General features: G+C 29.7%; 3 protein-coding genes and 1 non-coding gene across 11 annotated transcripts; 2 read left to right on the top strand and 2 right to left on the bottom strand.

The window, feature by feature from the left end:
* Window positions 1-29,199: 29,199 nt before the first annotated feature.
* On the top strand, window positions 29,200-32,091 carry LOC111288366 (uncharacterized). Of its 8 annotated transcripts, none has more exons than XM_089759817.1 (4): window positions 29,200-29,409; window positions 29,510-29,600; window positions 30,121-30,330; window positions 31,221-32,091. In XM_089759817.1, exons 1-4 carry the CDS (start codon window positions 29,335-29,337, stop codon window positions 31,964-31,966), a joined length of 1,122 nt encoding a protein of 373 aa, XP_089615943.1. In that variant the 5' UTR covers window positions 29,200-29,334; the 3' UTR covers window positions 31,967-32,091. The 8 variants fall into 8 exon arrangements, with proteins under 8 accessions (XP_089615943.1, XP_022734976.2, XP_022734979.2 ...); XM_022879241.2 differs by having other exon boundaries at window positions 29,201-29,409; window positions 31,251-32,091; XM_022879242.2 differs by having other exon boundaries at window positions 29,203-29,409; window positions 31,254-32,091.
* Window positions 32,092-32,478: 387 nt separating this feature from the next.
* LOC111288610 (sec-independent protein translocase protein TATC, chloroplastic-like) lies at window positions 32,479-38,807 on the bottom strand. Its single transcript, XM_022879569.2, has 4 exons — window positions 38,277-38,807; window positions 34,079-34,386; window positions 33,255-33,545; window positions 32,479-32,975 (listed from the first exon to the last, which is right to left on the bottom strand). The coding sequence occupies exons 1-4, from the start codon at window positions 38,548-38,550 to the stop codon at window positions 32,766-32,768; spliced, it is 1,083 nt and encodes a 360-aa protein (XP_022735304.2). The 5' UTR covers window positions 38,551-38,807; the 3' UTR covers window positions 32,479-32,765.
* Window positions 38,808-41,549: 2,742 nt separating this feature from the next.
* On the bottom strand, window positions 41,550-41,653 carry LOC149519274 (small nucleolar RNA R71). Its single transcript, XR_016341975.1, has one exon. It is a non-coding gene; the product is annotated as a small nucleolar RNA R71 (small nucleolar RNA).
* Window positions 41,654-65,366: 23,713 nt separating this feature from the next.
* LOC111288492 (palmitoyl-acyl carrier protein thioesterase, chloroplastic-like) lies at window positions 65,367-67,371 on the top strand. The gene is made up of 6 exons (XM_022879397.2): window positions 65,367-65,768; window positions 65,896-66,029; window positions 66,429-66,542; window positions 66,643-66,811; window positions 66,896-66,964; window positions 67,048-67,371. Exons 1-6 carry the CDS (start codon window positions 65,394-65,396, stop codon window positions 67,369-67,371), a joined length of 1,185 nt encoding a protein of 394 aa, XP_022735132.1. The 5' UTR covers window positions 65,367-65,393.
* The last annotated feature ends 4,718 nt before the right edge of the window (window positions 67,372-72,089 follow it).

The raw sequence follows: 72,089 nt of genomic DNA, 5'->3' as shown, positions 1-72,089 counted from the left end.
AAAATATAGCTTGCTGACTCTTGCTCTCTTGATTCATCAATCTTCTTGGTGTGTTGGAGTGGTCAATATATAAAGAAGTCGAAGAACCAGCCGTTGGGGAAGGTTTGGAAGAAGTAATGCTCATTGGAAGCATGAAAAACTAGTCATTAAAATGATTCTGGGAAGACTCGATCGATCCCTTCCACGAAAGGATTGATTGGTTCAAAGGGGTGATCTATCCCTTTTGCAATCTTGGAGCTAAAATTCTATTTTGGGTAGAACAACAATCAATCCCTTCTTTAGGGGATCGATCTTATCCATTTAAGTGAATGTCTTCTGTTTTTCACTCTACTCACTAATTTGATCATATCTTCAGTTATACAAATCCAAATCAAAAACTATTTGAAGATTTAGAAACTAGACTTAAAGGATTTCTATTCATTTAAAATTCATTACCTAATTCATTGTATATGAATTATAGTGAATTTTCAAATCTATCTCTTATGCAGTTTTTAAACAACTGCAAAGTGTCTAGTAAAAATTCAAAATCTTATTTTAGAAAATTTGGATTTTGATTTTGTTTAATCTATTAGAAAGTAGACTTAAAAGAGCTTTCCAACCATATAAAATTCAAATATTAAAACTTTGTGAATTAATAAAAAAAAAGTTCAATTTTGGAAAACTTTATTATTGTAAAACAACTTTTTTAAGTTAATCTATTTTTCCAAACCAATATTATCAAAATTGTATTGAGTTCAAAAAAAATAAGTTCACTTTAAAAACAACAATTAGACTTTCATTTAAGATCAAATAAATAATGTTTAAAGATAGTTTTAATTTGAGAAATAAGAAAACATAAAGAAAAGTTTGTTTAAACTTTGAAAATCATATTATTTATTAGTACCAAAAAATAAAACTTAAGAACATGTACTAAACAAATCTTTTTCAAAATCTTGATCAAGCTTATTTAGTTTAATGTTTTGTCATTTCAAAATAAGGATCAATTCAAGGCTAACAACTATTTATCATGCTTTGAAGAAGCTTAGTCATCGGTTTCATTTAGTTTTTGTAAAAAACTAATATTTGTGATAACAAGATTTAGAACATTTTTACCAAAAATTCTTATCTAAATTCTCCAATTTGTTGGCAAAATTTAGAAGAGATTTTCTTACCTATAAAATTACATAAAAATTGTTATTTGCAACTCTTTTAGTAATTTCATTATCGGAGATTTAAAATCTAATTTTTATTGAAACAATTTATTTTTACAAATATCTTTCAAAATGTTAACTAGATTTTTTTGTCAAGGTTATCCTCTAATATATTGATAGGATTTTGTAGAAATTATTTTTCTTTTTTTTTTTAAACTTAATTTTTGTTAAAAATCATAAGATTATCCAATATGTTGGTAAACCTTATTTTGAAAAAAAAAAATCACAAGCCTTCCAATATGTTGGTATGGCTTTTTGAAAGCCTTTTTTTTTTTTTTGTTTTTCTTAAAATTTAATTTTTATTAAAAATTCATAAAGTTCTCCAATATGTTGGTAAAACCTTAGTTTGAAAATGAAATTGTATTCCAATATATTGGTAATATTTTATTTTAAGATTTAAATCTTCCAATAGTTTGATATGATATTATGAATTTGCTAAAAAAGTTTATTTTAAATATGCATATAAGAAAAAAAAAAGAAACAACTAAGTAAAATACATAGGTATATAAATAAACAAAAAATTGAAGTTACCAAATAAATTAGGCAAAAACCTAATATAATCCCAGACAATTATAAAAAAAATAGGTATATAAATATCCACGTATAGGCAAATAGAATAGGCTAAGGCCAAAAATAATGCAAAGCAAATTTCAAAGTTACTCCAACGCCTAGCGAAAAACCAAGGCCAAGTTAATTCAAATCTACTCAACTATTTTAATCCTTCATTTTCCTCTGGTAATTAGTAGTCAAGGCCTTCCCTTTTCTAAAAACCCAAAACAAATCACTAAAGACAATCCCAAAAACCAATGATTTTGAAAACAAGACAAAGAATCCTAATAATTTTTCTCTCCCTTAGGTTTCATCCCCAAGAACTAATCCCCAAATTCCCTAAGATCAAATCGCTACAATTTCCACTCCTCATTTTCTAGTTTGTTTCCATCACACTCCCCCTTTGCTAAGTGGTAGAATGGGATTTATATAGGGACTCAATTCCCTTCAATTAATTCAACTGAATCTGTGATGATTTGATCCTTTGTGATTTGATTTGATTTTTTATGACTTTCCTTTTTCATTAAGATTAGGAAAAAAAAATCCCAAAAATCATTCAATCCAATAATTTCCCTTTGATTTCCCTTTGTAAAATCCCATGATTCCCAAACTTTCCATTCTTTTTGTTCATCCAATTCCTTTTTTTTTTTATTTTACCCTTCGACTATTGACCAAAAATCATCATTAAAATTACAATCCAAAATAAAACTAGAGACCAAAATTAAATTTTAAATCCAAGTTAAAATTAAAATTAACGTCACATTAAAATCAAAATTATGGGTTTTATTTCGTTGGGCCTGAAGCTTCCCAATCAAGACCCAATTTATGATTGAAGGCCCATTTTGATTTTGAAAAACTTTTTTCGGATGGAATGGGGTGTCTACAGCTACCTCTCTTTATACATTTTCTGTGAAATAGTAATTGCATAAAAACAAAAGACATCTATTTTGTTCATGTTTAGAAAAATTGACAACTTTTAAGTTGAAATCCAAAGATTCACAGTTTGGAAATTCAAGAGCTCATCACAAAACTTCAAAGATTCACAAGGTTTCATAACAAAAATTGAAAAAGTCCAAGATTAAAAAATTTGTAAATAATTTCAAATTCACAAATATTCAAGACTCTCAAGAATTTCAAGATTTGCAATGATTCCGAAAGTTTGTAAATAATTCAAGATTGTCAAAAATTTCAAGATTCATAGAGGTTCCAGATTTGTAAAGATTCCAAGTTTTACAAACGTTCCAAATTCGTAAGAGTTTTAGATTCCTAAGAACTTACAGCTTTGCAAGAATGGAAGATTCGTAAAATTTTTAGACTCGTAAGAACGGAAGATTCATAAGAATTCAAATTCACAAGGATTTAGAATTACAAGAATGTAAGATTTGCAAGATTTTTAAATTTGCATGAATGAAGATTCGTAAGAATTTCAAGTTCAAAAGAACTATAGATTCACAAGAATTTCAGGTTCATAAGAACTTCAAATTTGTGAGAACTTTAGGTTTGTAAGAGTTTCAGTTTCACAAGAATTTTAAGTTTGTAAGAACTTCAAGTTTGTAAGAACTTCAAGTTCGCAAGAATGGAAGATTCATAAAAGCTTCAAATTTGCAAGAACTTCAGTTTCACAAGAATGGAATATTCAAATATTTGCATTCAAAAGATTTTTTTTATTAGTTTCACATCCAAAACTCAAATTTTCATATTTGAAAATTTTATGGATTCACATCAAAGGTTTCAATGCACACCTCTAAAATTCTAAAATTCTTTCACTTGAAAATTTTCAGGGTTTCACATCCAAAATTTCAAAGATTCACATTTTAAAAAAATTAGAAATTCCCATCTAAAATTTTAAAGATTTATATTCAAAAAATTTTAGAGATTCACATTTGAAAAATTTTATATATTACACTAAAAAAAAATTAAAGATTCACGTCAAACATTTCAAAAATTCACATTTAAAACTTTAATATTTTACAACCAAAATTTTAAAGATTCTCAGCCGCAAAATTCCAAGATTTCACATCCAAAGTTTCAAAAATTCACATTCAAAAAAATTTTAGAGATTCACATCCAAAGTTTCAAAGGTCATTTTTCAAAAACTTTATGGTTTCACATCCAAAGATTTTCATTCGAAAAAAATTTTTGGGTTTCGCATCCAAAATTTAAAAGATTCTTATAAGAAAAGCTTTTTTAAACAAAGGCTTTACAACTTTAAAAGTTTGAAAAGTTTTTCTTGTCAAAAGAAAAATCTTATCATGAAAGATCTTCCTCATTCAAGGAGTCAAAAGTCAAATTCTTGTATGTGAAAAATGTCATGATAATATTGCAAATGCAACAATCCAAATTCTCACTAAATGATGAAAATGCAAATGTCATGCTATGATTCAAATGTTCTTTACATGTTGTAAATGCATGCTCCAATCATGATGCAAATGCATTATCAAGGATTAAAATGGAATGCAAACATAATGCGTGTAATGCAGATATCATTAAATCAATGCCATGAAGTTCCTATTATGGAAAGAAGGTTCTCCAGACTCTACCATTCTTTCTTAGCTTCTTAGTATTAACAATTTTAAAATAAATTCTATCAGTTGATCCATGTTATTTTCCTTATTTAGTCCAACTCACAAGTTATATTGACCAATCCATCACTATGTTCATCACTGGGTCACCTATTTGTCTTTTTCATTTCATCTTCTTAGGCTTTTTTCACTTTTTTCATCTTGGATTTCTTTCAAAATAATGAAAAAATATCTTACTAACATTATCATTCACTTATTTATCACCATTCTAATTCATGACAAATATGATACATTTTCTCAATTCAATAAAGGGATGCAAACTTGGTAAAAGACAAGAAAAATGAGTATTCATTATCGAAAGGAAATTTGGTCAACAATAAATCAAGGATGAATAAAAGTAAAATACTGTGACTGTTTAAATAGGATATCAACATCCAGAATAATGATTGTTCAAATAATTTTAAACTTTAACTAAAAATTCTTTCTCAAAAACAAATTTCATTGATATTCTCGATCTTTGAACCAATCATTATCTATATTCCTAGGATCTTCAAATAAAGTTATTTTTCTCTATCTGTATTTTTATTTAAACTGCCTTTTTAGGTTTTCATCTAAGTTTTTCTTTTTCCTCATTTTTCTTTTTTTGCTTTTTTCATTTTTTTCATTTTTTTCATTTTTTCAATTTTTTTCGCATCTTTTTCTCATCTTTTATTCTCATTCCTCCTTCCCCTTGATCCATTAGTGACACCTTAATCAAAATCTTAAACAATCCAATGGCAAACTTGTTGTAGTTCAATTCATGATTCTCCAAATCGAGTATTCACATTTGATCAAAATGGACTTTTAAGATATGTAACATAGGCTATGGTAAGGGGTTATGAAAGAAATGGATAAAATAAGCCCAAACTATATTTGAAGGGTAATCAAATGAAGGATCATTTTTGTCATGTAGGGCATATTGACATTGCCCTATCAATATCTTCTTTTTTTCCCTTTTTTTTCTTTCTTTTTTTTTTACACTTTTCATCATTTTTGAAGAAAAATTTGAGCACAAAAAGACTTTGCCCCTGAAATCACTAAGAATCTCCACTTTTCTAGCTTTTCAAACTTTGCCCCTAGTGTGGAGGTGATCCTTGGTTTGGATTCTTTGAAAGAAAATTTCAACAAGCTCAAACGAGGTAGCAAAGGATAATTTTACTTTTCTTATGAAAGGTAAAAGAAAAATGGCCGTTTATCATTTCAAACATAAATACTCTCAATGGAGAACATTGATTGACCAAAGATAGACTTGTAAATGAACCATTGAAAAGATCACGTACTGCATCAATTTCATCTTTAAACAAGCAAAATCCTTTGCCATATGTGTCTTTACTTATTCAAGAACCCCAATGAATCAACAATCTCAAATTATCAACATGAATGATGTTTTCAAAATTGAATCTTAAATTATTGTCATGACTGTCTAAACATTCATTATTTGGAATCAAATAATGGGTATAGAAAAAAATGTGAAAAGGTAAAAGCATAAAATGGTAATTCACACAAAAGAAGAAATGAAAATGCATCATATCTGTCACTTTTATTAAAATGATCAAAAATAAAATGAAATTCTAGTACATAAAGGAAATCATTATTCTAAAAAAATTTTAAAATGACAAGTAATTCCAATAAGCTTTCCCAAAATTATGCCTTTGGGTGATTAAGCAAAATGTCTTTATTGACATTCAGTTTTCTTGATTCATTAAAGCTCATCGAGCCTACTCAGATTAAACTTTGTACCTTATGCTTAAAAATAGAGCAAGTTTCTATAGAGTAACCCACATTCCCATAATGGTAATCACATATGACATTAACATTGTAGCATTTATGATAGGGTGGTTTCAAAAGAACTAGAGACACCAAGTTGTTCTCGACTAATTTTTGGAATGGCTTAGGGTAGGTTATAGGGATAAGACCAATGTGAGCTCTTTTTTTATTGCCCTTAGATTTTTCCAAACCACTCATTTGATTGTTAGGCCTTAAAACTGGTGTAGTGATAAGATTAGGCCCATATGTAGGTGTTTGAAAGGTTGGTTTAAAAGGGCTTGGGTAGATGTTATTCATGCTTAAATAATGAGGCTGGAAAGGAACTTATGCAATATTATTGATTACAAGGTAGTAAGCAGAATAAACATGTGGTGGATATGGAGCATAACCTCTAATTGTTACCCCTAAAAACTCACATCTTGGGCTTCGACTTTTTTCTTCGTAGGCATCCCAACCATCAAGCTGGCCATTTTTAATGGCATTTTCAATAATCTTCCTTAATATTACCATGTCAGCAAAGTTTTTTGTTGTGTTCTCTATCATATTCTTATAATAAGGTTCTTTGAAGGTGCTAATGAACAATACTACTATTTCTTTCCCAATCAAAAGAGGTTAAACTTAAGCAGCCATATCCCTTTACTATTTAGCATATTCTTTGAAGACTCTGTTATCTTCTTCTCTATGCTTTGTAAAAAAAAGCGATTAGAGGCCAAGTCAATATTATAGTGTTACTAATTAATAAATGCTCAAGCGAGCTCATTCCAAAAACATATATGGGTTTGATCTAGCTGAAAATACCACTCTGTAGCTGAGCCAATAAGGTTGTCTTAAAATACATGCATCAATAGCTTTTCATTATTGGTGTAGGTAGCCATTTTTCAACAATACATAGTGACATAAGTCATTAGACACCTAGTACCACTATACTTTTGAACTCCAAAACTTTAAATTTAAGAGAAACCCTAACATCTGGACTAAATAAATGTTGGTAGCATCTATGGATGCATAAAAATCTATACCTTCAATGACCCATAATCTCTCTTGTAACAACTTCATCTTGTAATAAGCTTTTGAGTCCTCTAAAGACTTAGCCACTTTTAATTTCAATTTTTCTTTTAGGTCATCCAAATTGAGAATTCGAACTAGTTTAACTACCTTTTCAATGAATGCAGGGTTGATATAACTTTGGACATTCCCTTGGCTGGGTGCATATGGCATTTCTGAGTGAGAATAGCTTGCAAGAAATGTGAATTATTATGGTGGGTAGCTCTAAATAGATTGGGTCTAACACGGGCCATAGCCCGAAAGATACAAAAGATTAGTAACATCATGTGAATCATCTTCTTCTACTACTTTTTCTTTATTTAACTTACCCAATGTTTCAAGGATTTTGCTTAACTCTCTCTTGATTTCTTCTTAAACCTTTTAACTTTTCAATGCAGCTTACCTTGTTTTGCTCCATTCTTCTGGCTTAAGCCCAGATGTTATACTATTGTTAATTTATCTTTGAACCTTGATTTTCACAATTAAGGTGCAGATTTAAAGTGATGTGTATGAAACAATTAGATTATGCATGAAAATGAAGGCAAAAAAAAGATGAATGCACTAAGAAAAATTTACCACATAATAATTGTTAACAAAGAAAATCTTTATTGAATTCAAAGCTATTTTTATCTAGATCCATTATTACTTCCATGAAAAGTCTAGAATATTTTAAAGAAAGAAATCCCTAATTTGTCAATATTGGCTTTGCACTACATTATGGAAATCTAGCATTTTAGGCCATGAGCTACCATTGGTGGCACCTTTGTCTTTTATTCCTCAATCTTTTCTACGATATCCTTGGCTTTGTAAGCAGCCACAGTGATTTGGTCAAGCAAGAACTCCAACTTATTATGTTTTCTCAAATATGCTTCCTTTAATTGCTTGCACTATTCACTCATCGCTCCTATTTATGTTCTAATTTCAACCATAACTCCATTCAGCGTTTAGATGTGCCTTTGTGCCTCAGAAAGTGCCTCTTACCTTTCTTGTAGCTTTGCTTGCAATTGTCCATTTTCTTTCAAAAGTTGGGCTAGTTTTCGATTGGTGGATCACTATGTTGTGTTAAGGTCAGTGAATAAATTCTTTCATTCATCCTTTTCTTGTTCAAGTGCTTGAACTTCCATTTTTAGTCCTTTGTTTGCAAGTTTCAACTCTTCGAACTCTTTTTTTAGGCCAATAGAGGACTCTGCTAAGCTTTCCATGGATGTAACTAAGACTTTCCTTGTTAAAATTATTTTATGGCAGTTATTCCTTATGATAGATCTAATGATGTGAATACATGCATAGTAAAAAAAAAAGGGTTAGTAGGCATATAATATATTCAAAGAATAGTATATAAATAGAAAGAACAATATAAAAGGTTATATGCAAATAATATATACAAAAAAAAATAATACATAAATTTACAAGCAAAAAAGATTTCCCATCATATGTCCTATTTAGGATTTTCTAACATAAAGGAAAGCATGACTCTAACTTAGGTTCAGACCCTTAGGGTTTATTTACATGCTAGGCTCAAAGGTTTGACAATCTAATGGTTCTCAAATTATTCCTTACATCATTGTCCATTATAGATTAGTAGGCGTCCCAATCCTTATCCATTATAGGCTACAAGCAAAAAATGTTCAATTTGAGTGAGAGTTTTTCTAGACCATCGGAGACATGAAATCTCATAAAGGCATAGGTACTTTACTCCTTCCTAAGGGATAGAACTTAAGTGTAGAGCTCATGTTATGCATGTATAAATGGATGAAAAATATGAAATAAATAAATAAAAAAAATACAAACAAAAAGAAAAATGTTTAAATTTATTAAGTTAGACTTGGATAACAAGAAATCATTTGCTGGCCTAACTCTCAATGTCTCTAGTGAAGTTGCCAAACCGTCATAACATATAGATCCGTTGACCTACCATTAGATATGATTTATGCAGTCATCAGCAATTTTTTTTGTTTTGGTACGATTGGCCATTTGACTGAATCTATCACATTTAAAGAAGAGTTCCAAGATTGACTTAGGTATCTTTAAATTGTAAATTCTGATATACAAAACCAAATTTAGGTTTCAAAGTATAATTATGTGTAAGAAAGGTTATAGCACCCTCACAGTGTCTTTCAAAAGGATGGTACCAGTTTGATTTCAAGTTATCCAAGCCTTAAAATATATTTAAAATTTATCAAATAATTTAATATTGGAAATTCTTCTTAAATTACTCTAATTTGTTGGTAATAATTTAAGAATATTTCCTTACTTTAAGAGTATTCAAGGTCGTAGATTCATTTTATTTTTGTAAAAAACTTTTATTTATATAATAAGATTTAGAACATTTGTATAAAAAATTCTTATCTAAATTCTTCAATATGTTGGCAAAATTTACAAGAGATTTTCTCACCTAGGAATTTACATAAATATTGCTATTTTAATGCTTCTAATAATTCCATCATTGGAGATTCAAAATCTAATATTCATAAAAATAATTTCTTTTTAAAAATATATTCCAATATATTAGTAAGATTTTCTGTCAAGATTATCTTCTAATATGTTGGTAGGATTTTGATAGAAACTAATTTTTCTTCTTTTTTTTTTCAAAACTTAATTTTTGTTAAAAATTATAAGGTTTTTCACTATGTTGGTAAAACTTTATTTTTAAAAAAAATCACAAGCTCTCCAATATATTGGTAAGGCTTTTTAAAAACTATTTTTTTGTTTTTCTTAAAATTTAATTTTTATTAAAAATTCATAAGGTTCTCCAATATGTTGGTAAAACCTTATTTTGAAAATTAAATTGCCTTCCAATATGTTGGTAAGGCTTAATTTTGAGATTTAAATCTTCCAATAGCTTGGTAGGATTTTATGAATTTGCTAAAAAATTTATTTTAAATATGCATAAATGAAAAAAAAAAAAAAAGAAACAACTTAGTAAAATAAATAGGTATATATATAAACTAAAAATTGAAGTTACCAAATAAATTAGGCAAAAGCCCAATATAATCCAAGACAATTATCAAATAAATAGGTATATAAATATCCACATATGGGCAAATAGAATGGGCTAAAGCCAAAAGTAATACAAAGTAAATTTCAAACTCACTCAACGAGCTGGTGAGAAACCAAGGCCAAGTTAATTCAAATCTACTCAACTATTTTAAAACTTCCTTTTCCTTTGGTAGTCAATAGTCAAAGCTCTCCCTTTCCTAAAAACCCAAAATAGATCACCAAAAACAATCCTAAAAAATGATTCTAAAATTAAGAAAAAAAATCCTAATAATTTTTTTCTACTCTCCCATGGGTTTCATCCCCAAGAACTAATCTTGAAATTCCTAAGATCAAACCACTACAATCTCCACTCCTTATTCTCTTTTTTTTTTATTACTCTCCCCCCTTTGTTATATGTTGGAATGGGATTTATATAAGAATTCAATTCCCTTCAATTAATTTAATCGAATTTGTGTGATTTGATCCTTTGTGATTTGATTTGATTTTTTGTGACTTTCCTTTTTCATAAAGATTAGGAAAAGAAAATCCCAAAAATCATTTAATCCAATAATTTGCCTTTGATTTCCCCTTGTAAAATCCCATGATTTCCAAACTTTCCATTCTTTTTGTTCATTTGATTCTTGTTTTCTTTTTTTTTTTTCAATTTTACCCTTTGACTATTGACCAAAAATCATCATTAAAATTACAATCCAAAATAAAGCTAAAGACCAAAATTTAAATTTAAATCCAAGTTAAAATTAAAATTATGGGTTTTATTTCTTTAGGCCTGAAGCTTCCTAATTAAGGCCTAATTTACGACTGAATACCCGCTTTGATTTTGAAAAAATTTTCTCGGATGAAATAAGGTGTCTACATCTATGTCTAACTGTAGGTCTATGGATTTATACATTATGACATTTACATGGATGAATTGGAAATTAAATAGCTCTAATTGTTTGGAAATTGAAGATTAATTGGAAGATGATTAGTGCCCAAATTTGCAAGCAAGGGGCAACTCTAAACCATTGGATGCACTTAGTGTGATCAAGGTGGAGTTGGCTGATTGGTGATTTCTATAAGTGCACAGATCGTTCAAGTAATAATAGTAATCAAAGTCAAAGTATCAATCCCATGAAATTAGTGAAAAAATCTAGACAAGTACTTATTATCTTCACACTCAATCTAAAGTTACTTCAATCAATTAGAGTAGACATTATTAAGCTAGTGTTAATAAGAATCTAAAACCATAAGCAAGAAATGCAAATATCCAAAAACATATTAAATAAATGCAAGAAAAGCATACTTGAAAATTTTAGAAAAATAGTAGCTACATTGCTTTGAATTAAGTAAAACATGATTGAAAAGTAAGCCTAATCTATGAAACATGAGTTAAAAAGCTAAAGTAATAACCAAAGAACAATTGAAAGTTTGAAACAAGAAATTGAAGTGAAATAGAAAATAACTACCTTTAACCGAACTTAACAAACTTCCAACTTGTAATCTTAAAACTAACAAAAATTGATCCAAACAAAATCATACATTTGTAAACAGTAAGTAAACGTGAATCAAAGTGCAAATGAAATGCAATCAATCAAGAAAACTTGCAAAAAGAAATTGCATAAACCATAACTAACTTTCTAATCTTGAACTGTAACAAAAGTGAAAGGAAAACTTAGATCTATAATCTTATAAAGCAAATGAACTAAAACTGAGCTATAACAACTTAAATCTACAAGATCACTACAAGATTCAACAAAGAAATCAAAGAAAACAATACAAAAACAAGCTCAATGAACTTACATGAAAATCAAGTGCAAGATTTGAAAAAATAAAGCAAGTGAAAAGAAATTAGTCAAATAGCATGTAAAAGCATGAAATTAAAGGCAAGGAATCATAAAACTTGAAGTAAAAAAGTAAAATAACAAGTGAAGAAGAGATCAAAAATCAACTAGCTACCTAGCATGGAGAAAAACCACCACAAATATTGTCACCACCTACTGCCTGCTTTGTTACCATATTTCTAACTGAGATTTTAATGATTTTTAGAAAAATAAATTGTAGAAGAAATTTGACAAGGAAATTTTCTAGATCTAAAGTTCAATTAATTGAGAGTTTTTTTAAAAAATTTAAAGCAAAACAAGTAAGAATTCAATGAGATCTGATGTGAAAACTATAGGTAGTTTAGTGCTAAAAATAGCCTAACTTTGAGAAAGTAATGGAAAAACTTGTAAATGTGCAAGAAAACTTAAAGAAAAGTCAGTTACATTGCTTGAATCTTAAACTACAAGAAAACTAAATGCAAAAACTGTAAATTTTGCTAAAACAAATTAAAGAAATTTTGTCCTAAAAAGCCCTCTAAAAGAACAATGAGGAAACTACTTAAGAAAAAATTAATAAAAAAAGTAAATGCAAAAAATGTAATTCCTAAAATCTACTCTAATCTCTCTCTCCCCCTTGGTTGGCCATTAGTCCTATTTATAAGCCAAGGATGTTGTGTTCCAACCTATCAAATTACAAGAAATAGCTAGCTAGGATACCATATGTGCTAGATATTTTCATGTCATCCAAGCTTCCTTCATAAGCTTCTTAGTTTACTTTTCTTCACTTCATTTCTCTTCAAGCTTTCGTCTTTTAATCTTGTGACCTTTAAAAAGTCAAAATTATGACCAATTAGGAGCCTCCAAATTACCAACTAAGCAGTTGCCCATTAACCTTCCTCTTTGAATCCAACTAAGCAATTAAGCATCTAATGATTGGGACTTATCCCTTGTCTTTAATTTTAAGTGCCAATCCTCTTCCATTTAGTCTTCAATTTCTAGCCAATTAGAAGCCATTTAATTGCCAACTTAGCCTTCTAAACATCTAGAAGCTTTTAGCTCCAAAATTGCACCTTTCTCCTTACATCCATTTTAGCTCATGCAACTTACTACAAAGGTGACAAAATACTAATAAGCTAAAAAAATATTTAAACAAGGAAAATATGAAGAATAAAACTTGATTTGAAGTTCATTTAAGGCTCAAATATACAAATGAAGCAATGAAGAAAAGTTAGAAAAATTTTCCCAAGTATGGCATTTGCACAAGCTTGACTAGTTTCGACCAATTGGTGGATTTTTTTCATCAAAATGCACTATCTTTGGTTTTAAGTCAAATCTCAATAATTTTTATGAGTTTTTATTCTAATTTTTTCTACGAATTCTCTATTCATAGCACTTTGATTCTATAAAATTTCACTTTCAAATTCTTTTTACATTTTTCTCTAAAAATCTTATAAATTTTGACTAGAAAGTTGGCAGCAAAGGTTGTAATAGGTGGTAACAACACTTGTGGAGTTTTCTCTCTTAGTTTGGCATTCAATTCAGTATTTCCTTGATTTATACTTGCTTGCTTTTGTTTCAAATCCTTGCATTCTATTTGTTGATTTTAATTGTTGTTTCGTTGATGTACTTTTACTTGCTCTATTTTTACATTTCCTACACTTAAATTTTGTTGAAGTTTATTGAGCATGATTTTACATTGTTTTACTTGATATCTTTACTTGATTTTGTTATTTACTTATTGATCTTAGTGTTCAATTGCATTATGGAGAGTAGATCTAGAATTTAATTTTAGCATTTTGACATTTTTAGCATTAAATCTAGGTTTTGGTTTCCATGTTCTCTACATTTCCTATGCATTTCTTTTAAGTACCTTTAATTCCTTGGCATTTTAATTCTTGTTACAATACTATTTTTGCACTTCAATTTTTGTATTAGATTGGATCCATTTAGAATTAAGTTGTATTTAGATTTTAAGCCTACTTGTTAGTTACTTTTGATTTATGCAATTTGCTTTCTTGCTCATGCTTTTTTTTCAAGATTAGATTACAATTGATTGGGTAAACTTTACAAGCACACAGGCCATCCAAGTAATAATAGAGACTATAAAAGTCTAGATGTCAATCCTACAAGGATTAGTTAAAAGCATTCCTAAGCTAAATACCTAATATCCGCATACCCTTCTAAAGTTGGTTTAATCAAAAATTGAACATGAAGTTAAATTAATTACGAAAATAAAACTATAGAAAGCATCAAAATGTGAACTAGGTAAAATAAAAGAATGAACAAAAGCACTAGGTAAAATAAATGCTAAAAAAATTGTAAAATACAGTAAATAAATTAAATGAAATCATATTTGAAATGAAAATTAAAAAAAAAAAACAAGAATACAAAAATTAAATGAACAAGTAAAACAAAGCTAACGTGAAAATGAAGAGAACGTATAAAGTTTTGAAAATAAACTTACACATTTAACAAATTGATTTTCAACAAGAGTTTTTAACTCTAAATCATGCAAGATCAAATAATTAGGAGCTATAAATTGAAAGAACACTAAAAGGCTATATGCGAATTCAAATTGAAGAACAAAAACTAAAGAAAATTCAAAATTCAATAAACGAAAGTGAAAACCAAAACTGATTTTGTAAGCTAGAAACTAACAATTCAAGGAGGAAAAATTAGATCTATAATTCTCTAGAGGAATGAACTAATACTAAACTAAATCAACCTAGATCTACAAGTTAACTATCTAAATCAAGAAGAAAATAACATGAATCATCAAAGAAATTAGCTTAACAAATCACAAATAGTATAGAATCTGGAAAAACAAAACCTCAATAAAGAAAATTAACCAAACAAGACCTAAAAGCATGAAATAAATTGTACAAAATTAATCTAAGCAAAGTAACAAGTAGAAACAAAGATCTAAAAAAGAAAAAAGTGCAAACAAATCACCAAAGTAGAGAGAAGTCCATGCCAAACTAGCTAGATCAAATTGGAATTGCATTGCAACTACATCTAGCCAGATCTTTCAAGCTTGATTTGGAACACTGTGGTGAGAGTTTGCAACTGAATTTTTAATACGTTCTATCTAATTGAATTAGGAAACTATTAAAAATATTTGAGCAAAACAAGTAAGATTTGAATAAGTTATGCTCTAAAAACCATAGGTAGGTCAAAACTGATAGATTCAAAAATATATTTGAATATCAATGAGAAATCGATAGATTTGATCTAAACAATGAATTCAAATACAAATTTTACTGAAATATTCTTAAAGAAAACTTAAAACCACTTAAGACACAGTAAGATTGCAATGAAATTCAAAGGAAAAATGCTAGAAAATAATGTTTGGCTACTAAGAAAATGAAAATTGTAGAAAGAAAAGTGCAGGAAAAGTAAAGAAGAAAAAATTTAAATCTTAATATGAGATTCTTCTAATTGCCAGCCCAATCCCCCTATTTATAAGCAAAGAGGAAGAGCAAAGCTTTATTTTTTTTGGTGCTTGAATGCTGCACCTAGTGCTTGGCATTTTTCTTCAACAAGTTTTCACTTCATTTTCACATGTAATAGCTACTTCAAGAAGTCAATATAATATCCAATCAAAGCCTTTAAAAATGCCAACTCATCCAAGCTCTTTAGTGCTTTTGATCCCAACTAATGCCTTGTAATTTCCCTTTAATCATGCACTCATGCATACACATCCAAGCACTAACTTTTCTTACCTCTTTCATTTTCTTTTCTATAAAGATTCCAAACAATTTATGAATATTTCCATCCTATATTTTACTAATAAAATAATTATGAAAATAATACTAAAAAATTATACTAGAAAAATCAAGAAAACTCATCTATGATCAATGTGGCCTATTTACGCTAGTTTACACCATTTGCTCGATTTGCACCAAAAATTTCTTCAAATTTGTATAAAAAATGTCCAAATTCCTCAATTACATAATTTCACCTACACATGAGATAAAATGTGCATTTATGAGTATTTTTGCTAAAAATCCTAAAAAATAAGCCAAAATGTAAAAACAATTACACTAAAAATGAGCATAAAAAAGTTAAAATTTTAGTACAATTAGTAATGCGTACTTTGTTCAAAAAAATTAAATATAGATAGGGCATGTTAATAATAGGTACTTAGCTATGATATTGTCACTAGTCCTCAAGGAAATGATACTTTGACTTTCGTCACTATTATTACTTATACGACCTATACACTTGCAAAATTGTCCAATCACAAATCCTTAAAGATGATTTAAAATTTTTCTCCTCTCCCATTGGATGGCAAGAAGGCAAAAAGATCACTACACAAAGAACCATTGACTTTATGTGAATAGAGAACCAACCTTGGATTACCAATTAATACCTGTGCTATTAGATTTACTCTACTATTGTCTCTTCTAACTTTTTTAAGGTTTAAGAAAGATTTTTTGGTGCAAAAATTGGAATGAACACACAAATGAGGATTAAGTTTGAATGTAAATGACATAAGAACAAAAGGTAACATACATGAAATGGGGTTATGATGTATGATCATTCCTAATGCTACCATATTTGAAAAAGTCATGAGTTAAGAGCTTAAAAGGATTCAAAAGTTGATCTTCTGAGTTTAAGTGGCTACCAACATACCTTAAACATGGCTACTTATCACCCTTCCATTGGACCACACATTAAAGCTCACATGAAGGAGGAATGACATGGACAAGAAAATATTAGTAGTTTTAGTTTTTCTCACCATTAGAATAGTTGACGTTTAATCTAGGATTTTAAAGGCAAAGTTGTATTATTGAAGGCTACTTATTAGCTAGAAAAAAACCTAGTTTTTACCTTTAAGTAAGACATTTTAAGGCAAAAAGAAGGGACCTTGCCTAGCATTCTGATTATTTTTTTTTATTCCATCATTTAAGAGCATTGCAAACAACACCATTGCTTGCCATGTTCTACTCATTTGGCTTCATTTAGCTTTTTTTCCTAGTTTTTTCCTTAGTCAATTTACTTGTTTTACAGTTATCTTTCTTGTCTTTAGCTTCATTTTAAATTTCAAGCATTTGCGTTACTCTTGAGTTAATAGAAGTTCAATTTTTAGTTACTTTGTTTTTAGCACTATTTTTGTTATTCAATTTGGTTTCCATGTGTTTCTGCCATGATTTCTTTATTTTTTTCTCATTCTAGGTTTGAGAATGAAAGTTTAAAGTGGCCTTGCATGTGAGACATCATGGAAGGGTCCTAAAATGGCTTGACTCAACCTTATCTCCAATTAAGTTTTATTTTTTATGGTTGTTTTCAACCTAGATTTTCACCCATTTATGTTCGATTTTTGGATATGCTTATGTGCATTTTTTTTATTTGTTTTAAAGTCTTTTTTCAAGTTATGTCCTTAGATTTGGTGTACCCTGCATGTGCCTTAAGTTATGCTAGCATTTAAGCTAAAAGGTCCATGTTGTTTGCATTTCTCTTTATATATTTTCAACATTGTTTTTCTCCTTGTTCTGTTCAATTTTTAAGGGTTTATTCCTATAAGTCTTTTGTTGCACTTTAAATCTATTTTATATTCATGAATTTTGTTTTTATTTTTCCATGCACTTTCTTTGATTTTTCTTTGCACTTTAACTTATAGGTACATTTTAGGGGCATATTTTCATCTTATTCATATTACTTGTTTTGTTATGGTTCTAGGTAGTTTTTTTAGTTTTAAATTTGTATTTTTTGGTTGTATAATGCCTTGTTCAGGTTTTTTTTATGCGATCTACCTTAGGTATTATTTTTCTTTAGTTGTTTGTCATGTAGTTCATAAAATGTATGTTGGTACATGTGCATGGTTTCCATTTGCTACTATTTTGGTTTTTCCCTACTATTTCCAGCCAGTATTTATTTCTATTTTTAGTGTTAAAATATTCATCTTAGAGTTGTTATCCATGTTTAAAGTAAGCATTGAAGGTCTTGCATGTTTAGGCTTATATTGCTTTTTATTCAGGTTAGCTCACCATGTGTTTAATTATACTTCTTTGTTTATTTTTATATGCTGTAATTTTTTAGTTTTCTTGTTGTTTTAGGTTCTGTTCAGCATCTAAACTTGCTAAATCTTATCTTTAATTTGTGTCTTTAACTTGCCTTTACATGATGTTTGCATGTATGTTTGTATGTTAGTTAAATTAATCTTCATTTACATGTTTAGTTGTTTAAGCCTTTAATATATGTAGTGGTGTGTGTTATAAATTGCTATTTTGCATTTCAAGTCATTTTACTTAATGCCATTTCGGTTCATGTTAGTTTTAATTGCATAAAATGCATAAAATAGGGTAAGACTGCATTTAAGGTTAATTTGGCTTAGCTAAGTTTTAATTGTTGTTAATTTTAATTTGTATGTTAATTTAAGTTTATAATTTCATGCATTTGTTTTTATGCCATAGCCCAAATATAATCTAGTTCATTTTAGGATTTTATTTCCATGCCTTTTACATTTTGTTATTGTATCTAAATGTCATTTGGGGTTTAGGTTACCATTCAGGATTTAGGTTACCATTCAGGGTAAATAATATTTTTATTTATTTTTATTCAATTTAACTTCATATTGTGCATGTTTATTTATTGCATTTTACTTTTTTAATTTTTATGCTTTAATTTAGAGCTTTTTAATTTAGGGTTTATAAACTTCCCATTTTAATAATTTTCCATTTTTGGTAATTTTTTACTTTTAGTATGTTTTAGGGTTAACTTAGCAATTTCATAATTTGTTAGTAACTTAGGTTTAATTACTTAGTAATTTAGTTTTAGAATTAACTTAATGTTAACTTATATTATTAGTTTAAATGTTCTCAAATTCCTTTCGAGCCAGATGTATCCTTGATGTCTAATTTCAATAATTTATCTTAGGCTAGAAACTCAATCCCTGAGAAGATAATAACTTGAAATACTTCCAATCTATATTACTTGTACGGCCCATACACTTGTGATACTCCTGCTTGGTTATCATCATGTTTTTGGTGGTGTTGCCAAGGATTGGTGCACTTAGTTTAGGGTTAATATTGATACCACACATACTAGGATGTAGTTTGGTTCACTATCTTTTTGTAGATAGTTGTAAATACATTTTTTATTATCTTTTTTCTTTTGGATTTTGTTAATATGTTAATTTATGGTTGGCCCATATGTAGGAGTAGAAACCTTGATCTAACCCCTTTAGACCTGTAGATAGAAAGAACACTTAGGAACAATAAAAAGGAAAAAAAAAATCTAGCTCGACCTAAAGCCATGGTTGATCCCATTGATAATAGAACTTTGTGGATTATGCTATGCCCAATATCGATGGTTTTTAGCAAAGTTTAAGATGGCTTGGAATCTAAGCAAACAATTTTAAAACCAAGCCTGCCATAATCCAAATGATCCAGACCTCAATGCAATTTGTTGAACTTGCTAGTGAGGACCCAAAAGCAGATTTAGGGAACTTTTTAAAAATATGTGACACATTCAAACATAATGGTGTCTCTAATAATGCCATTATACTTAGGTTGTTTCCTTTCTTTTTTCGTGATTTGGGTAAGACTTGGTTCACTTCAATGCCCCTTGGATCAATCACTACTTGGGACAATCTTGTCTAAAAATTTTTGCAAAAGTTCTTCCTACCTATAAAAATCATAAAACTTCGCATGACATCACTATTTTCACTTAGTATGTTTTTTAGTCTCTTTATGAAGCTTAGAATTGGTATAAGGAGCTGCTTAAAAGGTGTTCTTATAATAGCCTACATAGTGGCTCGTGGTTCAAACCTTCTATAGTGGACTTTTACGACATGATAGGACAATCATAGAAGTTATGTAGGTGGCACCCTCATGAGTAAATTCATAGATGATGCCTTCAAGCTCATCAAGAACATGGCTACCAATCACTATAGTGGTCACCTAAAAGCTAAAACCCTTAGAAGGCTAGTAGAGTATACGAGTTAGATGCTTTTAGTGCTATTATTGCTCAGATTGCTAGTTTAGCTAAAAAAAATAGATGCCTTAGGATCTAGTCCTATTCCTATACCAACACCTACTATTACTCCCAACCTTGTCTAGTTCTTACAAAGCTTATTTTTTAGCTATGATATGTGTAAAGGTAGCCATTTAGTAGATTGTTACCCTATCAAGATAAAGCTTGTCCATTCTATTGCTTAGCTTAGTAGGTAACAAAACATTCCCTACTCTAAAACATATAATCGTGGCTAGAAAAATCAGTTGAATTTTTCATGCACAAATAATCAAGGTCAATCTTCCAATTATAAAGCATAGCACATTTCTAGCTTTTCTTACCTTCGATTCCTTAATACCACCTACCACCATAACTACCTCCATAAGAGAAGAAAAATTCCTTTGAAGACATGTTTTCTTCCATCTTTTAAAACTAAAACAACATGCTACTAAATCAAGCTAACCTCATCTAAAGGAGGCTACAGACCTTCAAAGTCAAATAGTTGCTATAAAAAACTTAAAGGTGTAAACGAGGTAAATAGCTAGCATCCTTAATAAATGCCCTTAAGATAGCTTGCCTAGCAATACAGAAGTCAATCCATGAAGGGAAAAAAAATAAAAATGCAAGGTTGTTACCTTTATAAGTGGTAGACAACTATCTTTTAGTTATCTACCCCAACCTATTATTAATGAAAGGGAGTTAAGAATGGTAAAGTAGTTGAAAAAAAAGTTTGATGTGAGTCCTCAGTCAACTTATATTCAGGTAAGTAGTTCGTCTAGAGCACCAAACCACTTTTTTTTACAGAGAATGGAGAATAAGGCCATAGAATTTTTCAAAGAATATGTTCAAAGGTGGAGAGATATTGTTGCTAAGGTTTAAACACCTTTTATTAAAAAAAAACCATCGTCCTGTTTATCGATACCTTTGAGGCTCCATACTACGAAAAGATGATAAGGAATGCCACCAAAAACTTTGTTGACATGTTAATATCATGTGAGATTATTGAAAATGCCATCAAGAATAGCAAGCTATAAAGAGAAAAGTCAACCAACACGAAGAAAGTGAAATGCCGAGGAAAAAAGAGAATGAAGTTCAAGCTATGACTATGATAATCAACAATTCAAAAGTTTTTCACAATACCCACCACCGATGTATCCAATTCTTTATTCATCTATGAATAATGTAGCATCTTACCCCTATTAACCTTTCCCATCATCTACTTATCCATATATTTTTTTGTCAACTCATACCTACAACCCCACCACTACACCTATTGTAAAGTCTACCTTAAAACCTCATAATCATACAAGCAATTCGAAAGGATCACAAAAAAATAAAAAGAAGACTTTTTTTGATCCTATCCTGTGACATAGCAGACTTGTTACCACAACTAGTGGAAAATCATTTTTTGGTCCTTGTTCATGTTGAGCCAATGAAACCTCTTTACCCAGAATGGTATAATGCTAATGCTCAATGTGACTACCATTATGGGATCACAGGTCACTCAATCAAAAATTATATTACCTTAAAGCACAAAGTATAAGGTTTTATCAATAAGAGGTTGATCAAGTTTCGCGATAAATAAGAGCCAAGCGTAAGTACAATTTTTTTGCCTAATGACATAGAGGCATAATTTTGAAGAGATGTTTTCAGAGTTTTTTAGGATAGTTTTTTATTTGTTTATCTTTTATTTACCTCGCATTTCAATAAAACAACAAATGCAATTCATTACATATTTTTCTTTTTATTTTTTTATTATCTTTACTTTTTATATATCGCTTCATAGTTCACTCACTTTTTATTCCAAGTAATGAATGTTCAATCAATCATGAAAATAATTTGGGTTTCAATCTTGAAACGTTCATTCATACTGATAAGATTGATGATTTAGACCCTTAATCTGTTAGGGTGAAATAAGGTTGACATTTTAAAATGCAAGAATAAAGTCATTTTAAAAAAATGTGGTCCCTTATATCCAAAAGCTTGCTTTCATTCAATATAGATTCTTCAAGGAAAGCATTCATATTTGAAATGAGAAATGGTAGACTTTGTTCTAACTTTCACAAAAAAATGAAATCATCATTTTGCTACCATTTTTAAGCCTATTATAATTTCTTTGAAAGGAACCCACCAAGGATCACCCTTCTCATTAGGGGGCAAAGTTTGAGAAAAAGATTTATTTGCAATAAAAAATGTGTGAGTCATAACTATTGTTGGGCAAAAAAAATCTTTTGTCCGGAAAGGAAAAAAATGAGATAAAAGGCAAAATGAAAAAAGAAAAAAAATACGAAGGCACTTGATAAAGAGTGGGGCAAATTGTGAAAGTGCTTTAGATGATCCTTTGGTTTAACCTTCAAACACATATATTTGAGCCTACTTTATCCCTTTTTCATAACCTTTCACCGTAGCCTAAATTACATGCCTTAAAAATCTATTTTGATCAAACATGAATGTTGAAATTGAAGAATCATCTATTGAATTGAGGCATGCTTAGGGTATGATTAAATGACAATAAAGGCAATGATGTCTTATGTTTTATGGAATTTAATGGGAATGCTTGTGAGGAATGAAGCAAAAGAAAATGAAAAATGAAAAAATAAATGAAAAATAAAAAAATAAATGAAAAATGGAAAAATGAAAAGTGAAAAGTGAAAAAAAGGGAAAAAGAAGACATAAATCGAAAACCAAAAGTGTGTTTAAGAAAAAAAAAGATGTATTGGCTAGAAACTTGAAAATATAAGAGTCTAATGGGCTAAAGGGCAAATTTTGGATTCCAAGCTTGAAAAGGTTAAAGATGGCAACAAAATAAGTTTTTAAGAAAGAATTCTGGATTGGTGTAAAAAATTGTCTGAATATTAATTATTTTAAATGTGCAAATCCCATCCAAACATTTATCTGGTCAATTTGCTTTGACATTGTCCATTCGCCTATTATCCCTCGTTAAACTTGTCCTTACATTAAATATCCTTGTTCTTCAAACCACCCTGTTCTTCACTTTTTTTTTTTTGCTTTCCTATAATGAGAAAATATGTGATGATTCGTATTTTTCATAAAATTGGAATGACAAGAAATAAATGAGAAAACACATAAAATATTCATACATTACTTTGAAAAGAAAATCGATAGTAACAGTAGCAGAATTAAAATCATGTAAGCTTGTGCAAATGTTGATTCATAAAATTTTCAAGAAGCATTTTGAGAAAAGTTTAGATTTGGTGAAAAAATATTTTGGTTTATAGAGGGGTTGATAGAAGTTATAAAGATAACTAGTTTTGAGGATGAAAAAAAAAGTCCTAAAAACCTTTTTTTTACCACAATTATGGATGCATTCATTGCATTTCATGCATTGCATTCATGGCATTCATTACATTCATTGCAAACAAAAAGTTTGAATTTGTGAAAGGATAAGAATTTTCTAAAGAATTTGGAACTAGTATGTCTTTAGTTGAGGGAAATTGTCAAAAGATGGAAATTTTAAAAAGATAACTTTTTATTGAGAAAAAGATAAGACTTTAACTCTTAATTGAAAAGTTTCATGAAATGTTCCTCTATTTCAAAAAGCGTATTTTTAAAGAATGAGTAAGATTTGTAAGTCCTTCGAGCATGATTATTAAAACTTACAGTTGTTATTTTCTATATCTTTTGATCTCATATTTCGACTTAGGCTCAAACCTAGTCATTTTTTATCTTAGTTCAGTCTAAGTCATTTAATTTTTTGACTCATTGTTTAATTCAATCATTTTCGTTTTTTACTATGGTTCAGTCTTGATCACTTATTTTTGACCTCAATTTAGTCCAAGTTATTTAATTTTTTGACTTATGGCTCAATCCAGTCATTTTTATTTTTGACCTTGGTTCAATCCTGATCATTTATTTTCGGCCTTGGTTTAGTTAGGTCACCTTTATTTTTTACTTTGGTTTAGTTTGGTCACCTTTATTTTACCATCTTGGTTCAGTCCGGTCATTTTTATTTTCAACCTTGGTTCTATCTAATCACTTTAATTTTTGACCTTGGTTTAATCCAGTTTAATTCAATCATTTTCATTTTTTGACCTTGGCTTGGTCTGATCTCTTTTATTTTTAACCTTGGCTTAATCCGATCATCCTTATTTTTTACCTTAACTCTATCTGGTCACTTTTATTTTTTGACGTTGGTTCAGTCCTGTCATCCTTATTTTTGACTTAGGCTCAATTGAGTCATTTTCATTTTTAACCTTTGTTTAATTCAGTCATCCTTATTTTTGACCTTGATTCAATTCGATCATTTTCATTTTTGACCTTGGTTCAATCTGATCACATTTATCTTCAACCTTAGCTCAATCCAGTCACTTTCATTTTTTAATTTTTGGCTTAGTGTAAGTTATCATTTCTAACCTTTGACTATGTCCAACTCATTTCATTTTGACTTTCAGTTAGGCCCAAATAATTTTAATTTGAGCCTGAATGTAATGAATGTCTATGTCTTTGCATAATTCTTATTACATAGAAAAAGTGCAAAGAAAGACATCTGTAAATACCTCATTTAGTCCAAGGTCTAAGTCAATTAGGCCTAATTTAATTTCAAGCCTAAAGGCCCAAATTGGTTAGGCTCAAACCCACCCCATGACCAATTGTTGAATTTCCTTTATTTTTTATTTTTTATTTTACTGTTATTGTATTTATTTATGTACATATTTATCTTATACATCCTATTTATTTTTATTGTGGTTTATCTTTAATTTCATTTATTTTTTAATATTGTTTATTTGTTATCGTTTACTTTTTTTTCTTTTATATTTATTTCATTTAATTTATTTATTGATCTGGTCATTAAAAAAAAGGGATAATGAAAAAAATAGTGGATGGTTGAAGAAAGGATCGATGGTAATGTGGTATTATCATGATTAAATCGAATTTAAACATGTCAAGATAAATTATATTTTGCCATGATAATTCTAGCTTTTTGACTTGCGATTCATTTGAAACTCTTATTGAAAATTCAATAAATTAAAACACCTTAAAGATCTGTGCTTTTTTTTCATGACTAAAATGGCACCGTAATTTTTTAAAACACTTTAAGGTGTCATGATAAATAGGACTTGTAATTCACTGCTAAGAAAACAACAACAATCTTCACAAAAATAAAAAAATAGTAGACAACAACCATTAGTGAGCAAGAGAAAAAATGGAGTGAACACAACTATCATCATAAAACAATCATAAAGGACAGAGAACAATAACAAATTTATGGCAGAATGATATTTGGAGATTTAAATGTTGAAGGACTTGGAGAACTTAAAAGAGGTGAATCAAAGATTTTTTAGTGATTTTTCTGGAAATTTTCTAGACTTTTCATATTTTGGTTGAATTTCTTGACGAGATTCAAGTTTTCTGTAGCTTTTTGGCAAAAATCCCAACTCCCAACAACAAATTTCAAAATCTGACGATAAAACCTAAATTTAGGCTAAACTTTGACGCAAACCCAATGGCACAACCCAAAATCCAATAAAGCTTAAACGACCAGTAAAGAGAGAAGCAAAAAAGAATAAGAAGGTAGAGAGAGAAGAGTAGATTTTAAAAAATAAAATAAAATTTCAACCTTTTATACCTTGTTTATACGGTGCCATTTTAGTCATTAAAACACCTTAAAGATCTGTGCTTTTTTATTCACCCGACCGGATCCAATCATGACCCAAACCTGCAACCCATTTCAACAACCTCATTCAAGCCAAGCTGAGCCACAAACTAAGTAGTGATTAAAGCCACGTAAGCCAACTATCCTTTCTACGACTAAGCTGCAACTCAAGCCAAGCCGACCCATTCTTTTTTTGGTAATTTTTTGTTTATTTTATTTATTTAAGTTTTATTTTATTTTATAATTGATTTTAATTGTTATTTTTTTCAATTTACTTATTTATTTATTTTTGTTTTAGTTATGTAAATTTTATTTGTTTTAATTGATATTTCTATAAAAAAAAAGAATTTTTCAAAATAAATTCATAAATCTTACCAAAAGATTTAAGGTTTTTTTATAGGTTTAGGAATTTTCAAATTATTATTTTCTATTAAATGATTGGAGAAATTCATAATAAATTTTTTATCAAATAAAATTATCTTTTCTAATCCTACCAAATGATTGGAGAATTTAGGAATTTTTTACTTATGAATTCTATCAAATAATTAGAGAATTTCATAATGAATTTTTTAAAAATATATATTTTTCAATCCTACCAAATAATTAGAGGATTTTAAGTCTTGAATTATGAATTTTACCAAACAATTAGAGAATTTTATAATGAATTTTGGAAAAAAAAATGATTTTGTGATCCTACCAAATGATTGGAGAATTTAAATCTCCAAATTAAATCTTACCCATTTATTAAAAAATTTAATGATCTTTAAAAAAAGTTTTTAAATAAAAATCTCACCAAATAATTAGGAGATATGCATTGATATAAAAGACTACCAAACGGATAGAGGATTTTATTATTTGATTTAAAAGACTACCAAACGATTAGACAATTTTATAATGAATTTTGGAAAAAAAATGATTTTGTGATCCTACCAAACGATTGGAGAATTTAAATCTCCAAATTAAATCTTACCCATCTATTGAAAAATTTAATGATCTTTAAAAAAGGTTTTTAAATAAAAATCCCACTAAATAATTAGGAGATATGCATTGATATAAAAAGACTACCAAACAAATTGAGGATTTTATTATTTATTTCAAAAATAATTTCTTGAAAAATATGTTAATGAATCTAATAACGGAGTCTTTTTAGAATAGGACACGAGCCTTTATGAATACTCTTGAGGTGAAAAAATTATCTTTTGCTATCAAATAATTAGAGTAATTTTAAGATCAATTTTTAATAATTAAATTATTTAGTAAAAATATAAACATATTCTAAGGCTTGGATAACACAAAATCAAACTAGTACCATCCTTTGGATGGGTATTGTGAGGATACTATAACTTTTTTTACATGTAATCGTACTCCTAAATTTAGTTCTAATTTTATAGACTATAATCTACCTTTTAAAGATACTTAAGTCAAATTTATGATATCTCTTTAAAATGAGACAGATTCAATTAGGTGCCCAATAGCACATAGAGAAAAAAAGATTTGTGACGACTCTTTAAAGTTATGTCTAATGATAGGTCCACGAATTTATACATTATGATAGCTATTATCAATTTTTTTTTACATGGTAACAAAAAATAACATGTAAATTATGAAAAAAATTATAATAGTAAAAACAAAAGAGTTTATATTTAATACACTGTTAGTGTATAGATCTTATATTTTATTAATGAATCAAATGATGACATCTTATTAATGAGCAAATATCAACTCTTAAAATACATATACAAAATTAATATTTTTTAAAAACCTTATTGATGAGATATTATCATTTGATTCATCTCATTAATGAAATGTTATCATTTGATTTTTTAAGAATGAAAATTTTATATACTGATAGTGCATTAAATATAAATCCAAATAATCATCAAAACAAGAAAAAAAAAGAAAAAAATCACAAGCTTTTAATTTCATTTTTTAAAGTTATTTTCTCTCTCTATTTTTTCTTTATCAAATAAATAAAAAATTAATATTTAAAAAAGATAATTTAAGCTTAATTAAAATATTTATTTTATTATAAAATTTTTATAAAAATAAATAATAATTTTTTCATAATATATTTTTTGGAAAAAGAAAAAATTTTGATTTGAAAGTAAAAGTTTTATATCCTTTTAAGAGTTTTTAGATATTAAGCCAAAGAGCTTAGGATCATGTATGTGCATTTGAATTACATGTTAAATATAAACATTATATTTTAATTTTATTTAATTTGTTTTAAATATATTAGTAAAATATTTTACACATAAAATTATGATAATAAAATTTAATATTTTCTTATAATATAATTATAAAAAATGAACCCAAAAAAAGTTGGTCTTTATATTTTATGAAAATTATGAATTTAGTCTCTATATTATAATTTATAGAAATTTAGTTCTCATATTATTTTAATTTAATAATTTGTCTATTACTAACTCCATCAATTTTTTACTTTTAAAAATGTTAATATTGTCGTTAACTTTGCTGATATGGTGTTGATTTGTTGACATGACAATTTGAATTAATGAAATCATATGTTAAATTATATAAGTGATTCTATACTCATATAAAATTTGAAATTTAATTCATGTACTTACATGAAATTCAAATTTTAGTCCCTATACTAATACGAAATTTAAAATTTAGTCATTCTAATATAAAAATATTTTGAATTTTTTTAGTTTTTGAAACATATTAAAATTTAAAAATATTTTAATTCATGTAATATAAAAATATTTTTTGAAATATATTACTTTTTATTATATATAATTAATTATTATAATATCATATAAATAATAATACTATTATCATTTATATTAATCAATTATAATATTAATAATTTAAATTAATATATCAAAGTTAATATTATTTTAATTAGCTTAGTAAATTACTTTAATCTAGTAAATTACTTTAAATTATTTAAAATTTTTAACCTAGATTTGATTATAAAAAATAATTTAAATAGGATTTAATTCAAAGGAATAGAAACATTATTAGATAGATAATTTTATCTTCATAAGATATAATTATAATTTATTTAATAAATTAATAAAAAATAATGGTTTATTAAAATTAGATAATAACATATTTGTATCATTTATTAAAAAGTTGTGATAGATTGGTATAAAACTTTTTTAATATGACTATAGTATATTATAATTATGACAGAAAAGTATAACAAAATTAGTAATAGATTTACATTTTATAAAAAAGTGTAACAAAAAATAATGACAAAACTAGTAACAATATTTTACATGGGTAATAAAAAATTATATTAGATTTAGTTCCAATATATGAAAATTATCATAAAGTATTATAATAGATTTTTTAATATTAGGATAAAATATTATAAGAAAAGATTGTGTCAATTTTTAACCTAAAAAATTTCAAAAAATTCAAAATATTTTTTATATTAGAGGGATTAAATTCAAAATATTTTTATGAGTATAAATATTAAATTTTAAATTTTGTTTGAGTATAAAAATTAAATTTTGAGTTTCTTACAAGTATAAGGATTACTTGTATAATTTAACAATCAATTTTATTAATCTCAATTATCACATTAACAAGTCAAAGCCACGTCATCAAAGTCAATAGCTACATCATCATTTTTAAAAGTACAAAATTGATGAAATTAATAATTAAAATAATATAAAAATTAAATTTTTATGAATTATATCGCAAGAGACAAAATTTTTAATTTTTGTAAAATACAAAATCCAGGCACGTTTTGACCAAAAAATATGTTTCGTTGCCGAGCGAATGTCCGGCGACTTTATTAACCGTATTGTAAAACTAAAACCCCAGAAAAGCAAAGACACCGAACAAAAGAAAAGAAATCAGGAGAGATAAGAACAGAGACAGAGATGGGAAAAGCGGAGAAAGAACAGCTGAATCAAGCACTCACTGCCTACCTCAATACCATCCATGAAACTTTGCAGGTTTCTTTCTTTTTCTTTTTTTTTTTCTTTTTTTCATTTACGGACTTCATCTGAGAGCTTTTTGTGCTTATGTTGTCTTTTTGGGGGTTACGGTAAGTAGGTGTTGGATCAAACCTCTTCTTCTTTGGAGAAAGTGTCCTGGACTCAAGTTATCCAGATTGGTGAACAACTTTCCAAGCAAGCTACTATTGGTACTCCCAAATTCGTTTCTTTTCTTTTCTTTTATTTTTTAGGAATTTTCTCTCTTGGGCAGTGGGTTTTTTTTTTTTTTTTTTACAATTAAGGTATTCAAATTATGTATGCCATAAAACTATTTTGGATTTATATGTGGGTTTTTGGATAGTTTCCCTTCTTTTTTCTCCTTGTTTAGATGCAAAGACTTCAAATTCACGTGTGCTTTGAAATTGCAGTACGCATTTAAATTATATGTTTTACTAATGAGGCTTTAAGTTTAGGGTATAGGGTTTAGTACTATATTATATGATAAGTTTAACAAGAACCATCATTTCATGACAAAATAGCCATTTTTTGCCTCTTTTTGTTATTTATTTCCAAGATTCTCTTTTGTTTCATGCTAAAAAGAATGGCACACAAACAAACTTTTAATATATCTGCTTGACATATGGATTGTTTTCTTTTCTTCCCCCATAATTCTGTGTGGCATTTTGGATTGAGTGAAGTTAGTGATTGATTCATCTGTTTGTTTAAAAGCTGGAATGCTTTGGAATGGGAAAGCACCTGAAGCTAAAGAACTTGAGGAGAACATAACATCATATTTCAATATGCTACAGGGCTTCCTTTTGCTCTCCCATGGAAGCACTGTTGACGCTGGCCCAACACTCTCTCTGAGCATCCATGAATCTGTTAAGCAAGTTGTTGATTGCAGTTTTAGGTTAATGAAGGAATCTGTCTCGTTATATGGTAAATAGATTCTCTGTTTCTCAGAACTACATATTAATGCACCTAATGCAACCATAAAAATAAATTCCCATTCAAGTATGCATTAAAATTGGGTGAAGAGGCCAAAGGTTACTCTTTTTTTCTATTTTGGCTGCAGATAAAGGGTTAGTTTAGTTAACGTATGTAACACTTAGTTTGGCAATTGATTTTTTTTTCCCTTTAGAGGCTGAGTTCTTATATTTAGTGAACTTAGAGGATGTAAACAGTAGTGATAATTAGGAAGTGTTTTATAAAGTGATGTTGAATGATATGGTACAGAACACTTAAGAATCAGTACTGGAATGATATGTCTTCCCTAGGAGTAAAGAGTGACTAGTCTTTTATAAGCATATAGCCTCCTTCTTCTAAAACATATAGATATTTAAGTATTTATCCAAGTAAATTGTTTGAAGTGATGTTGATGTATGGGATAATTATATGTTTTTTTCTCTTGTAATGGGTTGGTGTTACTAATTTTGAACTGTGATATATAGTATCTTACTATATTTTAGTATGAAATTATTGGATAATCAATGGGGTTGATGATGATCGTTGTTGACTGCTTCATGAAAGTGTGCATGTTATTGTCCCTTGCCTTGCTTGTGTATTTGTATGCGTGCAGTGAGTATTCCTTTAGCAGTCTCCTTTAGGCAATCTGATTGCAGTCTCACAAAAGAAGAAAATTAATAAAGAAGTAATCGATATATAATTTCATATGCAATGATTCATGCTAACAAGGGTGGAGGACTTATTTTAGATTTGACTAGAGTGCATTCTATATTCTCTAGCCTTTTATGCATGCATCAGCTTTCTTTTTGACCAAAAATTTAATTGACCATCCAAAGGATTAATTTTTCTTTTCTTCCATCAAGACAAACAACGATACTTATCTTCAATGATAGCAGGATCTCGCAATAAGGACAAGAAACTGTCAATGCCTCAGTTTGTTGGAGCAGTATGGGAGGCATGTTCTTCTCTTAAGAAGGTCCCTGCCACAAATGTGATAGCGATTGGGCGGGCAATGACACGGATAGCAGTTTCTGTGAAGGATGTTCTTCGCGAGATAAAGGAGCTCAAGCCTGCTTCCTCTGATCTCGGAGACAAAGACTTTGGTGATACTCGTACCAAAGCAGAAAGCGGGCCTGAAAATGATGATTTAAGTGAGGATGATCTGGGCAGTGACTTGTCGCCTGAAGAAATGAAAGTTGCTCAACTAGCTCAAGGGGTTGTATCTGAGACACTTGTGACTATAAAGGAACTTGTCCGCATGATCACTGGTTTGCTTAATCTAGAAACTCCAGATGACAATAGTAAGTTTGTGGATTCTTTGGAGAAATTACTGAAGATATGTCAAGGAACGGGAGCACAAATTGATGAAATTGGAGCCTGTCTTTATCCGCCTCAAGAGATTGCTGCGATAAGGCTGGCTTTGGAGAAAATGTCAAGTAGCATTGATGAAGTACAGCAAGAGGTGGAATGTTTTGAAACATTATCTGAGCCCTTTGTTGAGGCTTGCAGTGGGTTGAGAACTCAATTGAAAAAAATGGAATCTGAACTCGATCGCTCCAGCACAACTGAGTTAGCGAGTCAAATGCAGAACGTTGCTGTCATCAATTAGATATAGCCAAATAGAGAGAGAAAGTGAGACTTGAAATTTTGTTAACTGAACCCGACTTTTCAAGGGAAAATTGTTCTGAAAACTCCTTTAAATCTTTTACCGTTAATTTCATTTCTCATTCTATATTGGAAGTCTTGATCTGCAGTCTAGTGGCATAATAAATCAATTCCTCTATTGAGGGATGAGAATGGTTCGTTTTGATCCAATTATTTTAATTATGTAATATTTAAAATTTTTAAAAATCAGTATAAATTTGAATTAAATTTTTTTTGAAATTATTCCAATTTAAATGGAATTTTATCAATTTAATTCATTAAATTTTCAAAATTAATATTTTTAATATTTGTTATTATTTCAAAATTATTTTTAATATATTTAAATAAATTTAAGTATAAAATAATTATTTTTATTTTATACAAATTTAAAAAATATATAAATTAATAAAAATATATAATTTGTTTTAAATATTTTTTATTTTTCATTTTTAATTTGAGAACCTAATCAAACCAAAATAAAATATAAAATATCTGAATTTAAACTGAATAAAAAAAATCCAAATTGATCCTAAAATTTCAGAGTAATACCTTTTTTTTTTTTTCTCAATCCTAGTGCTATCTAGGAGAAGTTTGCAATACACGGTAAAAGAAATACTACAATGATGATACAAATTCGGTATAAACTATTTAGTGGCTGATTTTGCACCAGTCGATATGACTCGTTTTTAGCAATATACAAAATGAGCATGCTTGAAATGCACTGCCCACTAGACAAATCCCTACTGAATTGTTGGAGAGTGAAGTCACCGTCCTGTAAGCTTAACAACCCATGCACCACCTAAGTAAAGACCCATAAGTGGCGCAGCCAGGAGCATTTGAGTAAGAGGATCTGTTGATGGTGTAAGTACAGCTGCTGCAATAACAGCACCAACCACAACATATCTCCAAATGGAAAGCATTTGGTCCCCCGACACAAGACCAAGTTGTCCAAGAAGAAATTGTATAACAGGAACCTGCAGAATAAATCAAATAGAGCCATCTAAGATTTGAGTTAAAAGCCTGTGCCGAGCACGAGACAGTTTCAGTTTAGGTTCCCCTAAAACATGATTGCTGAAATCCAAACATTCGACTTTCAAGAGTTCATCTTACTCACTAAGAGAATCATTAGGTTGAGTTCTTACAAAGCAAAAGGATGATAGTCAAACTAGTTTTCAATTTTCATATAGATTTGAACTCAAAAACTTAGAAATATGGTGACTGGAAGTGTTTACCCCAATAGAAGTAGGAAATACCTGGAAAGACAAGCCTGTGCTGAACATAAGCACTAGTACAAACTCAAAGTACTGATCAATGGACCACAAAGATTCCACAACCCCTTCAGCATAAGTAACAAAGAAATTTAAGGCTGCTGGAGTCAGAACCGAGTAGGAGAAGAAAATACCAGCATAGAAAAGAACCGAGGAGCCCAATACAATCGGCCCCAGAAACCTTCTCTCTGCTCTTGTTAAACCTGGAAGAACAAAGGCCATGATCTCATACAGAATTATAGGGCTTCCTAAGAGAAGGCCACAATATCCTGATACCTGCAAAACACCAACTAAATAAATTGTTACCAATAGTAGTCATATATTTTTGTTTCGTTCTTTCAACTTGATCTCTTTTCTTTTTCTTTTTTTCTTTATTCTCATTTTTGTTCTTTCTTAAGTTTTAGATGCAAGGTAATATGCAGCTAGCTTTTTATCTAATCAAAGTTGAAAATATTTATACAACCGTGCAAGCAGCAGGTGGAAGTTAATCAGGAAGGATAGGATCAAAAAATTAATTGCAATATCACATATTTCTAGGTATAAAAGTATCCAGCAAAAATTACTCTGACATAATTTAATCCAAAATTTTTAAAGGTATCTTTAATATGATAGCACATCATTCCAAAGGTATCCTATGGTGCTGTACTAGTTCGTTTTAAAAATAAATAAAAAGCAAATAAAATAAACATGAAATAGAGCAAGATAGTACTCATTCCATGTTAAGTCTATTACTATAAAAACAGATAAAATGTTGCAACCAATAACTGATATTCATATCCTGAAGACAAAAAAATTTCATTCAATCTAACCTTTAAAGTTGTGAAGAAAAACTCGCCAGGAGCTAGTTGCAGAAATCGTACGCCCTGTTCTTTAACAGGAGCCTCAAGAAACATTATCAGTTCTTTTGAAAATGCAAAGCATCCCAACATAGCAGCTCCAACAGCCAACACTGACACAAATATTCTCTGGCGTAGCTCTTCAAGATGATCAAATATAGTCATTTCTTTATCATCTGGCAGGAGATCTTTATCAGGATAAAGAAAATTATAAAGCGCACTTCTTTCATTATTCAGCTCAAACCTTTGTGATGTTTCTTCAGTTGAGATATTAGTCGCATCTATGTCATGCATCATATAAGAGAGGTCAGCATTTTACCTAAAAGCATGTAAATCTATTGAGTTCCTGAAAGTACAATTATCAAGAATTAGATTATGAAAATTATATAATTCCATAACCATCCAACAAATGCAGATCATGCCTTCTTTAAGATGCGAAATTAAACATGTCAAGAATAATGGCATCAAATTAGAAGAAAGGTGAAAATTGAGTTTTGGAAGAATTTGCTAATATCTTTGATCCTACAATAAAACTATAAAGTTCCCCCTTCTTTGTGTTTGCACAACTATTACTTATTTTCACAAAACTTATAATCAGGTAGAAACTAAAACGCAAAGCGCACACAAGTTAATCAATCCAAGGCAACAAGCCATTTTGCAAAGGGCAAATATGGCCTGGTTTTCTGCAGTCATTACTCCAAATAATACTGCCAAAAAGAAACATGAGCTCTCATAGCACAAGCACTTGAAAACATTTCTTTGATCTATATGACCCTTGAAAACAAATTACCAGTCAGAATGAAACCATTGGTTCTATATCTCAGATCTTTAAGTTTGGAGTTTGTAGGAGCCATGTATTCTGGTTGGGTATCTCCAGCTATTATCAACTGGCTTTCTGGTAGTATTTCCTAATATGGTATCCAAGCCTTGGTTAATTATTGTCCTGTCCACAAAATCTACATGGTGTCCATTTGTTTTAATTGTTCCACAGGAGTTACATGTGCGGAAGGGTGTAAAGTGGTGGTATATCCCAGATCAATTTGTTTGAGATCTATAATGGCATTGCTGCCTTTCGACTTTCCCCTTATTGCCGTTTGGTTATAGATTGGATGCCTTAAAACAAAAACTTTTATGCGTGTAAAGCATTGCCTCCAAGACGGTGAAAAACAACAGTATCAAAAGTATTTTCTTTAAGTTTAAAGCAATTTTTTAAGGAAACTCTTAGCTTCCCCCACAAAGAACTCCAAAAGTGACTAAAAAAATTGGAATCACAATCTGAGGCAATGAATTTCAGAAAACCACAGCTTTGCAGTTTATCTAAAGTATAGATCTGCCACATAAGAAGCATCGATTTCTTGTTACAACAAACAAAGTAAACCATATTGAAATAAAGTCCTTTTTCCTTTGAGTCTATGGCAAACCTCCCCCCCTCCCCAAAAAAAGAAAAAAAGAAAAAACCATGCTAACATACTTCCAAGGTGAAGCTAGTTTCGGTACAATTCAACATTTTGTTCGTAGCCCAAAACAACGAAGGGTGATCTTCCAACCAGCCCAACTCTTCAACCAAAAATGAGGCATCCTTGGTGGGGGCAATTCTGGAGCAACCGACCACACATTAGGAAGAATTTATGTTCAAGGTTCCAGCCTACACATTTGACCAATGGGTGCTATAATTGTTGTTGGAATTAATGATTTGCAATATGTTATTCTAATATCCTAGGAGAACCCTAGGAGCTTCTAGAATATGTGTTCATAATAATTCCTGTTAGTATAATTTTGTTTTTCTCAGCTGTTTCTATTCCTGAAGGGATGTTCAAGCTCTATAAATAGGTCATCATTTACTGTAACTGGAAAGTGTAATTTGAATAAAATAAACCTCTTGGTTTTTTCATTTAAGTTTTGTACCTCCTAGTTGGATTTCCTTAGAGTTGTGAACTTGCTTAAACTATTATCATCAGGGTGGTGACTCTTGTATCCCTAGAGTGTGGAGTTACGTTGTGTTGTATCTTTGGAGCAGTGTATTTGTTTCCTTAAAGTGGTGAATCTAATAATTATTTGTGTAAGATTAAGGGGTTCTTCTCACTTGATTCCCTTGATCCAATACAAACTTTAGAGCTCAGGAACATACTACACATGTTGAGTTCAAAAGATTTCTAATCTATTCCAAATTTGGATGCAAATTTTTTCTGTTCATAATCTTTTATCATGGCTATTCGAGGGAAAATACTTACAATCAAAGAAGCACATGAAAAAGATGTCCGTGATCTGAAAATAGATGAGAAGAGAAGAATGATTCAAGAATTACAGCTACATCTTTATTGTTATGAAGGTTGTAATTCTACTAGAAAATCTAATTGTGACTCATGCAGACATTAAGGGGATGACTATAACCCTTTCTATCAAAATGTAAAGTGCTCTTCTCATTTCATTCGCTTGATCCAGTATCACCAGACTAGTGGAAATAATTAGCAATCAAGTTACTGGTTCGAAGAACTAAAAAATTCATTACCCAAATGATCCTTATTCAATTTTGTTATGGGGGAGTTGAGTAAACCAGCTAGTGGAATACTTGGATTGCATGAGATGAACTGAAAAGGACTGATCCAAAAGACTACGCAAAAGCTACAAAAGCTCTCAGTAATGAGAAGGCATTTTGTCAACCTGAGAAATTGATGAAGAACTAGTCCAAAAGTTATCTAAATTAGTTATTTTAATATATTCTTTTATTTTTTTCGTTTTAGTTTGGTTTATGGTTAGTAATTATGTTTTTATTTGATTGAATTGGTCATGTGAAATTTTATTGAGTTTAAATGGCTAGGATTAAATGTGGTTTATGTATATCCAAGTGCCACAATGAAAACTACTATAACACTAGTATAAATAGTCTTTTAGACACATTAGGTAGTCATATTATAGTTGAATATGATTTGCTAAGAGGTTTTGCTACTTGAGTATATATTAATTTTAGACTCTGTTCTGTTTTCTTTCACTGTTTTGGTTTTGTTTTTATGGTTTCTACTTCCACAGTGCACCACATTTCCTGATGCCAGAACATTAGATCTGTGCCCCCTTTTGCATTTCAATATATTGACCACTTAAGTAGGTAGAAGAAAAATATCTCTTTAAGTTTTTAGCAAAGAACTCAAGCAAAAGTAATTTGTTCTGATTTACTCGGTCAGGTATAACAAAAGTGCCTTCATACCAGCTTTCATTGTTGCTTGCAATAAGGCAATATACATCTTGATCCAAATGCTAATAACTTCATATTATAGAGAAAAATATTTGTGAGACTATCAATGTCATGACCCAAGAGTATCTGTAGCAGGAGACAAATTGAAATTTGTGTATGGTATCTGCCTAAAGAATGCCATTCATTTTTCTGCAGCATTCTCATCTGCTTGCACCTATATTGTCTGTTATCCCTACTAGTATGACTAACCTCTTGTCCTAGAACATAAAATCAATTTAATTCTTTCTCTCCCGCTCATAGCAACTATGCTGAAACTGACCTGATCTTATAAAATGTTATGGATCAATAATTTGATCCATTACTAGCTAATGTTCATCCAGAAGCGGTTAATTAGGCACCCTAATATTTCAAGGAACAAAAGAATACACTCCTCTGATATATTAACTCATTTAATAATTTGATGCTGACTAAACTAAGCATGAGCACACATTGCTAAATGAAGGAGATATTTTCCCATAACAACAACCTTCTCTTGCAAACAAACATATATTTCATTCAAAATTTTTCATTCATGAATAACCACCCATTAGGACAATTTGTTTAAACCAACAATCGATTGTAAATGATTCCCCAACACGCAACCCAATTCCTCTTGCAAATTCCAATCCAAAAAGTTAATCGTTATCAACTTCATAAAAAGAGGCAATGAGCAAAGCAGGAAGGCTTCCTATGTGTGAGTAAAAAATCTAACTTGAGCCCGAATATTAAATCTATTTAAACAAGAATTAAGCTAAAATTTTCAATTAAAAAAAATCCAATTCACCTTTTGATTTTGTTTGATAGCAATTTTATAGGAAATAAAAAAAAAAATAACACAGCAACAATAAAACCAAACCTTTAAGCACCAGAAGCAAGCAATTATGGAAAATTGAAAGAAAAATTAAATGAAATTAAAAATTTTAAGTTGTAATTCGTTTCTACCAGGTCTATCCTCGATGGCGGAGGCGCTGCTGGTTTTACTAAAATCTTGTTGTCGATTTTCTTTAACATCATCATCAACAGCAGCGAAACAAACGGCACTACGAAAGCCTTTCCAGCTCCACGAAGCACCGAATTCCAGCCTCCCACTCCTTGAATCGCTGAATTTAAGAGAGTTGAACTTGAGCTGAGCCCTGGTTGACTCGACGAGTTTGAAGCAGCTTTTGTTGAGCTGTAAATGGGAGATTAAAGCAGCGCTGGTGCTCGTGCTTCCCATATCTCTCCCTGTCTTCCTTTGCTGTTTCTCTTTTTTATATACCAATTTTTATTTTTTTTCTGTAATTTCTAGTATTGAAAATGGAATACTGGATTTATGTTTATTTCTTATAAACGCTCAACGCTTGGCTCTTGTTTCCGATATCCGGATTTTTTTTGCAGAAAGAGAAGGCCTCGGCGCATTTTAGCAAAGATGCATGGAGAAAATTCTATTGAATGCCTTTGGATATGATTTCTTACTCATTTATGATTTCACATGAAAATCGTTTTACAGATATAGAATTAATTCTCTAAGAATTACTGATTTCGTTTCATTTCATTTTATCAGTAAATTTCAGTTTCATCTCCGAACCAAATGGCAAGGAACACATATTTGGTAAGGTTGATTTGAATTTGGTTTTGATCTTAATAAATAAAACATAAATTTAATTTATAATAAATGTAAAATTTAAATTTTAAAATTCAAAATTTTTATTTAAATTTTAAATACAAGTTTAAAATAATTGAGTTGTAACTCAAAAAATTCTGATCGAATTTAAAATAGCTATAATTTGTACATTATAAAACATAAATAACAATATTTCTTATACATATAATTACTTTCCTATCTCATTATATATATATATATATATATATTAAAAAATAATCCATGGATTACTCTGTTATAATTTTTGACAGCAATATCTAACAAGAAACTAGGACACTCTTCAATTCAGTTCACATCAGTTTCAGTTTGCTTCCCATATTTTTTAAGGTAATATGAGCTATCATATTACCTTCACGCAATATGAGAAGCCACACAGCTTTGCATAGTTTCTATTATCGCTTATGCTTCATCTAGAATTATTTCATATGTTAAAATTATAGTATTTTTATAGGTTAAAATTTGTGCTAAATTTTAAAATTTGATATATTTTTAGTGTCTTAATGCTTATTTTGTGATTTTTAAGGTTTTAAGCTTATGGACTTCATTTTTATGCAAACTATGCATGAATGCATGTAAAAGCACATATAGCCATATCTCATAAGCTTATAGCCAAACCCTATTGGCCCAATTTCATGCAAACATGCGATCAAGAAAGAGTTTTACATGCATAAGGATACCTTTAACTTTCCCATCGTATTCGGCCAAAGCAAAAATTCAAGAAGGTTCTAAGCATTTTCAAGCTCCCATGAACTCTATCTATTCAGCTAAAGAAGGTTTTATCTAAGAATAACTCTTTTACTTAGCCATAAAAGAATTTAAATAAATAAGGACTCTTATCTCTTATCTCCCATTCGACTAAAATACAATCCAAGAGGACTTCATGCAATTTCAACCCAACAAAGAAACTAGATACATTATGCTAAAGATGTTTATGATGGACAAAGACTCTTTTGCTTGCTCTTTAAAGAATCATGATAAAAAGAGGACTCTTGCCTTTTAAATTGAAAAAGTCTGGATAAAATTCAAATACATTATCTTGTAATCCAAAAGTTAGCCAAACCTACCTAGAGAATATATCAAGATGGAAGTTAAAAATCAAATGACCAAGATTAAATCCTAAAAGACCATTCAACCAAGACCGCTCCACTATGAAGAGTATCATTCGACCATGATGCTTTAGAGGCCAAGATTAAGCTCTATCATGTAGCATTTGAATTTAAATGCAAGTCTTGTAATCTTTATCCCCTTTAGCCAAATCCTTCATTATAAATAGGGAGGCCATTCATCTTATTTCATCATCCTTCATCACTCACATCTCTTCTCTTCTCTCTTTTTAATTTTTTAGTTCTTTTTCTTTAGTTTTTTTGTTTAGTTTAGTTGTTGGTTTAGGTGACTAATTTGCCAATAACAAAAGGTTTGTTCTTTAAATTATTTTCTTTAATTCAAGAAGTAGTTTTCCAAGATCTTTTTCACTATTTTGCTTTCAAATCTTGTTCTTTACTTATTTATTTTTGGTAATCATATTCTTTTCTAATCTTTTGTTTTTTACATTCTCTTTTATGCAATATTAGTTTTAGCCATTGTTTTTCTATAAAATATTTTATTTTTATGTAATTTAGTTTTTTTGCTCTTTTATGCAATCTTATACCATTCGACTTTCATCATTTGTTCTTATTTTTAAATTGTTTTCTTTAGTTATTTGTGGCTACTCTCTTTTACTTCTCACTTTATAGTTGGAGAAGTCAATATCTAAGCCTACATTGCTTTATTCTTTCTTTTCTTTATTTGCAACCAAACCCCAAGTTTTCAATTGTTTAAATATAGGATTTTAAGATCTCGCCATTAATACTTGAAGAACTACACAACATTTACAATCTATAAAACGATACTAGAATACTTTTATTTTATTACTTGATATGTGCACTTGTATGCTATACAAAAAGTAGCAATCAAGTTTTTGACACCATTGTCGGGAATTATAGCAGTATTCTCAATATAATAAAGATTTCTTAAACTTTTATAATCTAAACTCTTTTTCTTTTATTTGTTTTATTTTTCTTTGATCTTTTCTTGTTTGCATGCATAGATTAAAAAGTGTTGACTTAGCTCCAATTGATCAAGAAATTGAAAGGATATTCAGAAGAAGAAGAAAAGAGCAATCAGCATGACCTGTTCCAACACTAATGGCCAATGCAAACAATAAAGCTCAAAGAACTTTAAGAGATTATGTAGTTCCCAATTCTGATGGTTTTCAGCCATCTATAAAAAGGCTAGCCATTGAAACCAACAACTTTGAATCACGCTTTTAATAATACAAATGGTCCAAATTTTTGTGCAATTTGGAGGACTACCAAGCGATGATCCTAACCTTTATCTTTCTAATTTTCTTGAATTATGTGATACTTTTCGCTATAATGGTGTTTCTAATAATACTATTAGACTAAGACTTTTTTTTTCTTTTAAGGAAAAGATGAAAAGTTGGTTGACATCATTACCACGTGGCTCTACCACAATATGGGATGATGTGGTATAAAAGTTTTGTGGTGAAGTTCTTTCCTCTAGCCAAAACAATAAAGTTAAAGAATGAGATCACCACATTTTTACAAGTAGGTGAAACATTATATGACGCATGGGAAAGATTTAAAAAGTTGCTAAAAAAATACCCACATCATGGACTACCCTAATGGCTTCAAATCTAAATTTTTTACAATGGTCTCACATCACCCATTAGAACCACTTTAGACTTTATTGCAAAGGAAAATTATGAGTAAGACTCTTGAGGAAGCCAATGAAATGATTGAAAAGATGGTTGTTAACAATTACCAATGAGGCATGGAAAGAAAGATAAATAAGAAATTTGCTAGTGTATTTGAGATAGATGCTATTACCTCAGTCAATTCTTAGTTAGCCCCCTAACCAAAAAAATAAAAGCCTTAAAAGCCCAACCTCAAACCAACCATATGAATGCAATCCAAAACCTCTTTGTTTCTTGTGATATCTGTAAAGGACCTCATTCTAATAAAAGAAGTCAATTTAAGATTGAACCTGTCCAATACATCCAACAATTTAAGCCCAACCATAATCCCTATACCTGTAACCCTGGATGGCGAAACCACCTCAATTTTTCTTAGAACCAACCAAACCACCTATCTACCAACAAATAAAACAATAACTACCACCCCAATCTATCAACTTACAACCTACTCCAAGAAAAGAAACCAAGTTTTAAAGACATGTTGACCCAATTGATGCAAGCCAACAATGCCAACATCCAAAGCCAAGCTACATCAATAAAAACCCTTAAAAACCAAATAAGTCAATTAGCCTAAGCTATAGCCAACCACCCTATAGGTACCTTGCCAAGCAATACTAAATTCAACCCAAAAAGACATAAAAGGGTTGTCATGCTATTTATTCATTATGAGATATTGGGATGGAGGACTTTATGAGGAAGATGATTTTATAGATAAACCTATAATAGTAAACCACCCCAATTTTGTGAAACAATATGAGGTAGATTTTGTGGGAAAAGAAGACATATTAAAAGATTAAGAACTTTTGAGATTTGAAAGAGAAATTCTAGAAGGATTTGACCTTATCATACTGGAGGCCCCTAAAAATATTGAATCATATAAGGAAAACCCTGAGGAAAAAAATGCTGAGATGAAATATGAAAAAGATCCTAAAGAATACATTGAAAGGTCTACTGAAAAAAAGACAAATGCTATTACAAGTAGGGAAAGCATTATTAGAAAGGATTCAGCCTGAGCTTGAGAAGGTAATTTAAGAAATAGTTTAAAAAAAATAGTCCAAAAAAAAAAAAGATCAAAAGGAGGAAGTGGAAGAGGATGTACAAACAAGGCCAAAGACGAATGCAAGAATGTATAGGCAGTGTTTTAACATAGCACCATTTTCCCCTTATTAAAAAAAAATCTACTTAAAGAATTGAAAGATGCCATATTTTTGAAAGATTGCAGCCCTGAACTTCAACAACTTTTATCCATAAAGTAAAAAAATCATAGGAGTTTTACTATTCCTTACAAAGTTAGAAATTTAAAACTTGATTATGCTTTTTGTGATTTTAGCTGTAACCTAAACCTAATGCCTTTAAATATTTTTATTACACTAAGGTATGAAAAGTTGAAGCTTACAAAGTTTAACCTTAAATTTGTTGACCAATCTGCCAAGCTACCACAAGGGATGTTGAAAAATGTGCTTGTAAATGTTAGTAAGTATGCATTCCCAGTGGATTTTGCTATTTTAAACATAGAGGTGATAAAACTCCATTACTATTAAAGAGACCTTTGCTATTGACTACCAAAGCTTTAATAGATGTTTCGAACTCTAGCCTTACCCTTAGATTTAAAAATAAAAAGTTGTAGTTTATGACTGGAGAGCATGGCGTTCTTAGAGATTAAAATGATGTAAATGCAGTCAAGGTAAAGGAAAACCTTAAGGAATTTGAAAAACCTCTTAACCCTCTGATGCAAAACCATTTGGCAACCTCTAGCTTTGATAATGCTAACCCTGATTGTTATTTTCTTATAGCTTGTAAGTGCATAATTCAAGTAATAAATGAAAGTATTCTAGTATTGTCTTCTTAAGGATTATGATTGAAATGTTGGGTTACTATTCAAGTACCAATGGTGAAAACCTAAGATCTTTTATCTAACAATTGAAAATTTAGGTTTGATTGCAGAACAAAGGAGAAAAAAGATTAAAAACAAGGTGTAGGCTCGAATCTCACTTAACCAACTGTCACTTGGTAAGCTAGAAACAAGAGCCAAAACAAGATCTTAAAAAAAATAAAAATTAAAGACTTGAAAACAAGAGAGTAATTGCTCAATTGCTTGTAGATATTTGAAATAAAGATTGCATAAAAGTAAACTTTGTAGATCATTCAAAAGACTATGGCTGAGCTTGTAAAGAAATAAAGAATGCTTGAATTGAACTTCAAAAGAAAATGCTATTTTGCCAAAATAAAGAAAAGAAAACAAGATTTGAAATCTAAACGCAATGCAAAAAAGATCTTGGAAAAATACTTTCTTTGATTGAAAAAGAATTGTAAAGAGCAAGAGTTTTATTATTGGCAAATCTATCACCTAATCCAATAACTCAACTAAAGAAATAAAAAAACTAAAACTAAAAAGTAAAAGTAAGAAAAGAACTGAGGAATGGGATGATGGAGTGGGGTGAATAGCCTCCCTATTTATAGTGGAGGGTTTGGTCAAGGGGGTAGGGATTATAAGACTTTGGTTTAAATTCAAATACTAGGTGATAAACTTCACCTTTATCTTCCAAAGAGGCATAACTGTATGGGACTTTTCTTCCTTAAGTATGATTGGTCGAATAGAACTTTGAAGATGCAATCTTGACCCTTTATCATGTTTTGAAGCAATCTTTACCAATATCCCCTGCTTAGGTTCATCTATGATGGATTTCAAGAGCAAGAATTTAAATTTCATCCAACTTTTGGAGAGATAAAGTTTTCTTCCAAGTAAAATTCTTTAAAGCTAAGTCAAGTGTCATGATGGACTTCAATATCTTCTTGGTTGAATGTATCTAGCCTTTATTGTGGTTAAAATTGCATGAAGGCTTTCTTGGATAGAGTCTTGGCCAATTAAGATAATGCTTGGAAAGTCCATGAGCTTGCAAATTAAGCTTCCTTTTTGCATAGCGGAATGGATAGTCTTTATGCAAACACAATTTCTTTATGGCTAAGCAAATGAGTCATTCTTGGATCAAGCTTCTCTTTGGCCAAACATGATGGAGTCCAAGTGAGCTTGAATTTGCATGCAATCATTCTTGGAATAGAGGTGGTGGAATGCATTATAGGAAAGCCCTTGTACAAGTGAAACTCTATGGGTGAATAAATGTGGATCAAGGTGATTCGGCTATGAGCTTCCAAGATTGGGCCAAAATTGCTCATTATATTCTTGCATGCATAGATTGTATGAAAATGATATTCATGAGCTTGAAACCCTAAAATCATGAAAATAACATAAGAGAGCACTAAAAACCATCCAAAATTTAAAATTTAGCACTATTTTTTGCGTGTAAAAACACTATATAATTAGGTGCTATCACATCCCCAAACTTAAATCTTTGCTTGTCTTCAAGCAAAATCTCAAATCAACAAAATTAAAGGACATTCTACATACTTACATAGTCAAAAATTACATTAAATTATTATCATGTACTATTGCGTAATACAAAACCAAGTACGAACATAGAGTCACAAAAATTTCCTTCAAAATCAAGCTTTTCATTATCTTATGCTTATTACATATATACATCTACTTAATCTTTAATTCATGCATGTAACTCAAGTAAAAAGAATGCAAAATACTTCATCACATTTTAATTCAAAGATAGAATAAACTTCATATGTTCACTATTCTTATCCCTTTCCACTAATGTTGACTTACATATTTGACTCAAGTTCAAAAGGTCTTTTAGGCTTGTAATGTAAGGTTTAAGTCAAGATAGCATAAAGGAAATTTTAGGTTTAAAAACCCTAAGCTTTTTTTCTTTGAATTTCTTAGACTTTGATCAATTGAGAGCCTTTTTTTGAAATGTGACTTGTGAGGCATCACTTTATTATTTGTATTTATGACTTTTTTTTTTGAAAAAAAAAATAAATCAACCATTTAGGCTTTGCCTTCACTTTTGTTATTTTCTTTTTTTCATTTATTCCTTGCACCTCTCTTCCTCCAAAAATCATAATCATGTTCATACACAAGTAAGTATAATAGGTTTGGTAAAACAAAAGAAATGATAATAATAATTAAAGAAAAAGGCATATTGGCTTATACACTAAATGGGAATAGACCTTTAGCGACAATTTTCTTTTTTTACGTTTAACAGCGTTTATAAACAAACACTACTAAACAATTTGCAGTGTTTGCCAAAAATGCCATTAAGAGCATTAGCTATATTTGTGTTAGGAAAAATAGCGGCGTTTGTGAGTAACATCTCTAAATTTCCTCATTTAAAGGCATTTATGTCCAAAAATGCTGGCGTTTTGGAACACAAATGCCGCTAAATGAAGGAAATTTATTTTTTAAAATTTCTTTCTACATTCACTACTATAATTAAATAAAAAAATAGATAAATATTTTTGAATTCATAAACACAATTTTAAATTAATAAACTAAATATTATAAATATTTAAATATCTAAATACATAATTTGTTCAAATATCCATATAACACAAAGTTTAATACAATAACATTCAAATTGTTTCAATTTATTAATAAAAAATTTAAAATGTATGAAATTAATAATCGCTTAAAACTTGGAATACTGCCATTTGATAAAAGGATATTTTCTACCAAATTACTATCATGCTAAAAAACCTACTAAATAAAGTAAAACAAGTTTTTACACTTAATAAAAAGTTATTTTTGATATTAAAAAAATATAAATACTTACTAAATGCAAAAAGCAATTAAACTTGCAAAACCAAAAATACAAAGCTACTATAAACAAATCGTGACTTCATGAACTAGAACTAAATCTAAATGGCAACAAAATACATGAAATCAAACTTAAAATTGCAAAGCCAAGTGAAGAACTAAAGTAAGAACAAGTTTGAAATTCAAATGTGAAGCAAAAAATGCAAAAACTCAAAGTGCAAGTTGAAACCGAAAGCAAAAGAAAATCTAGAAATTGAATTTGAAGGTACTGATCTAGCTCTAAATGATGCAAAATTAATGGAGCATGAGTTGGAAATTAAAAGAGCATATATAGGACTACAATAGTAACTAATTTGAAGATCAGAAACTGAAGAGAAATCGCAAGAAATTACTAAAACAAATCAAAACAGAAACTAAGTTGCATCAGAATTTTACTAATTTAAGGAGAGAAAAACTAGATCTAGAAACTTCTAAGGACAATGAATTGGAACTAAGCTAAGGTAGGATTCATCAAAGAAATTTGCCACAAAATTCAACAAAGAAATTGCATCAAATAAGAAGAAATCTAGCTCATTGAACTAACTCAAACAGTACACAAATTTGGCAAAAGCAAAGCATGTTCAAAGAAATCTATCCAAACAACAGGTAAATTTATCAAAATAAATGTAATCAATTGAAAACTAACAAGTAAACATGTAAATCTAAGAGTATGAAATGAAAAAAAGCAAACCAAATGCCAAGAAGGAGAGTTGATCCTTGCTATGCTATCACTCATGCAAAGAACTAATCTGTCAACTGAGTTTAGGCATGACTTTGGAGAATTTTCTGTACTTGTGTGGATGGAATTTGAAGCTAATTTTTTCCAGAATTAAAGATTTATAAGTTAGGAATCTAACAAAAAACTTTTGGCTCAAAACAAGTTAGAATTTATCAAGAATTGATCAAAAAACCATAAAGAAGTCACAAACGTGAATTTCAAAAAAGATTTGAAGAACACATAATTCAATTGAAATTGAATGCACAAGGTGAGAAACTTGAAATTTTATTAAGAAAATATGAAAGTACATTGAAAATTAATGAAAAAAAAAAAAGAAGTAAATTTTGGTAATTATCACAATAAAGTTCTGATGGTTCACAACTGCAACACATTAGCATCAAACGTAAACACAATAGCCTAATAATCAAAATGCACTCATGCTTTTGGCTTTTAAGTTAAACTTAAGGAAATCAAAAGGCAAAATAGTTCAAAAGAAATAAGGCTTGCAAAGATCTTTTTTTTAATTTTTTAAGACTATGTAGGTGGACTTTTATCATTATTTCCTAAAACAAACCAATATATATATATATATATATATATATATATATATAGCTTAAAAACAAAGGTTACCACATCATAAAAGTAAAAAGATGAACTTCACTTTATAGCATCAGCAATAATCAGAATAGTGTATTTTTTACTCACGATAATCTGATAAGCTAATGTATTTTTTGGAGAAAAAAGTATGCACATTTTTACTGTATATGCACTACCATTCATCAAAAGATCCAAAAATATGAGCATGTTATCATTCTCAACCACTGGAATATATGAGATAAAGGGTGATCCACCACTTTCAGTCTGGACCAAATAGTCACCACCATTTCGATTATAAAACTGCTTGTGGCCCATATAGTAAATATATCGTTGAGTAAATAATCCAATAAAAAAAAGTTAAATATAGTTATTTAAAAAAAAAAAAACAGCTGTGCCAAAAAAGTTTTGGCATCTTAAAACCGCCACTTCTTCAAGGCTCCACTAGTCAGGGACCATTGCCACTAATCTTAACTAGGTTTCTTCTAATGCCCATTATATTGATGCAAGAAGATATAGGAAATGGAATGGCAAGCAGGTAACATTATACTTTTTTAGGTTTTAAAAATCTTTCTTAGGGTTTTAAAGATTTCTGTTATGCTCCAAGACACATGAGCAACCAAACAATCAAGGATACCACCAATTTCAACATTTGAATGGTCAAAACGGGGAGGGGAGAGAGAGAGATTGCATTGGATATAGCCAATTCAAAATAGTACTTCAAGCACTAAAATGAGACCATGTTATTGCTAAACATCATACACAAGAAAAACTGTAACTAACAGATTGATGCATATTGATATTCAACTCATAAACGAATAAACCTGCTTGAACAAAATGAGACCTCCTTATACAAAGAAAATACTTTATGTTGGTATTCAAATTTCATATTTCATATACTAAAATCAAAGAAGAAACCAGATAAAACCTTTAGGCCGCTCAGTAGCGTGCATCATGGCATCAACCAAAAGTTGCAAACTTTAACTGAATGAGGCATTGAGTTATAGCCTTCCTCTTTTGAAACCCAAAAAATGCCAAGTAAACTTCTGACCCAGATCCTGTTTAAAAGGGGGACAAATGAATGATTGAACATTCATTCATTAGAAATGCTAAAAGAAATAATTCTCCGTAGACCAATATAACCAAGCACTCAAACGTAAGTAAAAAAATAAAGCCAAATCTAAATAACTCAGGACATTGGATTCCCGTAAAATTAATTTGTTTTCCTTGTGTCATTTTGTGATACTTGTCTCCAATATCTAATCATCAATATTGTTTGAGGTTATAATGTACTGCAAGCATAGACGAAGTTTTCGACCTAACCAAAATCCAATAAGTTGATCTCAAACATCAAACAGACTTTCCATTCCATTTCTTAACATCCAAAAACACTGGATTCTGTCTTTACATCTCTTGTATCTAATACTGATAATGATTCACCAAAAACCAAAATAAGACATCAGACAATAATTATGTACTTAATAGCTCAAGCTAACTCATTTTTTTGCTGAATGATGACAAACAACAAAAATAAATGTTCCATTTGTTTTCTTCTCATGTGAGATGACTGCCATTAAACTTTTATGTTATGCTATAAGCCTATAAATATCAAACATAAAACAAACATGATTGCATATCATACACACCTCCGTTGTGAATACGAGCGTGAAAAAGGTTCAATTACTATTGCAAGTGATTCATATCATTCCATAACTGTCAGCATACCACTCACTACTACTAGCAGCATGACCATTGCCAGTAACTTGTTAATATTACATGTATTTCAAAACTAATATTTGACCAAAAGCCATATATAAGACTGTGCATCTAGCAGTAGTATATATATTTTTGGTACATAATCTAACAATGGTATTTGACATGATTGCAATCACTGTATCTTCACATTTTCAAATCAGTTTCAATTAAACACTATTATATTCTTTTTCTACAAAAGTCTCGCACATCAAGTACACACTTTAACAAAACAATAAGAATGGATGAGAAAGTTGATTAAAACACTATAAGAAAATGACATATTAGCGGCAATTTTGTAGCAGCTATTCACTTACAAACGTTGTTAGCTTCCATGTTTTTATAAAACTTAATGCATTTATTATTAAAACGCCACTAAATATTCAAATAACAGCATTATTAGTTATAAATGCCACCCAAGACTTGATATTAGCTGCATTTCTCGACTAAAATGCCTTAAAAATTTCAGTGAATACTAAAGGCGTTTTTGGCAAAAAATACCTTTAATAATCCAATTAAAAAAATTGATAGGGAATTATTGAAGGCGTGTTTTAGCAGCAACGCCTTCAATAATCCCCTCATAAAAAATGTATGCGATTATTGAAGGTGTTTTCTACAAGTAACGCCTTTAATAATTGGACCAAAAAATTCCACAAGCATATTGAAAGCATTTTTGAACAAGAACGCCTTCAATAAATATCATATCAAAAATTTTGAATCGTACGGATATTAATCATAAGGTAGTAGGTTTGATTCTTCACTTTAGCATTTTTTTGGTTTTTGCAGAGATTATTTGTAATTGATTATTCTAGGCGTTTTCTTGATAAAAACGCCTTCACCAATTGCTTTAAAAAAATTTGCAAAGAATATTGAAGGCATTTTTGGCGGAGAAACACCCTTAATAATCCATAGGAAAAATATGGAACTGATTCTTGAAGGTATTTTTGGCCAAAGTCGCTTTCTATAATCCAATCAATAAATTTTTATTTGTGATTATTAAAGGCGATTTTTGTCAAAAACGCCTTTAATAATCCATAGACAAAAGTTGAAATGGATGCTTGAAAGTATTTTTGGCTTAAAATGCCTTTAATATTCCAGATGATAAATTTGAATGGTCGGATTATTGAAGGCAGTTATTTTCAAAAATACCTTTAATAACATTTTTCTAGGGATTATTCAAGGTGTTACTCGTAGGAAAACACCCTTAATAATCCATTCGATTAATTTTTAGTTGGTATTGTTGAAGGTGATTTTTTTAAAAACACCTTCAATAATCCATACAAAAAAGTCAAAACGGATTCTTGAAGGTATTTTTTGCCCAAAACGCCTTTAATATTCTATATAATAAAATTTTTGGTGGGATTATTGAAGGCGATTTTGGTAAAAAACGCCTTCCAAATTTTCTGTTAGGGATGATTCAAGGCGTTTTCTTGCTAAAAATGCCTTCATTAATCCCATCAAACAAACATATTTGATATTGTATATGTCAAGTGAGTTATAGGTTTATGTCGAGAAAAAGTTTGATGTTAGTTGTATATTTATGCCCTGAAAACATTTGGTTTATATATGTGATACTACAAATTACATTTTGAAATTTACATAATGAACATTGTTGTATTTCAATAAATTGTCCACACATCCGAAATTAAAACTGATAATGTTGCCATATTAATATACTTTTCTAAAATAATCGTATTCAATAATATATTAAGTACACATAGTGTATTCATATTAAGTATACCAATAATATTAAACCAATACCCTAATGTACAAACTTAAAGTTTCCATTCAACATGGCATGTTAAAAACATTATAACAATTTGTTCCTCGTATATTTACATTCAACCAATAATGTCTAACCTCAAGGTTTATCAACATTGATAAATAATAATACATACTCACACCATTCTTTACGGACTTCATCCAATTCCTCTTCCGTGAAGCTTTCTTTACTCTCCCTCTAAAAAAAAATTAAAAGTAAATGTTAATAAATGAGAACATAATGTACGTATCTTATTTTGAAGATATAATGAGTTTATGAAATTTATACTAACCTTGAATGGTGTGGTTATAAAATCATCTAACACTATCTCTCACATAAAAAGAAAGACATAATATCCATATTCAGTATTACTGGATTGACGAGGTACCTAAAAATTAAATATATGATATTAGGAAATATTTATCTACACAAACTTAGCATAAAAGAATAAATTTCACATTTACCAGTAATGACACCCATTTTTATTTCTTTATCTTCTTATCGAATGCAAATATTAACCTAAATTGAAAAGAAAAACATTACTTAATACTTAAATAAAATTACTTATGAAGTAATAAAACATATATAATATAATAAAGTGTAATACCTCTTTATAAAAGTTTGAATATCGAGGTTAGGCATCACCGTTGGATTAACTGAATTATGTAAGTATAACGTTAAAGATTTGGTGTCAATCATAATAAACACCTAATGACGACTACAAAACAATAACAATGGTATACTCAGATTATGCATCAAATCAAATTTCGGTAAGGTTGGAATATAACTTACTGCGCATTATACGAGAGCAAATAATAATCAGCCAATCTTTTCATACATTGGATCACATGATTAGTATGATAAGTGACTGTGCCACTCTGCTCACTAATAAAGTTGGGGTCAATGAATCTAAATCTGTTAGTCAACTGTCTCCCCTTAAGCTCTTTGTATATGAAGCTGCACGATAACAATCAATACTGGTAGTTAGTATTACACCGTAATATAGATTATTACATATTGAATGTGCATATTTGTATTTTTAAGCTAACCTCATATAAGCAACGATATCAATAGCTAATAATTCATTAAGTTCACAAAATTCTTTAACCTTCTCCACACCAATGAAAGAAAATGATGGTTTATCAAATAACCCCTCCTCAAACTTAATGGTTATAAAGTTTCCTCCGGATAAATGCTCTAACGAATATTTGGATAACTTATCCATCATAGCCTGAGCAAGGGTCATATTGTAAGTTTGAACATCCTACTACCATATTTAATGAAATATAAGTATTAAAATCAAATCAATAAATATAATAAACAAATTAATATTAAAATTATAAAAAATCATACTTCTTGGGTGGTAGTGGAGGATGGGTTCACTTTTTTACTTGCAACGGAAGCTTCTCTTATGTGGATGATGCTATCAGATCGACCTACTAGCATGTTATGCTATATTGCTGCCAACATGGACTCCAAAACAGTGAGTCTTTACTGTTGCTCATTAAAACGTTGCTCCTGATCATCAATTGGTTGTTGTTGTTGCTCAATGATTGCTTCATATTGTGCATTTCTCATTCATGGGGTTTTGTGTTGATTACCAAAATACTTTGATGGCAAGACAAATTTACCAACCCTATAAACACAACCAGGCCTTTCTTTAGCGCCTAATGCTAAAAATAAATGATCTTCGCCATACTGGGTTACCAGTTCACCAGATTTGACTTTGGCAGCATAATCATCTTGAAAGACAATAATAATATGGGTTGTAACAAGAAATCTATACAAGCTAGTATACACTTATGCATATAACCACAATATCAATCATACATTATATTAAAAAAGTAGTTATACATATAATTTTTTTTGCCATTTTTTCAATTGCTTGATCTGTAAAAGATCTATCTTTCCATAGATGTCCTTGTTTCCAAACATCCCATATGAAAACTTTGGTGTTAGAGCTCGCTGATTTCTATTAAATTACATAATAAAAGTATCAGAATGTATGAAATGAATATTCATAAATATTCATTAATGAGTATAAACAAGTGTGTGAATACAAGCAAGTTCATACTTCACATTTGTATATCTCTTTTTCATTGCTCGATGGTGATATTGTTGTTTGGCCCAAATGTTCTGTTGGTTTTCTTTGATTTTCTACAGAAGAAAGAAATTACGTCAATCACATATGAAGATCAAAAGATATATTGCATAAAGACTTATAAACAATTATTTTGGTAATGAGTTTACATACTGAAAAATCTTCTAAAAGTTGATATTGAACAAAATTTGTCCAATCTTCAACACTTATCACATCTACATATGCCGTAGGTGGAACAACTAATATATCACCTTCGCCTACTAGTGGTAAAATATATTAAGTTATCAATCTACTTTTAAAGTCTCTAAATGTTTTCCCAGTAGATTGTAACACAATCATTTTACAGTCAATTAGGAAGTCAAACCATTCCTAAATAAGTCAACATAATTAATATGAACACATTAAATTTCAATTAAATGATCATTTAACAAATTTTACGAAATAGTTGAATAAACATACCATAACCAACTGCCATATATCATCATTTAGATCATCAGAAACTCATTGCCAATCGGTGTAAGTAATTGAAATCCTACAACGGACGATAGCTCCAATATGAGTAGCCATCTTGGTAACTCCTTCAAACATAGGCTGCCCACTTTGATTGAAGTCAACATGAATTTTTGTGTCACTCACTTTAATTTTTTTATTTGAGCCCCTTCCCTTTTTTTTTTTGGCCTATAGGTGTGTCTTGTGCATGTTCACTAGAAGGAGAATGATGTTATTCGAAGTTCATAATACCTGCAATCTTGATCATAATTATACAAATTACATAAAATGACAATCTAAATTTAACATTGTACGTAATTAAATACAAATCAATACCATACTACATACAGAAACACCATTCAGCACACCAATCAGCACACCAATCAGCAATGTGCTCAGACACACCCTTCAGTAAACCACTTAAAAATATCATTTAGCAAACCATTTAGCATACGATTCAGTCCCCTAATACCATACAATACCATTCAACAAAACAATATCAGACAACAAGGTTTAGCAAATCATTCAGCATATGATTTAGCCCCCCAATATCATACAATACCATTTAGCAAAACAATATCAAACAACAAGGTTCAGCAAACCATTCAGCATACGATTCAGCCCCCCAATATCATAAATACTATTAAGCAAAACAATATCAAACAACAAGGTTCAGCAAACCATTCAGCATACGATTCAGCCCACCAATATCATAAATACTATTAAGCAAAACAAAATCAGACAACAAGGTTCAGCAAACCACAGTATTTAAGGCAAACTACATAGAAATGCATATATGCATAGGTCGTTATAGTTGGATGATTATGCTTATGGTGAAGTTAATGAAAATATATAAACGCATACGTAAATATTAAGAAACTAAAAAAGAAATCTCTATCGAATATTATAAATAATATAATAAATTAAAAAAAAAACCCTTACCGATAAAAGAAAGGTGTGCACCATTGATTTGTTAAAGGTTGGTGGCGATGATAGGGATAAAGAAACCAATGGTCTGATAAAAATGTATTTATGAGTTTGGTTTGGTTAATTAACATAGCTTTTAATCATTTTATGTACTAGCAGTTTGTGATTCTGATGTTCAAGGCAGGGAAATAGATATAAAAATTATTATTAAAGGTATTTTTCTAGAAAAAATGCTTTCAATAATCATCTTAAAATTTTATTAGAGATTATTGAAGGTGCTTTTTACAAAAAGACGCCTTTAGTAATCCAAAAAATAATTTTTAAATGAAATTATTAAAGGCATTTTTCCTCAAAAAATGTCTTCGATAATTCTAAAAAATTATTGAAGGTGTTTTGAGTAGATAAACCACCTTCATTGATATCCCCATGATAATGATAGGGGGAATTATTGATGGCATATTATGTACAAAACAACTTCAATAATTATGTACTTTAAAAGTTTATAACAAATTATTGAAGGCGTTTTATAATAAAAGATGCCTTTAATAATCCTAAAAAGGTTTTAAAAAAAATTATTGAAGGTGATTGTTATCTGCAAACGCCTTCACTAATTATCTACAAAATTTAAAAAGAATTATTAAAGGTATTTTTCTTAAATATAAGCCTCCAATAATCATGTTAAAATTTGTGTAACGGTATATTGAAGGTGTTTTATATTAGAAGACGTCTTTAATAATCTCAAAATTTTTTAAAAAGAAATCATTGAAGGCATTTGTTATTAACAAATGCCTTCAATAATTTTGTACTAAGCTTAAAAAGAATTATTAAAGGTGTTTTTCTGGAATAAATGCCTTCTATAATCGTACTAGTATATTGAAGGCATTTTTCAGTAGAAAATGCTTTGAATAATCCCAAAATATTTAGAAGAAAATTATTGAAGATGTTTGTTATAAAAAAATACCTTTAATAATTATGTACTTAATGAAATGTAATCAGTGAAGCCGTTTTTGTAGAATAAACGCCTTCACTAACCGTAAAAATTTTAAGTTCTCGATTATTGAAGGCGTTTTTCACTGGAAGACGCCATTAATAATACCAATAATTTTAATTGAAAATTATTCAATGCATTTGTACATAAAATAAAATAAAAGCATTTAGTAAAGGTATTTTTCTACAATAAATGCCTTCACTATCTGTCTTAAAATTTGAGCAGTAGAATATTGAAGGCATTTTACCCTAAAAGATGCCTTTAATAAATTGCTTCAAAAACTAAAACGAATTAGTCAAGGTATTTTTTTGAAATAAAAGCCTTCAATAACCCTTTAAAATTTAAATTGTGTAACATTAAAGGCATTTTCAACAGAAGATGCCTTTAATAATCTCAAACAATTTTTATCTAGAAATTATTGATAACGTTTTTTGTAGAAAATCGTCTTCACTGATATTGTAAGATAAAAATGAAAGAATTATTGAAGATGTATTATGTAAAAAATGCCTTCAATAAATACACAAAAAATTTAGATGAAATTAGTGAAGGCATTTTTATGACGTAAATGCCTTTAATAATCCCTAATAATTCTACTATGACTCTGTTGAAGATGCCTATAATATATTCAAAAAATATTTATAAGAGAATTATTGTAGGCATTTTTCTTAGTAAACGTCTTTTATAATCTGATCCAATAAAAATCTTCCCAATGTTAGCACATCCAATCATGAACTTTAAGCTTCATCTTTATTGTTATACTATTTCTTTTTTCAGATCAAGTACAATTTAATTTTCCTTTCCTTAAGCTTTTAGTATTCAAGCATTGTCCTTTAGAACCCTATTTTGACTATTCATTACTTATTTACTTTAGCTTTTACTTCATTCGACTATTCCTTCAACTTTTGCAATTCACGATTTTCTTTTTAGTGTAAACAATTTTTTTCAAAACCAACTTTATTTCACCTTATTTCAACCCCAACTACAAATATTCTTGGATACTATCTATGTTAACAACAGAATTTTAACATTCATAATATCTGGTAACTGATAAATTACTTCACAACAAGGAGTTCTCATTTTCTGTAGGTACTGATCTTGTTATTATCATTTGTTTAAAACATAGTAAACTTAAGTATTGTACATGTTTGTTTTCATATAAATTATTTATATACATTTGGTCTAATAATGTAGCAAGTACTAAATGGATAAGAGTTGGATGTAAAAGTCAAGATTAAGTCAAAAGTGTAGAGATAAAGTGAAAAATTTTCTTAATTTTACATTTAAGAATACAAGTAAAGATAATATCATATTATGCCCGTGTGTGAAGTGTGCTAATATTGAGTGGCAAATGCATCAAGTTATTTTTGAACATTTAATTTGTATTGAATTTATTTCGGGATATGTTAATTGGTATTTTCATGGAGACTCTGTACCGTCAATATCTTCCACTAGAGTTTCTTCAACTTCAATGGCTCCCTAATACCAACATGATCCTTTTATAGCAAATGACATTGAAGATATGTTACTAGATGCTTTTAACATTCATAACCAACATTTTTGTAATCTTTCTCCCCAAAATAAAGGATTTAATCAGTCCAATGTTGAAATGAATGAATTTGGTGAACATGGGATAGGTGTACGTGACCAACAACCTAGAGGAGAAGCACCGAAGTTTTATAGGTTGCTTGAGGATATGAATGAAGAACTTTATAAGGGATCAAAGCATTCAAAGTTATCTTTCTGTGTTCATCTTTTTCACTTGAAATGCTTTTGTGGATGAATGGGAAACTCTCTGATTTTATTATTAGAGTTTATGAAAGAAATGTTTCCTTTTGTAAAAATCCCTAAATCTTGTAAGGAATCAAAGAAGATGATCAAGGATTTAGGTCTCGGATATGAAAAAATTAATAGTTGTCCTAATGATTGCATATTGTATTAGGAGGATAGAAAAAATGAAGAATCTTGTCATTTGTGTAGTATTTCTTGTTGGGTGGATAAAAACCTCGATAAAAGGTTGAATGAGGATGGTGATGAGGTATGTGTTAAAAAGAAGTCTATTAAGGTTTTATGCTATTTTCCATTAATACCAAGACTTTCATGACTCTTCATGTCTTTCAAAACTACAGATTCAATGAGGTGGCATCATGAGAAGTGGACAGATAATGGATCATTGAGGCATTCTATAGATTTTTTGACATGAAAATCATTTCATTCTAGGTTTTCAGACTTTGCATCTGATCCTCGAAATGTTATGCTTAGACTAGTATCTTATGGATTCAACCTGTTCAAAATGCTTCTTATAGTACTTGGCCAGTTGTATTGATTCTTTACAATTTGCCACTATGGATTACTATAAAGCAACAATCATTTCTATTGTCTATAATAATTCTTGAGAAAAAAGGTTCAGTTAATGATATAGTCATCTACTTATAACCTCTTATTAAAGAGTTAAAGTAATTATGAGAAGGAGTTAAAACCTTTAATGCATAAAAAAAAGAGAACTTCAATATGCATGCTGCTTTATTATGGACTATCAATGATTTTTTTACTTATACGAATTTATCTGGTTAGAGTACAAAAGGTTGTTATACTTGTCCATGTTGTGCTGCACAGATATATTTGAAGTAGTTACCTAATGGTAAAAAGTTTTATTATATGGGACATTGTCAATAGTTAGATGATAATCATCGATTTAGATTCTAAAAACATCTTTTTGATGGAACTGAAAAGTTAAGGAGATCGCCTGTACCCAATAGTAGGTCTAATATCTTGTCAAAGTTAAAAGATATCAATTTCACTTGTAAAAAAATAACTCCATCAAGAAAAAGAGTGAAGGACATCTTTGAAGGTGTCTGGCCTCATATTATGTAAGTTGGTGACACTAATATTGAAGTTGGTGATCTTGATGTTCAAAGTGATGAAGAAGACAATGAAGTAGATTACCCCAATAAGTTTGAGTTATGAAAAAAAGGAAGTATCTTTTTTGAGTTGCCTTATTAGGAATATAATTTATTATACCATAACCTTGATTTGATGCACATAGAGAGGAATGTTTGCAAAAATTTTATCGAGACAATTCTCAATGTGAATAAAAAATCCAAAGATGACTTAAAGAGTCAGCTTGACCTAGTTGATATGGCAAATATCGATTGCATGTTGCTTGTTTTGGGATTTCTAAAGCTGAAAAAGATGTGTTTTGTAAGGTTTTGAAAAATGTCAAAGTTTTGGATGGCTATACGTCCAATATATCGAGATGTGTGAATCCGAAAGAGCGAAAACTTTCTTCATTGAAGTCACATGATTATCATATTTGGTGCAAGACTTACTTCCAATTGCTTTACATTCATCAATGTTAAAGCAAGTAACTTTTGTGGTAATTGAATTGGGTAACATATTTAAATCTCTATGTCAGAAATGTATAAATATGGAAGACCTTGACAAACTTCAAGATCGAGTCACAATTACTTTATGCCATTTAGAGAAAATCTTTCTTCCAAACTTTTTCATTATTATGATGCATTTGGTTATCCACCTTCCATATCAAGCAAAAGTCGGTGGGTCAGTTTATTATCGATTGATGTATTCTATCAAAAGGTATTATTTGTTAGTAGATTTATTAAGTTTTTATTGATGATCAAGCCACTCTACTTAAAATAATATATGACTAATGTTTTATGCTATAGGTTTTTGGGGAGGTTAAGGTCTTATTATCGTAAAATGCTATCCGAAAGGTTCTATTGCTGAAGGATATTTAGCAAAAAAATGTATGACATTTTATTCTCATTATTTGAAAGATGTTGAAACGAGATTTAATAGACCATCAAGAAATATTGTTCTGTAGCATACAGACTCTACCTACAATTATCTTTTTCAAAGTTTTGGACAACCAATAGGCAAAGCTAAATTGGTGAAGTTAGATGGTAAATCTTAGGCACAAGCACATCAATATGTTCTTTTTCATTATAACTCAATTGAATTGTTTCGCACGTAAGTTTTTTAGCAAGGAAATTATTCATTACATTAAGCATAATTTATTATCTTTTTTTTAGTGTTAATACTTTATCATGATGCTTTATAGTGAGTATAAAAATAATTTGAGAGATCATGCACATTATCGACGATCAAACCCTTGAGAGCTTGATAAGTTATTCGCTGAAAACTTTTATGAATGGTTAGGAGAAACTGTAAGTAATTTCATACTTCTTATTATGAGAAATCTACATAGGATGCTTACGGTATAACTAACATTAATAATATATATATTTATTCCACTTTTATAGGTTTGGACTGAAAGGCTTGTTAGTGAAGAGGTGAAGTGTCTTTCACATAGTTTGAACCAGATTATGAAACGATACAAAGGTTTCATCATCAATGGATTTAGATTTTATACTAAATCTCATGAGAGATTTAGAAGTACACAAAATTCAGGAGTTGTTGTGACTTCATTAACTACTAGCTATGCTAGTGCTAAGGACACAAACACTTTAGAGGGAAATGTTTGACTATTATGGCATGATTAATGACATCATTGAGTTGGATTATTATGGCAAATGGAAAGTTGTCTTATTTCAGTATGATTAGGCTGATGTGAATAGTGCGAAGGGTATTAAGAAAGATCAGTATGGATTTACACTTGTGAATTTTTCTCGATTGATTCACACTGGACAACAACTCATCAATGAACCTTATGTTTTTTCATCTCAAGTCAAACAAGTACTTTACTTTAAAGATCCCAAAGAATTAGGTTGCTATTGTTGTTCTTTGAAACACACCTAAAGACTTATTTGATATGGAATTAGATACCAAAGATGATGTTGAACATGGAACTGAATGTTATCCTTTTGCTAAACAAAACTTGGATGAAAATATCTCTAGTACCTACGCTCAATGGGTCCCCGAATATGTTACTAAAGATATTTATGAACCATGAAATTGTGCATTTATAATTTGTAATTCGAGTGTTTAAGACATAATGTAGTAAATGATTGTATGTAATTAATGTCACATTTGCTATTGTATAATTATTGTATTCTAAATCATACATTATCTTTTAATTTAATTAAATCGATATGTTCTTTATATATCGTAGGTTTTGATTTCTTAACTTTTCATTGTCTTTATATATGTTCTAAACTAATATCTTTTCTATATTCATTTTTATGATGTAGGTAAGCTATAATACGAAAGAGTAGGTTGAAAGGAATACATATAAGAGATATTAGTTAAGAACCATCTGTGGCACCTGTCGATATTGGTTATGGACTGAATCTTTTAGTGGGAAATGAATATACTATCGGATCTATCTCCATTACTTCTAACCCTTCAACTGATATTAGATTTGACAATATGAAAGCTCTAGGTTTAGATAGCACCCCATCAATTGATTATGCTTTAAATTTGAATGCATGTATGATATACCCCAATTTTAGAATTTGAGTATAATGATAAAAATATTGTGATTTTACAAATTTATTTTTTATTTGTTGCAATTGATAATAATGGTTAACGGAGGACCAAAGGTCGAACAACTTTGAAGGAATTATTTTTATCTTTAATGTGTCTTTTCTTGATTTTCAGGTTTTTATACTTGGGAAGTGATTTTCATGCACAATCATGCAAAATTCATACAAGATGGAACCTTGTAACATGTGACCATGTAAAGAATCATCTTAGTTGAATCTTATTTGAAGTAGGATTCCTAAATTCACTTAGTTTGTGGAATCTTAATGGTACTTAAACTCCTACAGGCATTCAGTTTTTCCAATTCCAAAAGGACTTTTACATGTATTCAATATTTGAAAACTTATATTTAAGAAAATACTCTTCAATGCATTTGACCAAGAAGAATTATGCCTAACCAAGGACTCTTTGATCTCCATTGAAGGAGTTATATTAAAAAAAAGGACTCTTTGATATTTGTTTTTAAGAGTTTGAATCAAAAGCAACAACATGGTCTAGATAATCCAAAATTAACCGAAACTATTTTCAAGAAATCAAGATCAAGCATGCAACTTATGGTGGATGTCTTTAATTGCACTATAAAGTGACTTATTCAGCCAAGGTTCTCCAAGATTGAAGAATATCACATTCAACCAACCTCTTTAAGATAAAGATAACTCTTATCCATTAGAATTTAGATAACAATTAACTTCTATAGCCAAACCCTCTAGTGTAAATAGGGAGGTTTTCTCTTGTATTCAACACCTTCTCACATCTCGTTCCTTTCTTTTCTTTAGTTTTTAGATTTTCTTAACTTCTTTTTATAATTTGGCTAAGGTGATAGATTAGTTATAACTGCTTGTTTTCTTAATTCTTTTCTTCAATATAAGTATTTTTTCTTTAAAGCTTTCTTTACATTTTTTTTTATTTTCCAATATTGTTTCAAATTTCAATTTCAATTACTTTTATGTTCTTTAGAATTTGGTTTACAATTCCTTCATTCTTTAAGATTCAACAATCACTCTTTTATTAATTCTAAAACTTTCGCTTTTAATGCAACTTTGTTAGCAATCTTTCTTTTATGCTTTACAACTTTTGGCCTTCACTAATCTTTCTTATTTCAAAGCTTTCAATCATTGTTTCTTTCTATCTAGTATTCGGCCATATCAAAGATTCCAAGTGACAGTTGGATATTAATATATAAGCCTACATAAATGTTCTTTTTATTTTCTTGATTTATTTTTATTACAATCAAACCAATCTTTCCATTAGTTTAGATATAAGATGGTAGCTTATCACCTTTGGTACTTGATTTCCACCCAACCATTTTAATTCTATAATCCTCAAGAGAATGATACTTTACTCACTCACTCTATTACTTGATTATGATCTATGCACTTGCAAGCATTATAATAGTAGCAAGTAGACACCTTTAATTTGGGTTTAAAATCTAATTACAAATTTAAGCTTAATGACGTATTAAAATTTGAGCCTAATAATGTTAAAAAGATTCGGTCAAAATGAGTTGTCTATAGTGATATATATAAAAGTATATATTTCATTATCTATTTTATTTTATCTTTATATATGTATTATATTAATAAAGTTATTATTTTATTTCTTAATTTAACATATTGACATATGAAATTCAATTTTAATGTCAACATGGCACATTGATGATCACCCATTTTTTTTAGTTTTCTTATTTCTTATTTTTTTATTATTTAATTAATCAAGTTAGAATTTAATACATTAATATTAAAAAAATAATAATATTTTAAACTCAATTATAATGTCCACATAATACCTTAATAAACTCGTTTTTCTTTTTTCCTTTTTAATGCATGTTTAATTAAATTAATTTTATTTAAAAATGAGGCTAATAGAGATATCCATGTGGCATTTCCACTTAACTTTTTTTCTCTTTTGTTTTCTTTGTATTTTTTAATTTGAAAAATTTTACAACAAAAAGGTGTCGATTAATAGAGATACCAAAATGATCTGTACTTGATGGGTTTTAGTCCATCTCAATTTGATAGGGGATGATTTTTTAAATTAGGTTCAAGTTGGGATAGGTTAAGTTTTTTACAAGATACGAGATTGGTGTAAAAATGTATTTAGGGTGCTTTGTATCAACTCATTTTGAGGTATATATAAAAGTATATCTTTTATTATTAATTTAATTTTATATTTATATATATTTTATTAATAAGGTTTTAACTAATACTTGATTCCAATATGTGCATTTGCAAACATTATAAAAAGTAACAATCAAGATCTTTTTAATTTGGGTTTAAAATCAAATTACAAATTTAAACCGAATGACATACTAAAGTTTGAGGCCTAATAAATGTTCAAAAGATCCAAACAAAATGAGTTGTCTATAGTGATAAATATATATAACTTACATTTCATTATCTATTTAATTTTATATTTATGTGTATTATATTAATAAATTTATTATTTTATTTCTTAATTTAACATATTAACATATTACATTAAATTTTAATGTCAACATGGCTTATTGACGATCACCCTTTTCTTTTTTAGTTGTCCTTTTTTTATTTTAATTAATTAGGTTAGAATTTAATATGTTCATTTAAAAGAATAATAATAATTTAAACTTAATTGTGATATCTACATGATACCTCAATAAACTCCTTTTTCTTTTTTTTTTTAATACTTTTTTAATTAAATTAATTTTGTTTAAAAAAGTGGCTAGCGGATATATCACATAGCACTTTCATTTGACTTTTTTTTCTTTCATTTTTTTTTGTATTTTTAAATTTGAAAAATTTTATAACAAAAAGTGTCGATTGATGGAGATGCCAAAATGGTCCGTACCGAAAGGTTTTAGTTCATCTCAATCCAATAGGGGGCAATATTTTATATTGGGTTCAAGTTGGGACAAGTCAAGTTTTTTACAAGATATGAGATTTGTGCAAAAATGTGTTTAGAGTGCTTTGTGTTGATTCATTTTGAGTATATATAAAAATATATATTTTATTATTAATTTAATTTTATATTTATATATATGTATTATATTAATAAAATTATTATTGATACTTTAATTTAAGTAACTAATATTTTAAACTCAACGAGGTCTATATGTGGTACCCTTTATAAGCTCATTTTTTATTTTTTTATTCTTTTCTTTTCATTTTTTTTATTTTTTATTTTTTATTATTTCTTTATTTTATATTTTATATTTTTATTAGATATATTTTGTGATAATAGAAATCAATTTCGATATTGATATGTCATCATATTTGATTTTTTTATTTTTCATCTTTTTTCAATTAAATAAAATTTGAAAAAAGAAATCCAATAAATATGGATGACAAGTTTTTTGACCGGCGACAACATGCCATAATCCACCTAGTATTATTAATAAAGGCAAGTTAGTAGCTACTTCTTTTTTGTTTTTTTTTTTTATAAGATACTTATTTGTTCTAATGTTGAATAGAAAGAGCTACATTTTTGGCTGAGCAGATTCAAGATGTCGTGTGCTTCCATTTAGAAATACCATCAAAGAAACATAACAAGGTTTTCCTCCCTTTAAATTGCAATCTCTCTCTTGCCTGAAACATCCGAGTTCCAATATTAGCTGCCCTTTCCAAATCACTCAAACTTTTTCTGCTGTCTCAAACTTACAAAATACAATGGTAATTGTTGAGAATGAGAATCTTGCTCTCTAAAACGGTAAAAATCAATTTTAGGAAGAAATGAAGAGCATCCCTTTTTCCACCATAGTCGAAACTTCCCCTCACTTGTTTGTTTCTTGTCTACTTTGCAAGTTCGCATCAGAGTCTTCATTGAATTTTGTTTCTTCCATCCTGACAAACCAGAAAAACAAAATTTGGCCTAATAAAAAAAACCGAACATAGCCACCTCGATTGTGTTTATATTCCACAAGAATGCCAAAAGCAAATCGTCCCTTTTTCGTACGTTTCCCGCGATCGATCCTAGGATGTGTTAGTTACTAAATTTTTTGCACCTGAACCTTCTCAAATCAACAGAGAGAGACAATTGGACAAGGTTGCCTTTGTAATGAAAATTACAATAACAAAGCTCCTTCGTTTTGTCCTCTACAGGCAACTGTTTTGGGAGGTCCGCCAAGAAATGGCTATAAAAAATTTCAATGGCAGTTACTCTGTTCCAAACTTTCTACACCTAGACTAGAGAAAGCAATGGCTACTTTCTCTTGTCCTATCTCGTTACCCTTCAAATGTTCTTCTAATGGTTATCATAACCTTGGAGATTACAGAGTCGATTTCAAAATTAATGGGAGTACTTGTGCGAGGCCAATTAAGTGTTATACATTGAATGAAATTGTTGGAGTTGTGAAAGCTTCCACTTCACTTGTTACTGACCATGAAAACAGGCACACAAGTGAAGAGCAGATTCGGCAGAGGATTCCAACGCAGAAGCAGCTGGTTGATCGTTATCGTCAAGGGCTCATTATTGAAAGGGGAGTTGGATATAGACAGACTGTTGTCGTCCGCTCCTATGAAGTTGGCCCTGATAAAACTGCTACCCTGGAAAGCCTCCTTAATCTTTTCCAGGTGATAAAGCTTAATCTCTTTCAATAAAATTAAGTTCCTCCCAGTCCCATGCACTCAAGAGAACAATTAGTATATTATATATATCCAGATAACTTTCTAATGTTCAAAAGTACTCATGGCTATGTAGGAAACAGCATTAAATCATGTATGGATGTCTGGACTTCTAAGCAATGGATTTGGAGCCACACATGGAATGATGAGGAACAATCTCATATGGGTCGTCTCAAGAATGCACCTCCAAGTCCATCACTATCCCATTTGGTCAGCCTTCACAGCATCAAATGCACCGAACTAAATCATTTCTGATGATAATAAGCTCACCAATTAACTTACATCACTAATTAGAGATAAATCTAAACCACGTTTGGCAATCAAATAACCATCCGAACCATGTTTTCAACCACTTCAAGTTTTTCATTGCATTGCATCTTTAAGATTTGGTTAGTATTTTATAAGCATTTTAATGATCTGAATCAACTTAGAACTGTAATCCGTTAGCTAGGTATCCCTCAAGAAAAACAAATATCAAGTTGGAGAATGTAAGTGTAATTAGCATGTATGTAACTCAATAATTGATAACTCTTCAAGCCTTAGCCCACATTCTATTGCCTACACTTGTGTACATAAATAGCTGCTAAGTACAATTGCAGCTGATTGCAGGGGAGAGGTAGTGGAAATCGACACGTGGGTTGGAGCATCAGGGAAGAATGGCATGAGGCGAGACTGGCTAATTCGAAGTCAAGCTACAGGCATCACTTACGCACGTGCAACTAGGTACGCATGGAAAGTTACGACATACTGTCCCTTATGTTTACCATATTCTCAGTTTTCTCAATAATCATCCTTTCCCTAAGGAGCATAAAACTTGAAACAGCACTTGGGTAATGATGAACGAGCAAACAAGGCGACTCTCAAAGATGCCAGAGGAAGTGAGAGATGAAATTTCTCCTTGGTTTATAGAGAAGAAAGCAATCAAAGAAGATGTGCCAGAGAAAATTGTGAAGTTGGATGATAAAGCAAAATATGTGAACTCTGGCTTGAAGGTAAAATTGTATACCATTATGTTTCAACAGCTAATGGAAGGGCTGAAAGAGCAGAGACTAACTATTCTACTTTCTACCTTGAAGCCAAAGAGGCGTGATTTGGACATGAACCACCATGTAAATAATGTCAAGTATGTAAGATGGATGCTTGAGGTAAAAGACAAAGAGCTGCAATAAATATGTATCAACTGTCTCAAATCAAATGTCAACCTTAAATCACCACTGTTTTTCTGCAGACAATCCCTGAAAAAGTTTTGCAGTCTCATCAGCTATCTAGTATTGTACTCGAATATAGAAGGGAATGTGGGAGTTCAGATAGAGTTGAATCACTTTGCCAACCGGATGAAGATGGAATTTTTGCAAATGGAGTGGAACAAAGTCTACTTAATAACATGGTTGTGGCATCTAGAATCATGGAAGGAAATGGACAGCTGAGCTCCCTGGATATGAAGACATACGGATATACTCACCTCCTCCAAATCAAAGGGGAAATCAATGAAAATGAAGAGATAGTTAGAGGAAGAACCAGATGGAAGAAAAAGCTTTCGATAATGCCATAATCAAACTTGTAACAAGTATTTTATAAGCATGAGGGATTTGGAAAGCTGATCCTCTTTGAGCATTGTTGAAAACAATTAGAAAATAATACTCCCTTTGTCTTATTATGATTGTACTTTACTGATTTTTTTTTTTCAAACCAATTCAACTTTGATCATAATTTTTAGTAAAATCATAAAACTAGAACACTTTTAAAAATAAGATTTATAAAGTTTAAGTTTCAACACTTTCAAACATTTTTAAAAATTTTAATTTAATATAATATTTTAAAAGATAATTATTAAAATTGAATTCCTATCAAAAACATCAAATATGGACATATGAAATAAGATGGAGGGACTATTAAAAGACGCAGCGAAGGAAATAATTAAGTAAAAGACACAAGGCATCGATCTTCTCTGCTTTATACCCCAAATGTTTGATTGCTCTCGTCATGTGATCATGGGATTGGGTATCTGAACAGAGATCATCTTAATACCATGCAGGAGCACTAGCATCGTATTGAATGTTACAGTTATTTAATATTGATGGATTAACACAGTCAATTTATTTTAGATTAAATTTGGTTAATGCCAAATTAATAAGTATTTTTATCCATATAGACTTTAATAATACTCTAGTAGAGTAATATGATTTTAATTAAGAGTGGTTCCCATCTTGTTTTCTGTGTTGACCGAAGGTTATATTATTATTTGCTAGCAAATGAGGTCTCTACAGTCATCCTCTACATGCAAGAGAGCTAACCTGTTAAGGGATCATCTAGAAGGATAGTAAGATAGCTTGAGTGATATTGAAAATAGAGATATAAGTGAGATTAGATATTGTAATAATGAGAATAAAATCAATGCTAGGATATTTATTTAAATGCAAAAGTATATATAGCGGCGAGTTGAGAATCAAAAGGATCATTCAAAACTTTATTTTAAAAATTTATAGATAAATTATTTTTATGTATATTTTAATATTGTATATAACATTTTAAATCTTAAATTTTTATTTTCAATTAAAATGTCAATACATATATATTTTAATATTGTATATAACATTTTAAATCTTAAATTTTTATTTTCAATTAAAATGTCAATACATATTATTTATTTATTAATTTATTATATAATAATAAAATTTATTTATTTATTAGTTTATTATATAATAATAAATTTTATTTATTATATTAAATCACTAAATTTATTTTAATATTTTAAATAAAAAAATCAAAATGAAAACCAAACCCATGGATATTTTGTGCCTTAGCTATAATTGTAAGGGAAAAAAGTTAAATAAAAAGAACTATTGACAAAATTGAAAAATAAAAGTTTGATGCGTGCAATTATTCTCACTGCACCTAAAAGGTCCAGTACAAAATTGGAGGCAAACATGCCTCAGCTGTGACTTCCAAACACCACAATGGTGAGATTGAACCCAAAAGAAGGTTCCAATCGCAAGTAATCGATAAGCCAATGGGATTCAAATGATCCTTAAGCTACCTATGTTCAGTTTCACAGAGGGAATAGTGTAGAAACCCTCTCAAATTCCTTAAAACTCTCTCGCTTTATCCTTCGAGCATGGCTAATAAGGGGGACAACCAGCAGCCACCTCCGACATCGGCAATTACTGCACCAATAGTACTCATCGGCAGCCCTAAAGGCGACCTCAATTCGATTGGTTTTAGATCTTACTCATCTCGAAGTCATTGTTTATTTTTGGTTTTTCTCACCAATCAGTGACTTGATGAGCTTGAATTAGTTTAACAGTTGATACCAACTCACCCCAAAACCATTGATTTTACAGGCAAATGTTTTTATTTTTTTCAAAATTTTTATTTCGGGCTTTTACAAACCCATTTGATTTTCATGCATTTTTTGTTCAAGTTTGTTCTTTTGTTGACGTGGAACAAAAATATGATGAAATATATAATCTAGCATGTCCAAGGAATCATAGATTACATTTAACTAGAGAGATGATTTAGGCCATCTTAAACAATTTAAGCCTTTCATAGACTGCATTTAACTAGAGAGATAATTTAGGCCATCTTTTATTGACGTGGAACAAAAATATGATAAGAAGTCTCTAATAAATCTTTTATATAATCTAGCATGTCCAAGAAATCTCCTTATGCCTTTGATTGAATTTGGAGGTGGCAGCTTCTCAATCTCCTTAATTTTATCAATCCCCTTAGAAGAAGCTTTGTGACCTAGTACCATACCTTCTTTCACCATAAAGTGACATTTTTTTCAATTGAGTACTAGATTGGTTTCCTCACATTTTTTCAACACTTTAGCAAGATTGGCTAAGCATAAATTGAAAGAATTCCAAAAATAGAAAATCATCCATATATACCTCAAGGAAGTTTTTCACCATGTCAGAAAAGATAGCTATCATGCGTCTTTGAAAAGTGGCAAGTCCATTGCATAGGCCAAATAGCATTTTCCTAAAAGCGAAAGTCTTATAAGGGCATGTAAAAGTAGTCTTTTCTTAATCTTCAGAAGCAATGGCTATTTGATTATAACTAGAATAGCCATCCAATAATCAACAGAACCCATGTCAACCAATTGTCAAGCATTTGATCAATGAAAGGAAATGAAAATTGATCCTTCATTGTTGCTTTGTTAAGCTTCATATAGTTCATACACACTCTCCAACTAGTGATTGTTCTTGTTGGGATGAGCTTATTATGATCATTGGTCACCACAATCATTCCTCCCCTTTTCAACACATATTTAATGGGACTAACCCAATAACTATCAGAAATTGAATTAATAATGCTTGCATCCAACCATTTGATGATTTCTTTCTTGACAACTTTTTTCATTACTAGATTTAGGCTCCTATGATATTCAATGATAGCCTTATGATTGTCCTCAAGTAGAATTTTATGCATGCACATAGATGGACTTATCCTCTTGATGTCGACTATTGACCACCGAATTGCCTTTTTATACTTTTTCAACACTTTTAACAATTTTCCTTCTTACACATCATTTAAAGTGGTTGAAACTATAACAGGTAAGGTAGAAAAATCTACCAAAAATGCATACCTAAGATGGGAAGGTAGTGGTTTAAGTTCTAAGGTAAGTGGCTTCTCAATGGATGGTTTAAGACTACTAATTAACTTTAATGCCTCCAACACACCATAATGGTTTGTTCCCTCTCTAAGTACATATTTTTATCGTATCCTAACATCAACTACATCATAACATGATTCAACTAGTCCTACCTATAAAAAGTTGTTTTCTTCCCCAATTATATCTTGCATTACGTCATTCAACTTATCAACTTTTAAATAATCATTAGCATCACTAGGGTATTTGATTACCTTGTACATATTAAAAATCACCTCTTAATTTTCAACTCTCATAGTAAGTTCCTCTTTTGAACATCAATAAGTGTTTTAACAATAGCTAAAAACAGTCCACTCCAGATGATTAGAACCTCATTATCCTCCAACAAAACCAACACCATAAAATCGGTTGAAAAGATAAATTTATCTACTTTCACAAGAACATCCTAAATGACTCTTTTATGGTGTTTGAAGGATCGATTAGAAAGTTGAAGAGTGATTGAAATAAGCTTTGTCTCTTCATGTCCAAGTCTCTTAAAATAGATAAAGGCATTAAGTTGGTGCTAACACTAAGATCATACAAAGCCTTATCAAAATAAATATTACCAATAAATTAATGACAAGTAAAACTCCCTAAATTTTTAAGTTTAAGAGGTAAACTTCTTTGTAAAATGGCACTGCACTTCTTAGTGAGTGTAACGCTGTCATAGTCTTCCAACTTTCTTTTCTTTGAAATAATGTCCTTCATGAACTTTGCATAGGTTGGTTTTTGTTCAATGGTATCAGCAAAATGAATTGTGATTTGGAGACTCTTGAAAACTTTCATAAATTTAACAAATTGTTTGTCTTCTTTCTGGCTATGAAACCTTTGAGTGAAAGGAATAGATGGTCGGAATACCTTAACTTTTGGCTTGGATGAACTTTCAGCTAGGGCTTGCTCTCTCAATGGTTTTTCAACTTCTTTTCCCTTTTTTTCCTTTTTCTCCTCTTTTTCAGCCATAACTTAGACTAATGGCTCCTTAAAGGTTACTTTAGGTATGAGTTTAACAAATTCATCATCATTAAGGATTTTCTCACTCTTAAAGGTTATAGACTTACAATGCTTTTTCCCATCCCTATTGGGATTTGACTCAATGGTACTAGGTAATGTTCTTAAAAGATGACTATTAAGGGCATTAGCTGACTCAATCATTTGAACTTCAAGGTTTTTTATGAAAGCTGCTTAGTTTTGTAGGATTTGGGTAAATATCTATTTCATGAAAAGTTTCTTTTCTTGGAGTGAGAAGGTGGATGGTATTGTTGTGGTGGTGGTTAATAGAAACAATATGGGTGAATGGCTTTAGAATAATAAGTGAATGTTTTTCCCTAGTTATTTTTCCAAAAAAAGTTTGGATGATGCTTCTAACCTTTGTTATAGCTGTTTGATTATGGATTAAATTGTTGCTTAGGTTGAACAACAAATTGGATAGATTTAGCTATAGTAGGACATTTATCTTAAGGGTGTAGGATTGGTTTCTATATAACAAAATTTTTTAACTAAGGCAATAACTTGGGAAGTAAGGGTGGTTAAGGCATCAAGCTCATATACCCCAACTATTTTCCTAAGCACCAACCTTTCATTTGACCATTTAAAATTGTTCATGGCCATCTTCTCAATCA

This window comes from Durio zibethinus, chromosome 4, assembly GCF_047325235.1.
Source record: "Durio zibethinus cultivar Kanyao isolate XHJ-2024 chromosome 4, ASM4732523v1, whole genome shotgun sequence".
Taxonomy (NCBI): domain Eukaryota; kingdom Viridiplantae; phylum Streptophyta; class Magnoliopsida; order Malvales; family Malvaceae; genus Durio; species Durio zibethinus.
This window is presented reverse-complemented; position numbering and strand designations above follow the sequence as displayed.

Coding starts and splice junctions, on each gene's coding strand:
- LOC111288366 (XM_089759817.1), top strand. CDS start 29,335: ATGGGAAAAGCGGAGAAAGAACAGCTGAATCAAGCACTCACTGCCTAC. Junction 29,410..29,509: donor CCATCCATGAAACTTTGCAG/GTTTCTTTCTTT, acceptor TACGGTAAGTAG/GTGTTGGATCAAACCTCTTC. Junction 30,331..31,220: donor GGAATCTGTCTCGTTATATG/GTAAATAGATTC, acceptor TCTTCCATCAAG/ACAAACAACGATACTTATCT.
- LOC111288610 (XM_022879569.2), bottom strand. CDS start 38,550: ATGGGAAGCACGAGCACCAGCGCTGCTTTAATCTCCCATTTACAGCTC. Junction 34,387..38,276: donor CGCCATCGAGGATAGACCTG/GTAGAAACGAAT, acceptor TGCATGACATAG/ATGCGACTAATATCTCAACT. Junction 33,546..34,078: donor TTTTCTTCACAACTTTAAAG/GTTAGATTGAAT, acceptor GGTGTTTTGCAG/GTATCAGGATATTGTGGCCT.
- LOC111288492 (XM_022879397.2), top strand. CDS start 65,394: ATGGCTACTTTCTCTTGTCCTATCTCGTTACCCTTCAAATGTTCTTCT. Junction 65,769..65,895: donor GCCTCCTTAATCTTTTCCAG/GTGATAAAGCTT, acceptor ATGGCTATGTAG/GAAACAGCATTAAATCATGT. Junction 66,812..66,895: donor ATGTGAACTCTGGCTTGAAG/GTAAAATTGTAT, acceptor TCTACCTTGAAG/CCAAAGAGGCGTGATTTGGA.